The sequence below is a fragment of the Bidens hawaiensis genome, unplaced genomic scaffold, assembly GCF_021521415.1.
Source record: "Bidens hawaiensis isolate Kalapana, Puna unplaced genomic scaffold, B.hawaiensis_p1.1 tig00018889_1, whole genome shotgun sequence".
Classification (NCBI taxonomy): domain Eukaryota; kingdom Viridiplantae; phylum Streptophyta; class Magnoliopsida; order Asterales; family Asteraceae; genus Bidens; species Bidens hawaiensis.
The window spans coordinates 236211-308299 of record NW_027492870.1 but is presented as its reverse complement, the minus strand read 5'-3'; the positions used below and the strand labels follow the sequence as shown (position 1 = coordinate 308299).

The following is a 72089-nucleotide window of genomic DNA, read 5'->3' as shown; positions in this document are numbered from 1 at the left end:
ATGCCATTCAAGCATATAAACAAAAGACTTGTTCTTTTTCATTTCGATTTTCACAATTGCAACATTGAGTTTAAACATGTTATTAAGGACATATCATTTGCCTACAAACATTCCACATTTGGTCAACACGACCTCTTCATATTCTCTCACTGTACGAAATCCACCCCCTTACTTAACCCAGGTTATTCACCTTACCTTTGTCCTTGCCTTTACCACCTTTACCCTTTTTCCCTCGTGACAATTGTCCATAAAAACATTTTTCTTGGCAACGACCATAGGCACGAGGGTACCATTTTGGGAAATTGTAACACCCTATTTTGAAACGTCTTTTTATATTATTATTTTAATAATATACTTTAAAACGGTCCCAGATTGTTCAAACAACGGAAGCATTATAATGAAAAATTGACAAAATAACTATATTCAAATTTCACATTATATATAAAACCGATACGTTGAGTAAGTTACACCATCAAACTTATTTAACTAACCCATAATTTATACATCCAAACATGGGTTATAAACATAGTGTTCGATCTTTCAACATACCGAGGCTCGGCCAAACTTTTCTATATGTGCACCGGTGATTTACCTGAAAAACATTATTTACGATAACATTAGCAAAGCTAAGTGAGTTCATTTATCGAAATACAATAATGTTTTTCTCATCACAATTATAACCATTACTCCACCACCATATTCTCATCATAGCAATTTAGTATTTAAACCGTGAATTTACTCTTATAACATAATTGTGATTTATTCCCCCACTACGTTACACTCGTAACAATAATTATCACACTATGGTGATTTTACTCCCACCACATTCCACTTGTGGCAATCATTTATCACACTATCGTGATTTAACCCTCACCACGTTACACCCGTGGCAATAATTATCACACTATGGTGATTTAACTCCCACCACGTTACACCCGTGGCAATAATTATACTCTCCAATATATTATAATAAGATCACTTATCATTACTCATTCAAATAAATCATGTTTACACAAGTTCTATCATCCAAATAAACTTATGACCAAATTATATAAAATATATGGAGAGTTGTATGAACTCACCTGGACGTCTAGAGAATATTTCAAGTGAATCCCTTTTCAATTGCCCTTTATCTCCTATAATTAGCAATATATATAAAATTTAATATAAGGTTTAATAAATAATATAAGTGGTTAAACTTAACATTATCTTAACCAAATAATTTCAAGCCATCATATCAACAAGCTAATAATAGTTAATATTGATAGTTATATATATTAATACAGTTCCTAATATATATATGGATTGAGTGTATTACCTTCAAACGTTGATCTAGATTATATGAGACCGGAAGTACCACCGATTAATCTTCTAGTACTAAACTAACATGAATCCCACTAGTTGCTATGTTTTACTATTGCAAACAAGCAACAGTCTTCATTCCTTATATTAATAACTAGCACCACTAGTTTTGCTATCGACTATTATTGCATACTCTCTTTTTAATTTTGTTGTTGTTAACAAACCATCGTCCCCTTCATAATTCACAGCCATATATATTTGTTTCTCTCTCATAAACATAAAACTTTCATATTCTTATCTTATAGATGAAGGAAGGCTAATTATATTTTAGAAAATTGCTACGAACTTGACATCTGTGAATAGGTGGTAAGCATGCTTTTGTGGTGATGTCTCATCCACGTGCACTCCTTATTCTAAACATAGAGAATGCATTCTCTATGCATCATATATATTAGTAATTATATAATTATATTGTTGGCTAACATATTCAAAACATGCATATATATAATTTTGTAGAAACATATATATATAATCGATTTCTTATTTCAATATTTTTAACGATGTTTAATAATTTAAAACGTGAACTAACATGCTCGTTTAATAATATTTGAAATATAAAATTCAAAATATTTTATTTATATCTACAAAAACGGGATGTTACAGAAATCATGTTATCCTCTTCTATCTAAAGACGGACTACAATATCCTTCACGGTCATTTCCTTTCTCTTATGGTTAAGGAAGTTTTTGCATTCTACCCACAAATTAAGGATGCAACTTTTATATGATCGATACCACTTGAAAAGTCTCGCTAAGGGTCATCCCTTCCACGTGGATGTAATGAAGTAAAACTTGTAACTCTTGGACTTGGTTGATCATGGTCTTATTATCAACCATTTTGAATCTAAGAAACGACATACATTCTGTTTCGGTGTCCTCTGTTTTATACTTGTGGTCTAAAGACTCCAATAATTATTTGGCAGTCTAAATTCCACAATACACATTATACAACGAGTCCACAAGGCCATTCAACACGTAGCTGCGGCGTGAAATATCCGAGTGCTTCCAGGCCTTTATCGCATTGACAACTTGACTGTCAGCCCCTTCCGTTTGAACATGAGCGTTTTTAATCAAGAACCTTACAAGGTTCAGAGAGTAGTAAGATAGGAGAACTCCTTCAGTTTTCACCTTTTAAAGTGCATCCCTGGGAACTTTTTGGGTTTCTCGGCATGATTTGAAACAATTGTTGCAGTTACAATCGCAACCGGTGGCGATGGTGGTGGAGGGGTCGAATCATCTGTGTTAGTCAACTTTCTAAAATAAAACTAACCAAGTTACAAATCAGAAAACTTAATGTTCATATGAATTGTAAAATTACAAATTTGAAGTAAATCAACAAAAAATCATTTAATCAAAGTGCTCCTTTGAGTTAAACGTAAGAAAAAAATGTTTTTTAAAACACGAACTTACTTCGTGACATAAACTAGTTATAAACACAAACGAGGGGTTTTGTATTCTTACAAATGGTGATTTAAAATATGTTATAAGTTTGTAGAAAAGTCGTTCATAGAATAAAATAAAATACAATTTATTAACGTGAATTACAATACATGAAATAGATAAATAACACTACATGAAAGGAAACGTTACAACTATTTAAACGAGCTAAACGAAACTGAAATTAAGTGGAACAACAAATTATAAATAATAACTAGTAAAGCGAAATAACCGAAATGAAAGAAAACACGATTAATCATGGGGTGATAAAAGATTCATGTTCAACATGGGTCCCTTAAAACAATTTCGGGCTACATCGGTAAACCCGTTTTATCCCAGGGTACAACAACCGAAGCAATGTTGTACTATTGGAATTAACCTAGCACCCGTACTATACCTGAAACGAGAGAGTACGAGATCGAAAGTTTGAACCGATGCTGCTTGCTGATGAGTTTTTCGTGTGTGTTTTGTTATCTGCTTATGTTGTGATGGATGATCAAAACCCTTCTCAACATCTACTAATTATTGCGGTCACATGCACACACTCAGTATGCATTAATGACACATGTCATGCATGCAATCGACACTTGGCCATCATGCATATAGGTCTGGTTCTGGCATAATATCGACACTTAGCACATGCAAGTTGATGTTTATCCTCAACCGACCAATCAAAAATACTAAAGCGACTCTCAAACGTGCGAAGTGCAAAGTGCACCATCAAAACGCTACATTGGGTCAACGCCCTTCGTCCGAGCATGTGCTCGGGCGAGGGAGCGTTGGGTGCTCTGCACCCTTGCCAATGCCACTTAATGTGTCTTGTTATACACTAATGTAATCTTGTGAGCCCTCCTCCTTATAAGGCACTCACATGTAGAGGTGCACAAAAAACCTGAACCCGGAACTTGTTTTTTTAAACCCGGGTTTTTAATACCCGAGCCCGTACCTGACCCCTCCCGTAGGGTACGGATAGGGTACACATTTTAGTACCAAAACCCGCAATCGAACCGGACCCGATTTATACCCGGTAACATCCGAAACCGGTTCCATATTCAGAACCGGGTTTTTCCAATACTCGATCCCGCTATCCTACACTTTACGTCGGATTTACTCATAAACATAGTTCTACAAATCAGAGTTTATTAAAAACTTTCGTGGAATATAAAACTTCAACTAATCATTACAAAAACATACAAATCTTGTATTTGAAACATATCATAAGACACCGTATTAAAACATAATTTATTCCATCTTTAGATGCCAGTCGTTCAATCGTACAATGTGCCATCCTCATGCTAGCTTTTTTAACCTATTTACCTGTGTGCATACTAAAAGTTAGCTACGCTGAATGAGTTCTAGTTAATCAAGCAACATACAATACCTTCACATGTCATACATATATACGTATCTGAAGATACATAAAATGAGCTGTTGAGTGCTGAAATGGACTGAAAAATCGCTTAAACGAGTTGTTTAGCATGTTGTTTGTTGTAAAAATGAGTTGTTAAGTGCTGAAACGAACTGGACTGGAACATAAACTTTAATGATAAAACTAAAACATTTCCTCTATTGTCCTTGTTAAAAAGAAGACCCAAAACCAGTTTTAACCCGTTCAGACCTTGACCCATTTTGACCCAGACCCGTTATGACCCGAACCTTTTGACCCTGACCCGTTCCGACCCGAACCAGAACAACCTTTTTTTTAGTTGACCTGTTCCAACCCTGACACGTTTCGACCCTAACCCGTTCCGACCCATAACCCATTTCGACCCAACCCAACCCATTTGCCACCCCTATGTTTAATGTATATCGACGGGTTAAGCGAGTTGTACCTCTTAAGACACAATTTAAAATTATATGCATAATGGGCCATTAGAGATTTCAAGGCCCAATATGGCCCATTAGGACATGTATGACTTGTTTTTGTCTATTATGGTCTAATATGACTCCCTATAACACGATATAACCCCTAAATATCTAAAGTTACATATCACATGCCATAATAGACCACTAAGAGATTACAAGCCTTAATATGGCCCATTAGAGCGACTATGACATGAAAAAGGTTATAATGGGCCACTAACACCAACAAGGTCCAATAAGACCTATTGATGAAAGTATCACATGTTATCGGCCATTAACATCTAACTATGACTAATGACATTCCTATACAACCTTCTTAGAGCAACTATGATGTGATAAAGGCTATAATGGGCCACAAACACCAGTTAAGGTCCAATAAGGCCCATTGATGAATGTATGACATATTATTGGGCTTTAACCAAACTATTATTCACTAAACTCATATTCAACCCTTTTAGAGCAACTATGATATGATAGAGACTACAATGGGTCACTAACAACAATCAAGGCCCAAGACGGCCCATTAATGCAAAGTATGACATGCTACTGGGCGTTAACACCAACTATGAGTCACTACACTCCTATACAACCTGTTAAATTAACTATGACATGATATAGATATATTGGGCCATTAACAACAATTACGGCCCAATATGTTCCATTAATAAAAGTATAACATGTTATTGGGCGTTGACACTTGACTATGGCTCACTACACTCATATACAACCTCCTTGTAGCGACTATGACATGATAGGTGATATAATGGGCCACTAATACCAATCAAAGCCATTTGATGAGACCAACTATGACTCACTACACTCCTATGCAACCTGTTAACGTAACTATGACATGATAGACCCATACTGGCCATTAACAACAATCAAGGTCCAAAAGTCCCATTGATGAAAGTATGACATATTATTGGGCGTAAACAAACTATGACTCACTAAACTCATATTCAACCCTTTTAGAGCAACTATGATATGATAGGGACTACAATGGGTCACTAACAACAATCAAGGCCCAAGACGGTCCATTAATGCAAAGTATGACGACCAACTATGAATCACTACACTCCTATACAACCTGTTGACCTAACTATGACACGATAGAGACGATATTGGCCATTAACAACAATCAAGGCCCAATATCGCCCATTAATAAAAGTATGACATGTTATCGGGCGTTGACACATGCCTATGGCTCACTATACTCATATACAACCCTCTTGTAGCAACGGGGACATGATAGATTCTATAATGACTACTAATACCAATCAAGGCCCATTGATGAATGTATAACATGTTGGGCCATTGACACAAATCAAGGCCAAATAAGGCCTATTGACGAAAGTATGGTGTGTTTCAGGCATTAACACCTAACCATGACTAATGACACTCCTATACAACTCTTTTAGAGCAACCGTGACATGATAGATGCTATAATGGGACACTAACACTGATCAAGAACTAGTATGACCCACTAATGAAAGTATGGTTTATTGGGAGTTAACACTGATTACTACACTCTTATACAACTCTTTTAGAGCAACTATAAATATCACTTGTATTTATTTGATATGTTTTTATATTTAAAATACATTTTTTTATATTATTTAAGGTTTAATTAGTTGTTATATATATATATATATACATATTTACACTAACAACTCTTTATTTTAATTATTAAAAATAAATTAAATTCATATTTAGTTCATATTAATTTCACTTCCCTCAAAATTTCAAATTAAATTCAACCCCCTATTTTCTTCAAAAAATTTTAAATTACCCTCAAATTCTTAAATTTAATTTGACCACATATTTAACCTACCTTTTTTTCTTTCTCTTCATTCCTTCTTATTATTCTTCTTCTTCATCTCTTTACACCCACCATAATCCATAATCCTCAATCATTAATTCTCTAACTCACTCAATTCTTAACCAAATCCTTTGATTCCGGGCTCTAATCTAATTATTTTTGCGAGAGGAATTCACGTGTGGTGTCGGTTTCCATCAATTCTATCTCGATTTTTGCCGGATTCGTGTTGAGTGTGAAGAACCCTAAGAACCAAGTTTGGGGATTTTCAATTTTAAGTGTTATTTCTTGTAATTTAAGCTTAGTACATCTTCTTTTCATCGCTAAAAAGATATGTATTTCATATTTAGTTCATATTAATTTCACTTCCCTCAAAATTTCAAATTAAATTCAACCCCCTATTTTCTTCAAAAAATTTTAAATTACCCTCAAATTCTTAAATTTAATTTGACCACATATTTAACCTACCTTTTTTTCTTTCTCTTCATTCCTTCTTATTATTCTTCTTCTTCATCTCTTTACACCCACCATAATCCATAATCCTCAATCATTAATTCTCTAACTCACTCAATTCTTAACCAAATCCTTTGATTCCGGGCTCTAATCTAATTATTTTTGCGAGAGGAATTCACGTGTGGTGTCGGTTTCCATCAATTCTATCTCGATTTTTGCCGGATTCGTGTTGAGTGTGAAGAACCCTAAGAACCAAGTTTGGGGATTTTCAATTTTAAGTGTTATTTCTTGTAATTTAAGCTTAGTACATCTTCTTTCATCGCTAAAAAGATATGTATTTCACTTGTTTGATGACAACAGTTTGCTGACAGATTCGTTTTCGTTTATTTATTGGTATGTAAATTGATGTTAAACAATGATTACTGAACGATTTTTGATTCTATGATATAGCACTATGAATCTAGTTTCCAGAAAGGTAAAGTTTGTAATTTTTGGACACGTTTTGAATAGTTTTTATGATTTTACAAAAACACTGGTCAAAGCTGATTCGGGGAGTTATATTTTGGCATGTCTTTCCAACACCATAACTCCCTAATGACAAAACCAAACGGGCTGTTTCCAGTTCTGAAAGTTAGTATTATGAGTTTTGAAGACAACCCAATTGGTCTTGCACAAATTAGATTAATGAGTTGATAGAACCATTAAACAAGTGTTTGTTGTGCAATCCGCTGAACTGTTGGTACATATATGTAATGGTTGAATTATTGTGAGTTTTGTATGTATGAGAAAAATATTATAAACTTTTTTTGAAAAACCTAATTCATATATTCTACTATGGTAAATTTTGTAGAATTTATACTTAAACTTTTCTTAGTGAATAAAATCAGTTTGTACACACTATAATCTGTCTCGTGAACTAAGTGATCATAAGTTAAGTTGTATGATGAATGTTTGGTTGATTTGTCATGATACGATGTGTGAATACATGTTAGGACTTTTTAGTACAGTTGACATCGATTATTATCACCAACGAGTCGTCGATTCAAGTTTTTGTTTGTGTATACATAATGTCTAATGTGATCGTGCGTGATAGTCGTCGTGCTTTGAGGTTTCGCCTCACATTAACCCTTTACTAGTTATGATGCTAATATTTTAACAATTTTAGGTTCAAAAAGTTAGAGCCGAAATGGAAAAAGATGAACGGAATTCAAGAAACGAGTTGGAAAAACGAGTGCAACGAATGGAATAAATGAAAAAAGAACTTAAGGAAAATGAAGAAAGGAGGCAAAAACAATTTGATGAGTTTATGAGAAAGATTGAGGTCAGTAGTAATTAGTAGTAGTTTCAAATATTTTGAATTCATAACTTATTAGTGAAGGTTTGTTAATGTAAACTTGTTTTGAATTTATGTTATTGTGTTTGTTAAACTTATGAAATAGCCACATTTATCTATGTGTGAGCAAAAGTATGATAATCGCCACACTTTATATTACAAAAGCATTATGTGTGACAAACGGTAAGACAATGGCCACACCACAACCTACAAAAGAGTGTTTGACTGGCAAGTTCACATTTTTAGCCACATTGACAATAACCTCTAGTGTCTATATGATATGATTAGCCACACAATACCTCACTATGTGTGACGAAAAGTTTGACAATAGCCACACTTTAAATTACGAAAAGCATTATGCGTGACAAACGATAAGACAATAGTCACACTATAATCTACAAAGGAGTGTTTGAGTGGCAAGTAAACATTTTTAGCCACTTTTAATGTAATATCAAGTGTCTATATAATATAATTAGCCACACTATTATTAAATTTAAGTGGCCATTGCTTTGCTATATCCACACGGTATAGGTCACAATGCACGCTCAACCCTATCGGCCACATTATTATAAAATTCATGTGGCTGAAACATTAATTCATGTGGCTCTATACGTGCAATGGTCACTCATAGTAAATAGTCATGTGGCCATTTTCTACCGTTTAGCCACACTTATTGGAGAGGTTTCTTGATGGCCAGCAACTAATGCCTGTTCCCTTTAGCCACACTTATTACCACATAAGGCCACTAAAAACTGTGTGTGGCCATATCATACCCACGGTGTCGCGACCTTTGGCCACATATGACCTGAACCAAATGTGTGTGGCTAAAGGCCTACGGCCACACTTTTTTCGTGCGACCGAATGTCAATATTCACGTAGTGATACGCTAAACTTACTGTGGAGAGTCATTTTGAAGAAATGTGCATGTCACCATATACATCTCTCCTAATGATAGGCAGAAAAACAATTACTCAGTCATACATAGGCCCGTTAGTGTCTTGATCACAAAAATATTGTGATGTCTTACTGTAGTGATCCAGATTCGGGACTTGCAGGTGCTTGTTATTATTATTTATAAAAAAAATAAAGAAAATTTGTTGAGTAGTTGAGTATGTATATAAGCTGTGATGTTGTCATTCAATAAGCTTAAAGCTCAAAGTCTTATTACTTCCAAAATTTTTGATCTAGCACTAGGTGATTGAAGTCAAATTGGGGTGATCTGGGGAAAGCCAAATGCGCTTTGAGAAGAGATAGGACGCATCACAGGTCCATGAGTGATGTCCATCTAAGCTTTAAGCCGAACTGAACCTAACTCATATCACTGACACAATGAAAATCATGCTAAGTTTGTTATACCTGCTATCAACCTGCTTCTTTATGTCATAATAAGGTTGAACATAAATTTTTGTGACAGCACCTTAAACAATATGATTCCATGTTCGGTTTTTTTCACAAAATGCGGCGTCTTCATAAAGACTGAAATTTGATCCCATAGTTACAAAATCTGAAAAGATTGGTATTTCGTGTTAATTTTCATTATTTTGAATTTTTTATTTTTTAATTATCTTTGTTCTTTTTGTTTTATCTTGAACCCACTCTCCTCGAAACTCGTGATTTAACTGGGCTGTTTTTCAGTGTGATTAAACTATGTTTTGGGCTTACAATTTATCTACAGGATTGATTGGATATTGTTATGGGGCTGATTTTTATCTACTGAATACATTAAAACTCGTTTTGGACCAAATATAGCAATCTGGGCTCTTCAAATTAGTATAATAGGGGTTCTCGGCCCATCTACTAAGAACGTAAGAGGGTTCTCTTGTTGGGTCTAGGTTGTTTGGTTCATTCTGGGCCATAAGGGTTCTCGGCTCACGAGAGGTGAGATATAAAAGGTTTCCAAAACTCAATTTTTGTTATTATTTACAAAATCTGTTGATCTTATCTCATCTCTCTCTCTCAAGCCATCTAGCCGAAAACTAAACTAACCACACTAATTAATTTCGGTGCTCGTTTGATTGATTCACAGGTAATGAACATGGTCCTTAAACTAATTGTTATAGTGAGACCTAATGACTTACAGATGATTGTTTAGTGTTCTCATGGATTAATGGATGATTTGATAGATGAATATGGGATCATGAGTTGTTAAAGTGTTGTTTGAGATTTCGACTGGAGAATGTTAAGGTAAATTACTAATGGGATTTTCGGAGTTCTTGGAGAAGACGGCACATATTACAAGAGGGAAACAAAGGGTTCTCTGTTTCCAGCTGTCAACCAATCAAAGGGTTCTCGGTTGACTTTCGTTGACCGAGATCTCCTGGATCTGACCGAGAACTCACGTTCTCGGTTGACTTTCGTTGACCGAAATCGCTGGCTTTGACCGAGAACTCACGCTCTCGGTTAATCTTGACAGAGATCGTTAGCCCTTGATCGATAACTATTGTGTTTGACCGAAATCTCACCTTTTGGACAGAGAACTCATTGATGGACCAACATCCATTATAATATTATTATTATTCTTCTCTTATGGTCCACCTAATGTGATTTTGTCATCATTGGCCCCTTATGTTTTTAAAACTTGACCAAATGGTTTTAAATATATAACTATGGTCAAGTACGTATTTACTAACTTGACTCGTTTGGTGCAGTAATGACTGATCAGGCTTCCTTAAAGTTCGTTGACACTCATAATATAGCTGGACACTTATTTGATCCCCCTCCATCACATAAGGAGTTCAAGTCTATGATAGTTGGCCTGATTACTCCAAAGTGAAAAAGAAGCCGGTCGTCATCACAGAGACCATCATACGAGAGGTTCTTTTATTTGGGGATCAACCTTATTACCCAACGGAATACTCGACTGCTGTTGTCTTAGAGATTCTAACCAGGATGGGATACGAGGGATCCTATCCTCCAGCGATAAATAAGCTTTTTCATCCGTACTAGATATTTTTGATACACACTTTCTTTACATGTGTGTCGGGACGAAAGGGAGGTTCCGATGAGATTAGCCACACGCAGATGTCGGCTATAGTTGCTCTGATCATGGATTGGAATTTCAACTATTCAAAGTTTGTTTTTGATGAGATGATAAGCAACCTGAAAGGGAAGAAAAAGGAGATGTTACTCATGTATCCACGATTTTTACAAATAATTTTTTACTCACATTACACTGATATTGTCAAATCTGTTGAAACATTATATATGAAGTCGATGGGACCCAACACTTTTGGGTTGATGAAGCAGTCCAGGAAAGGATCAAAGATCGTTTATCATGGTCTTCATGCTTTGGTTAAATTTGGCTAGTTTGCCAAAACAGAAGTTGTTCCTGTCATTGCTCAAGTGGCTGAAGAACATGTAACGCCAACTCAAAGGCGTGTTGCTACACTTGAAATCTCTGACGATGAAGATGAAGAGATAGAACACCGTGACACCGTTAGTGCTCCGACTGCTGAGCAACTAAAGGATTTTGAGACCTTTAAATAATTACTACAGTCAACTGCATTGAAGCCTCCTCAAGCAGCTGCTGTAAATGAAGATGATGAAGATAACCCTGAGGAACCAGCCGTCGATCTCATTCCACCTAAACGAAGGAAGAAAGATCCGAGATATGGCGTGCTGGTAAATGAAGATGAAACAACCACACCGCCAACAATAACAAGCCCACAACAAGAATCACATCTGCCTGAGTCGATTTCTCCTGAGACTCATGTTGATCCAAGCCCATCCACTACTGAGCCTCAAAATCAAGATCAGATATTTGACGATATTGCTCGAGAGTTTGAGTTTGAGTTTGAGGCTGACTTTCAACATACTAACGCTCCCTCTGGCTCATCTGTCCCAGTCAATCAAGGTCAATCAAGTTCTGGTGTTTCTGACAAGGTTGCTTAGATTCTTGCCATGCAAGAAAAATTTCTACAGAACAAAGGCAAGGGAATTGTGCTTGAAGATGCTTCCGTTGATGTACAAGCTCTTCAACGTCGAGTCTTTGAACTCAAACAAGACTCTGTCGTCAAAGATGTACGCATTCAAGAATTGGAAGCCAGTAACACTAATAAAGATTCCAAGATTAAAGAGCTTCAGTCTAGTATGGGAGAATTAACTGCTATATATCTAGACCTCCAACAAAAACTTGTTTAGAATTTTGGAGATGAATTCAAAAGCAGTGATAATGTAACTTCAAATATGCCCAACGTTGATCAAGGTAACAACTCTGGTATTCGGTCAGCTTCAAACATCGAGGAATCTGAGACGCTGAAACAGTATATGTATGCACCACCAATCACCAAAGAAAAGTCCGATAGAATTCAGAAGAAGCTACTGGTGATGAAAAACTCCAATCAGAACGTTGAATCATTTGATCACCCAGACAGGTTCGTTGTCACCTTTCCAAAGGGATTTTCAGATAAATATGGAGATCGCTCTGGTGTAGTGGCATGGGGTTTTGACGCTGAAAAGAACATGTGGTGGGTTAAACGGAAGTCCGAGGCCACTGAGTACCATAAGAAGATGAAAGATTTTGGATCTTGGACTAAGGTGGATCTCAGTGACCTGATAAACTCTCCATTCCACAACCCAACTAATGAAAAACGAGGTAGAGATTTTTGGAACTTTCTGAGAAGCCAAGTTGATAAAGGCTTTCTGAACATGTCAACTGCAGAATCTTTTTTGAAGAAAGCAAAGGGGGTCAAGGATCCCAAGGACAGGGTAGACAATGATTAGAGTTATGTGGCCTGCTACAAACAAGGCCCTCATATTCCTGTGCCTAAAGCTATTCCAGATGGTACTCTGGATAACATGAGATTCTGGATGTATGATAGTGAGACTGCCCCCGTTGTTATACGTTTGAAGAAGGGAGAATGGCAGTGCAGATTTGTTGATCCAAGAGATTTGCTAAATCTTGGAGAGAAAGACATCAAGACTCTCAGTACATTCCAAATAATAGCTGACCCGATCTTTGAAACGGCTGCTAAAGAATACATTAGCATGGTCGCTTCTATTATCAGGAGCAAATTTTGGGCAAGTGCTTTGAAAGACGATGACATTGATTATATGGAGCATGACTGAGAACCAAGCTATAAACCAAGGGGGGTTGTTGGGCCTAGATTAGATGGTTTGTACTTAGTTAGTATTGTTATTGGGTTGCTTATGTAAACTGAGATCCTTATGGATCTCGGTGGGCTTTGGGCTACGGTTGGGCTTGCATGGTGGGTACCCTGTATATAGAACTTATTGTATAGGGTTGTAAGTTGTTCATTCACTTGTAGTTTGGCCGTTCACCTCATCATAGTGAACGAAGTTTTGTATTGTGCTTAAGCACCCAATGTTCAATATAACGTGTGTTTTGAAGCAATTCCGTGTGTTCTGCGTGTTCATATTTCTTGTTCTTGAATCATCTACTGTTGGATTTCCCCACCAACAGTTAGATCCGTTGAAATTGAAAGATCCGTCTTGGACCATACAATATACGCCACACACACACACATATACACACACACACACATACGTTTATATACATACTTATACGGCCTCTTCTACTTATGTGCTACGTACATACATACACGCTGCAACTTATACGGGCATACATACACTGCATTAAATATACATACACGCCATGTACATATACGATGTATATATACTTATACGGGTGATGGTTGGTTAATTTGTATATAATTAAGTTCGTTTAATTATTAGTTTTAACTGTTTATTGTGGGAACTTCGATACTTCATGCGTGTTTATTGTATTTCAGGTCATAGACGTTAAAGTACCTAATTTGGATATATGCGAGAACGAGATGAAGACCCGGGATGATGTGTGATAGTGTATGATCAAAACTGGAGGATCTGGGTAAAAGTTGGTTTAGCATATCATTTGTTGAAATCAGAGTATCTTATGCTATGTAGAGAAGCAACGCACATCAGGAAGTTTTAAAGTATGGTTTGCTGAATTAGAGTATCATACTCTAAAGTTAGAGTACCATTTGTTGAGCCACAGTACCATTTGCTGAAGCTAAAGTATCATATGCTGGACCAAAGTAAAACTACGGGAGTCGTTATTTTAAAACCCTATATAAGGATAAAGTTGGGGTTTCATTAAGGACTTCTGGCTGGCAGTTTACAGAGCTACAATAGGGCGATTCCACCATTCCGATTCATACCGAGATCACATACATGTTCCATATCATCATAATTGAAGATTCCATGATGTCGATGCTCGGCTAACTTCTCCGAATCATACCCGGGATGTAAAGTTTGTATTATTTTCAATTTTCTCATGTAACTAAGAACGTTTATGTATAATTGTTTATGGTTAATCTATGATTATTGATGTTTAGTATTTCTGTGTGTTCAATCGGTTTAGGTTTACGTTGATCTGAAAGCTTAGTTACCAGTTGCTATAATAATTGATCAAAGGACTGCTTGATTAGGTTGAATACGATAAAACATATGATTTGCCTTAACTGAGTCACACTGGCAGGGACTATTTGATAACCAGTGCCGTGTGTAAAGCGATTATTGATGTCTAAGGTTTTATCTAGTTGATCAGTCTGTAGTTAACCGTTAATTATTAATCTGTTAGGTTGCATGAGATTACTGTAAGTTACTTACTTGAAGTCCCAGGTGTGATTTGTTTTTATTAATTGATTGAAACTTGTTCACTTGTTCGTTGCTTAATTCTAAATTAAAACTAATTGCTTGTGTGATCAGCACTAAAATCTGCTACTTCATAATATTATAAATCTGTTACACGATTACATTGACCACATACTCCTGGTGGATACGACACCTTATTTACCCTATCTACTTAGGTTATTTAGGTTTTTGCATGACTCAAACGACGGTCATCAACAGACTGCTTTTACTTATGCGCTCTTAAACTTATACGGTGTATAAGTTCAGTTCAGCTCCTTATTACGTGTTTTTAAGGTTTTTCTTTGATTCTGGCACCGTCAGCCGCCGTTGACCACCATGGTTGGTTGGGGTTTGATCGTTTATGACCTGTTTAGCTTCGGGGTATCCAGATCTGAGCTAAGCTGGTCCTTAAGCTCGTTTTTGGTTTATTAAACACCCAAATAAAGCTAGATCTAGATTCAAACGGCTCATACGGCATCATGGGGCTGAGATGTCGGGTTCTAGAATGTTGTGTCAGCTGAGATAAACGATTTCTACCAAGTTTCATTCAAAACCAACTTCGTTTACCCGCCCTTTCCACGAACCGAACACTACCCGTTTTACCCGGAACGAACCAACTAACCCGTTTACTATCAAGTTCATTAGTTTATCAATAATCATGGCCCATTCTATCATCCTACCAATTTTCATGCAAATCCATACACGAAGAGTAAACCTTTTTAACGAAAACGTACCTTTGAGTTTTATGTTTGTAATCTCGAATAGACCAAAACCATATCAAACGAACTCGGAATTGAGTGATTCAAGTGGTCACGGAACCGTCTCACCGAGATCTACCAGCGCCTCCCACTGCCGCCACTACAGTTCCCGGAAACTGAAACAGTTGCCGGAAAAACTTCATGTTTGTTGTTACGGTTTTGCTAATAAAAACCGGACTTCACGACCTCTGATCGAAGATCTGATCGGTGAAAATTTTTATTTATTCCATAAACACTCACTTAAAATTTGAGACCGATCCAACGGTTAGATATCCGGGAATCGTCGTGTCTTTGTGGGTTATTTTCTCGAAAACTGAAATTGGAGAAGTGCGTGTTTTCTTGAGGTGTGGAGACAAGGATGGTTATGAATAAGATGATGCCAATATTAATAGTAGGTTGTGCACGGTTTGGTTCGGTTCAGTTCGGTTTTTAGGCAAAACCGAAACGGAAACCGAAGTCATCGGTTTTTGAATATACAAACCGTTCGGTTTCGGTTTTTCGATTATTTTCGGTTTCGGTTCGGTTATAGTCGGTTTTTTTCAATTTTGTGTAGACATTGCAAAAAATTTTAAAAAATAAAATGATAATTTTAAGCTTGTAAGAGTGCATTAGAGTACCATAAATATATTGTACACAAAAAACAAAATTAGACGCATGTTACGTGGAACAATACGTATACAAAGTTGCTAGAGTAATAGAGTTTAAAATTCAACAAAGTTCTTAACCAAACAACACTAAAAAGTTTAGTTCTAATCTTCATTTATCTCTTGTTCATCTTCAAAGTTTAATCCCAGTCTTCATAATCTTTATCACCATTAATCCGTTCGGTTCAGTTTTTTTCGATCTTTTTAAAAATGGAAAATCGAAACCGAAAATTTGGTTTTTCAAAATAACAAAAAATTAACCGTCTGTTAATGTTTCGGTTTGGTTTTTTCAGTTCGGTATTTTCGGTTAATTCGGTTTCGGCTCGGTTAATTCGGTTTTCTGCTCAAACCTAATTTATAGGAAGAGGGTATGGTTTCATGTTTTACTTTTTATCTAATGACACTTATTCCCCTCCTACTTTAGATAATTGCATTTATCTTCTATAATTTAATTTAATCCACTTCCTTTAAAATATTAAACGAATTTTGGAATGTTACATGACAAGTGGCAAAAATGATAGTAATTTATTAGAATAAATATATTGTTATATAAATGAATGATAAATTGCTAAATACTGTTTTAAATAAATAAAGTATGTCTTTTACAAATTTATGAATGTTATAAATATATATTATTGTGGTTATCAATACCAAATATAGTTAGGTTTTTTCTCCAAGTTTTCATATCATATATATACATCTCATTGTACCTCCTTGTGATACACACCTAATCAATGAAATCTCTATCTTTCTCCTTACATGTCTTCTCTTATTCTTTTGCTATTAGGCTTGTTTCACAACACGTTATCAGCACGAAAGTGCTCCCTTCAAATCCCTAGCACCTGGCTGTTGAGATCTGTACAATTCTCGGTTATAACGGTTGGTATTCATGGCTGTCGGTAAAGGTAAGATTGATTTGTTTTGCTCATCAGTTTGGTACGTATCTAATTTAATCATTATTCATCTTCTGTATTGTTTACACACATTGTTTACATCGATATTAAGATTCTGGTTCATAATTTCATAAAACACATTATGAACCTTGCACATATAAATATATATGTGCACATATTTTGATCGTAACTTAAAATCTAAATGGGTTACATATTAGACGGTCTCTTGAAAAACTAAAACCTTGTTAATGGCCTTCGCAATCGGAAACAAATTACAAAATGGAGCCAACTCTTTCAGAATATTTATTTTTTCTTTATTTAAAATCAATTTAATGATCCACAAAAAAGAATGAACATAAATTGAATTTAAATATATTGACAAATCACAGTAAATTAATTTATATTAAATTGAGTATGTGTTATATGTTTATGGAGTTTGAAGTTTATAGATTGATAATTTTAGTTCGGTAAATAATTATTTCCTATGTATGCTTACTACCAATTATTTATGTAAATTTATACAAATATCTCTATTTTTTAGGATAAGATCTTTTAGCAAAATAATAGAGGTTACGATACTCTAATTTAGGCGGCATATAATCAAATCTTCTGAATATTTGTATGATATTGAAAGCAACAAATTTATTGTTTGAACTCACAATTGTTTTATGGTGAGATATTTGAAATGCTTTACTTGCTTGGAAAATTATGGTTGTCCATCCAGCTTTACTGTCAACCACTTTTAACGGTACGTGATTTACACCATATTGAGTTTGAGACATTGACTACATTGACGTTATTATATAATTTATTTATTAAAAGACTAAATTTACAGCTTAGTAATTTAGTACAAAGTAATGAGAGTTAAACCTCATAAATTAGAATAAATATGACATTATTTTGTATTTTACACACTTGCTTCATTATAGATATTCATTCATGTATTAGAATATGTAAACTGTTTGATTGTTGTGTTCAATTTATTCAAATAGTTATATGCTATGTTAAAGATAAATTTAATGTTTGCCAACCGGAGATGTTCTTTGTAGGCATGTTACATAAGTTGGATTATATAAAGTCGTTTTTGATTAATTGGAATAACTTATACTGTAGGGTATTTATGATTAGTCGCTTTATGATGGCTTTGGAACTTAGCATACAACTTTAACGCTCATTGCAAATAATGTCATTACAGTTAATGTATTTGTTTGTGTACGTTAAAAGTAGAGCGGCATGTATTTGTTTGGAGATATACTTGTGATTTGTTACACCGTGATTGGTTTATATGTAATATATATATTTGCTTGTAACAGATAAAAACAAAGAACACTTTGTTTTATAAAGTTTTTAAAACTTGTTTTATATGGTAGCATGTTATAACGTCATGTGTATTGTATACTTTATTTACATTGTACTCTATATGCTATCATTTGTAATATAACAAATAAACCATAGGTGTCGTTTATTATTACTATCATGAAAGAGTATAAAATGTGTTCAAATATGAGACTTGAAGTATCATTCTTCCTAAATCTTATTATTGAAGGTTATAAAATATAGCATGGTGGGTCTTTACATGACTCGTTCATGTAATTACTTCTCAATACTTGTTATATGAAGAGAAGTTTAATTATGAGGAAAAACCGGATAAGACCATTTTTCATTTGTTAAACCTCAAATATGCTCCTAAAGTAGTATATCATTAAAACTTATGAAAAGTTTGAGGTGATTTAGTATTCTTGTTCGAGAAAATTATGAATAAGCCATGGAAATGTTTTGGTTTTATACCATTACCTGAAGTGAAAGTGGCGATGTATTTATCATTGCAATCATATACATAATTTTGAAAATTGTAATGATGATTGTATTAATAATGAGATCGATCATCGGAATTATAATGATGGTCATGCTAATAATGAGATTGGCTACCAGAAGTGGCAAAAGGGATTGGTCATATATAAGAACAAAATACGAAAATACAAAAGTGAGATCACAAGATCACTTGAGAAGATGATACAATGTTCTCTCATAAATATAGTCATGTATTAAAGAAGCATGATACATATACGATCATAAACCTGAAGTTTATGGATCATAATTATTTTGGCATGACCGGTTCGACCACACCGAGTCAATGATGTGAAATTTATTGAGGAACCAAAAGATTCTTCATAATAATTATACATGTAATATTGCTCTCAAGGGAAATCATTTAGTTACCAAATTAAGGAGGGGTGTGAATTCCTAGATGTTATGGAATTAAGAAAAGGATACACATATCCTAACATGATACCATTTAGTGTTTTGAAAATCGATGCATCGTCTAAATGGTTATCAAGGCAACTTGATGTTTGCATGATTTATGGCTTAGCTAATAGCAAGCATATTATTCCATATTGGTATATTTACATTATGTTATAATAATGAATTTGATTTCCAAGTTAATATTGATCATTGGAATAAGTGTTGAACTTTTAACAGATTGTAAAAGACGATTACTCAATGTCTATAATTGGTTACAAAGGCAATTATCACGAGAGCAAATGTTCATGTTTGTATTTGAATACATATGATTTTACATGTTTAAAAAACTAATTCACATCAAGCCAACAAGTTATGATACTTCCTCCCCATTGTAATTGGTTTTTGGTCAGTAGCCAAGTATTTCTCATCTAATATTATATACTGAAACTAATTTACTACATACACAAAGATGAGACCACAAAGGAAGTTGGGATTTATGTCGGTATTAAATATTACCGATGATTAAATAGTTAGAGCCATTAATGACATATTTGTTTATGGATTATTAGTTTTCACTTTAGTGAATCAACATTCCCAACATTAGGGGGAGAAATAAAGCAGTGGAAAACGAATTTAGTTGGAATGAATTATCATTGATCCTCAAACTAAATAATATGAATTAAAAGTTCAAAGGATAATTCATGTACAAAGATTAGAGAATCAATTACCGGATGATTCACTGACCAAAAGAGAGTGTCTAACTAAGACACTTATTAAAACTACTAATGCTCCAATTAATAAATGTCCCGAAAGGACACACGTCGATTGATATAATTCTAATGCACGCTTGTAGCATGGTATATTGATCGGTTCCAAAGGTAAAATTTCCTCGAAAATTGGAGCAAATAATAAAGATGGTCAAGTCGAGATGTAGTAAAAGGTCTCTTAAAAGAGATTAGACATGATGGTTCTTGAAGAACCTTAGGTACCTGGAAACAAAGAGCTCTCAATAAATTATATTGTATCATGTCTAAAAAGATATATGGAATCGGAATAAAGTCGACGTCGTCGCTATACTTTTATATATATATATATATATATATAAATATATGTATGTATAATTAGCGCTTGAAATGATGATGATGAGGATCAAGATTATAAATCTGCCTATGAAAAATGATTGGCCGTAGTGGAAAGACGCAAACAAGGCAGAGTTGAATTATCTAGATAACGGAAAGTTTGTTGGACCAGCAGTCCGTACAACTAAAGTTGTAAAATGTGTTAGATACAAACGGGTATTTGAATATGAGTTATGAAAATTCATCAAGTGATATAATGCAAAATTTGATGCTACAAGAATTTTTGTAAAGACCCGTGATTAATTATGAGGAGACGCATTCTCCTATGGTGGAAGCAATGACTTTCCGATATATCTAAATAGTCTGATAATACAAAGAGAGATTTGATATGCGTCTTATAAATGTTGTGATTCAGTTGATACTGAAAGTTTAAAAGAAAGTCTTCGAAGAATTTGAATTACCAAATCATGTTAATTAAATTCTCGAGAACACTATGACTCATGTTGTATGAAGATTCATATTTGAATACTTTACGATAACAAAAATGTTGAACATAAATGGAACTCTTGAAGAGTTTCCTAAGGCAATTGAATACTTGAAAAATTAATTGATTGTGTGTATCAATAAGCATACACATAGAAGAGAATGTACATGATGAGTACAATATCTTAATACACAAAGAAATTGTACAATATGGATTTTTGATATGTGATATAAAGTGATATGTTAATGAGCAAGTTTATGCAGAATAATCCTAGAAAAGTGAATGTGTATGCATAATTTGTCAAGTTGAAAAGAAGTCTATGATGGATTGGTAAATGCATGGATTTATGCTTTTTAATTATGGATTAAATTATTCGGATTGAACTTGATACAAATCAAGTGATATTTTGATAAAGGGGGAGATAAGTTGGATATAACCATACTTTTATCAAAATTTCACTCTTAAAAGGTCATTATAATCACAATTTACAATGATGTACATATCATCGAGAGGAACTTATGAGCTTTTAAAGAGAAAATTCTTTTGAAAGACCTTGACATAGTGTGATTATTGTTCGACTTATAGTTCGAGTAGATGTGTAATTATATGCTTATAAATCCATCAAAGTGCATCTAGAAAATGTTGAGACATTTTACCATGGAAAAATTAATCATATTTATTTAGCATGTTAAAGGATGTATAACAATGACTTTATATCATTGTCTATCTGAATATGAATATTATTGGTTCTGAAATATCATAATTAAATGCATATGTGCATCATGTCGTACTGTTAGCTATATATTATTATTATTTTCTTTATGTATATTTATCGACATGTGTCCTGCTAGGAGATATCAGAATGGGTTAAAACATATATTTCAGCTATGAAAGATATGTGTTTATATTTTACTAACTCATCAAAACAAGTTTGGTTAGTCTTGTTTATGCAGAGAAACACATCAAGATCATAGTGTTTACCGATGAAGCAATAGAAATTTTCACGTGAAGATCATACAACATTATTCAACTTAAAGATTCAAATGTCAAGTGACGAAGATTCAAATGAGTGACTACAAAAGTTTTGGGTAACTTTCATGGAAGATCGATATATACCATTTTAAAGGATATATAAATCAGGGGGAGACAGTACGCGTTGCACTCTTTTTCCCTTAGCTATGGTTTTGTCCCACTGGGTTTTCCTAGCAAGGTTTTTAATGAGGCAACATCTCCAAGCGTATTGAGTTGATAACCAATGGGATAAATATATATTATTGTGGTTATCAATACCAAATATAGTTAGGTTTTTTCTCCAAGTTTTCATATCATATATATACATCTCATTGTACCTCCTTGTGATACACACCTAATTAATGAAATCTCCATCTTTCTCTTTACTTGTCTTCTCTTATTCTTTAGCTATTAGGCTTGTTTCACAACAATGTACTATATTTTAATGTTTAATTAGACCGTTATTAGCAAAGTACAAACGATTCTTTCTAACTAAACTTTTATACATGTCTGATTCTGTCTGACTATAGTTATAAATACGGTAGGCATAAGATTTAACTTATTTTTTTATAATTTCTTATTGCAACAAAGAAACCTAGAGGATCATGACAACTCCAAAGACATCATAAAATTATATTCAATTAGTTGGCGTGGGCAGACATATAAAATATAATGGAAAATTTAAATTCGGTGGCCTACACGTCAAGACAAGTAAACAAAACGTGCATTATTGATATTATTTAAATTTGAAGTATGATGATAATTAGGAATTAACTATTTGTTGTCCGGTCGTGTGTTGCGGTTGATAGTTAAGAAACATTATTTAACAGAGTAACAGTATTACGAATGTGTGAGAACTCAATTAGTATGGGAGCATGTGTTATAGCAACCGAAATAAAATACCGCAAAAGTCAAGTCCTAATACGTTCAAAACAATATTGGCACGTGTTTTGATTTGTTTGTGTCTTTTGTTAATTAATTTGAAATTAAATTTAGAAATTCAACATTACTGAATTAGCTTTGGCCAAGGCTTGAGTTCGTATTTTCAAAGACTCTAAAGTCGGAAATCAACAAAAGCATGACATGTTTTGGGGTTTAGTTCTTAAATAAACACTAAGCATGACATGTTTTGGGGTTTAGTTCTTAAATAAACACTGGTGAGTGGAAGCATGCAACTGAAACGTCTTAACAAATATATTCAAATTCAAAATGGGACTTGTAAAATAAGAAGATGAGTTGGTTCAGTGCATTTTACATTCAACTATATAATTTGTATTAGTTTCTTTTAAATAATTAATTTTTTCGTAAGTTATTAATTTTTATTTTTACAAAATATATGACCGTCTACGGCTAGTGGATGCGACGATACGGATGTAACTAAGAAAGCGTTAAAGGACTACAAAAAGAAGCATGAAAAGAAAGGTTTCAGCCATAGAGGCAGTGGAGATTGCAAGACACCATTCAAAATCAGAACACATTCCGTTGACGGGTTAGGAGTTTTCCTAGTCAATCATAAAAAAACAAAGAAAAAAAACTATTGGAATCCGACAAGTACAAAAGTTCAAATGTAGCCAAACAAGTGATCTTAACGAAGACACAACATCGACAAAGGCAACACGAAAAGGCAAGAAATCTACTGAGTCATCAAGCAAAGGAAGTTTGGCCAGCATATGTTAAAAGTTAAAACTACACAACATTGAAGAAAAATGAAACACAAAAGAGAGGATATATGCTAGAAGAGATGATGGAATCAAGAAAGAGAAAAAAAATGGTGATCATGAATCATGATGGAAGAGCAACGGGTTGGCATTTCCGGATGACCATTTTGACCGTGATATGAAGATCGACATTTATGAAACCGTATGATCATGACCAGATCGATGCTGGAAGTAATCCCCTTCAACGTAAACACGACATAGCCAACTAGTGAGGATGGCCTTGCGATTTCTAGTTTATATGTTTTTTTTAACTTTTATTTATTTTTGAAACCGTTTTTATGTTTTTTTTAAATGAAGTAGTGGAATTTCTTTAAGTATTTTAGTTTAAATAAAAAATGAAAACAATGCACTTAGGGTAATTTGGCAAACAAAAAAAGGGCGAACGGCCCCTGTCAATCTGAATAATTTTAACGTAACTAGTAAAAAGGAAAATGAGGTAACACCCCCTCATTGTTTGAAGAAATTTGGGTACGTAGTTGGTGTATTTTTAAGGAGTGTCTCTAACTTGCTCACACTCTTAAGGATTAATGCATAGAAATGTGTTATTTTAGAACTAATTTTATGTTAAAAAAACTACGTGAATAGCGCGTAATACACTTTACCTCTTATTGTAAGAGTGATGCAAAAGTCGGTTACTAACCGACAATGACATTAAATTATCAATGCATTACGTATAAGTGATTTATACATTTCTTACACTTCTTAACATAAAATTGTTTATATGAAGATTAAATAATTATGTATTCCTTTGTATCTAAATAATAATGCTACTTTTTTTCATTGTACAGAAGTATTCATGAACCTACCTAACTGAACATGAAAAACATCTTGACAACTACCATCAAATTTCCTAGGATATGGCTTGGATGAGAAGTTTGATAAGGGGTTTAAGTTTCCTCATGCTTTAAACGTCCTAATGTGGAAAAAGAAACATTCAACTGTCCTTGCATGGTTTAAACATAATCAGTTGAAATCTTCTAAGTTGGTCGTTATCAAAAAGAAGAAAATGTTGATGTAAAGATGAAATTTCAAGAGAGGAAAAGATATTGTATTAAATGTGAGAAGAAACTTTTAAAATACATTATAGTATTATACATCAATATAGTCTAGCACTTGAATAGATGTAAATTCATTTAATGTTTGAAATATATAATTCAATCTAGGACTTGTTTGGATGTAAATTTGTTAGATTTTGAAATGTTGGTATTGTCGGTTGATAGGACTGTAAACGAGCCGAGTCGAGCCGAGCCAGAGTGTGCTCGAGCTCGAGCTCGGCTCGTTTTCTTTATCAAGCTGAAAAATCGAGCTCGAGCTCGGCTCGTTTAAAGCTCAAGCCGAGCTCGAGCTCGTCGAGCCAGTCTCCTTTAAATTTTTTGAATTTTTATTTTTAAACTTTTTAATTTCTTATTTTACAAATTTTGATATATAAAAGATAAAAAAAATATAATTTTAACATACATATTATAAAAAATTAATAACTAGAACTTTATATGTTTTATTTTCGTTATTTTTTATAAGGTTTTAGGCATCGAATGACATAATATATGTATAAGTATGATATTATTATATATAGATATTAAAATTTAGGGTTTAATCTAAACGAGTCAACGAGCCGAGCTAACGAGTCGAGCCAAAACCGAGCCACGAGTCGAGCTGACCCTGGCTCGAGCTCGGCTCGTTCAGAATTCGAGCCGAGTCGAGCCGAGCTCATTTAGAATCGAGCTTTTTCAAGCCGAGCTTTTTTCGAGCTATTTTCGAGCGAGTTTCGAGCAATCCACGAGCCGCGAGCTTTTTGAACACCCCTATCGGTTGAAGTTGTAGAATGCTAGACCTAATTTACGGGTTTGTTGTATCAAATGGAAAGTTGATGTAACATCCTACTTTCGATAAGATTAATAAAGGAAATTTCGTTTATTAGTTTAGATAAATAAACAATAAGAGGGTGGGCATGGGTATTAAGAGATGGAATAAAAAATGGAATGGGCCTTAAGTCCATAGGCTTAAGGGAGTATAAATACCTTAAACCCTAAACCTTTCCATTTTTATCCATCTCTACACCATAGCCTACACCTTGGAAAACACACACAAGCACCATCCTATATCCCAATTCCCGAACCAAGATCCGAAAGTGAAAACCAGAGCTTGTTGGTGTTGGAACGTCGTAACGAGCCAAACCTACATCAAGACTAGACCGTGTTCGTAAACCGACTCGTTTAAGGTACGCTTATAACGGGATCTTGTTCATTTAGGTTCGGATTCATTTAGTAATCTTAGATCTTTAAGAGTAAAATAAAAACGAATCAAACGTAATGATTCTTGCTGAAAACCATTAACGATTGATGGGTTAATTTTTCAAACGAATAACCGGGTTATAAATGAACAAATCGCACCATTTAAAACGTAATATTCGGATGAACGAATGGTTAGGGTTTGTAGGCGCTGCTAATCCGAGTTCAATGATACCAAAATCATGTTATTTCATCAAGGTTTGAGGGTTAATCGCATATCTGATGTAGGTTGACTATTTGGGTGTTCTTGGCGATTTTGACTTTGACCTCTGAGTCAAAGTTTGGATAAGACTGAGCCCATTCATTATGTTAAAATAACAAATCAGGTCATTCGTTACTCACCCATTCGTTATGTTAAAATAACGAATCACGTCATTTGTTACTCACCAATTCGTTATGTTAAAATAACGAATCAGGTAAATCGTTATCTACCCATTCGTTAGATTAAGATAACGAATCAGATCATTCGTTATATGCTCATTCGTTAGGATAGGATAACAAATCAAGTCATGTTAATATAACGAATCAGGATAACGAACCAGGCCATGTTAAGATAACGAATTAGATCATGTAAGATAACGAATCAAGGTAACGAATGATGTATGGGTGAAAGTATGCGTTTATAGGATGTAATCTCGTGCGTTTTATTTGTTTATATGTATCGAACGTGAGTACTTTGAGTGGTTTAAGGTTACAGGTGTGCGGAGCTTAACGAAGCTTAAAGGAGCGAATTTGGATCATTCATGATGGAGTGGAAATGAAAGTAATGATCTATGATAGGATAGAGAATTGAAATACGAAGACGTGGCCGCAAATGGGAGGAAAACAGAGTTGAAATGAAGATTTTATGAAGAAAACAATATTTGGTCTGGTAGCACCGTAAAGCAGAGTCCAAGAACCGTAAGCTACGGTGGCCCAACAATAGCTTACGGTTGGGTCTGACGGAAAAAGGGATTTTGGTGATTTTCTTCTATATTTAAAGCCAAAAAACCCTAAGTTCGAATGTATTCAATATTATTCAGTTTTGGGACTTCTTGGAGGCCATCTTACACCACCAACACTCATCTTAATCACAAGATTGATCTATGAACACACTCCAACACAATCATCAAGAGTATGAAGATCGAGATGCTAGGCTAAAGGCTTCATAACTATCTCCGGGTGTAGGGTTGAGTTGCATGTTAGGTTTTGTTATTCTATACTTTAACTTTAGATTTGTAATTGATTAATTATTCGGTTAATCAATTCTTTGCGTTTGCTTTTGTGCTTAAACGGTTTTTATTAATTGATTATTTAATCTTTTGCCAGTTAATTGATTTGTGGTCGTCAACAAGTAAAACCAATTATCAAATAGCTTTTCATTTTGCCGTGTCAATTATTCGGATTCAGTTCTGACGATCAACACAGTCAATCTTTAAGTCTTTTGATTTACATATTTTATAAGAAAACGTCTAAAGAAGTTTATCAATTCCTTAACTTGTTGCAAAACCCGAACCCTAGAGTTTGGTTATTTTCATATCATTGTTTACAAACTACTCTTTTAAACTGCTTGACATCGTCTGTCCAATTTAAATATTTTATAGTAAAATTTGAGTTTCACTTGCACTTTCCACTGATTCTCTATGGATTCGACACCTTACTTGCCCTAGCTAGTAAAGATATTTTATAAATCTTTTTATTAACCTTTCGACATCGATCAACGAATCAGGCTTAATCAAAGGTCATTCGTTATAACGAGCGAGTTAACAATAAAATAATAATTTAAGATTTCTAATGGAAATTTTGTTAAGAACAGTTAATGAAAATAAAATATTTCCAAGCTGACCTGACAGCTTAATCCCAGCCAGGGGCTCTACCCCTTGGACCCCACTAGTGGCTGCCGCCCCTAGAACCCTGCTGCCCCCGGACCCCCGTTTGTTGATGGTTATAATTAAACTAGAAATACGATATGAGTAGTGATAGCTAATTGATACGTGTAATTATTATAGAGTTAGCCCTGCGCAACTAAAGAAAGGGATTACCATTAACTCTGAACGTAACCGCATTCTGGTGATTTTCTAGCCCTATTTCCTTGTTATGTTTTCGGGCCTGTGTGCATACTCGATGTGATTAGTTAATACACTTACCTTAAGTGGTAGGTATATGCCTTCTATGACTTTATGTATGAATGAATGCTTGACGGTATGATGACCGTCGTTTGAGTCAATCAAAAACCTAATTATTCTAAATAGATAGAGCAAGTAGGGTATCGTATCACAAGGAGTATGTGGTCAATGCAATTCGTGTAACAGACTTATAATTATGAAGTAACTGGTTTTAGTGCTGATCACACAAGCAATAGTTTGAATTAAAAGAACTAAGCAACGAACGAACAAGCGAGTTGTAAACAATTAACAAAGCAAATCACACCCGGGAATTCAAGTAAGCAACCAAACAGTATCTCATGCAACCTAACAGAGTGATTATCAACGATTAACTGAAAACTGATCAACCAGACAAAACCTTAGACGCCAACAATTACTTTACACACGGCACTGGTTATCAAACAGTCCTTGCCAGTGTGACTCAGTTAAGGGTAATTGCACGTTTTATCGTATTCAATCTAACCAAACAGTTATATGACTAATTATCTAGCAACTGGTAACAGATCGTTCAGACCAACGTAAACCTAAACCGACCGAACACACAGAAATACTAAACATCAATAATCATATATCAATCTTCAATAATCAAAACATAAGTATTCTTAATCACATGAGAAAAACTGTAAAGAGTTACAAACTATACATCCCGGGTGCGACTCTAGGAGATCAGCCGAGCCTAGACATCATTGAATCTTCGATACGGATGATAGGAATCATATATAGGATCTTGACACGAGCTAGGATAGTGGAAATCGTCTATAGGAACTGCTGGAATCACCTCTTGGTCGTCAAAAACGAAGTTTGGGTTTTCCAAGATGAAAAATACGATATAAACCAAAAAACCCGTCTGCACACCCGATGGGGTCTTCAATGGTCCATCGCGTATCGCGATGGACCAGAAAGTCAAAGGTCCATTTAAACCATAGCGATACGCTATGGGTCTTCAGGGAGCCCATCGCGTATCGCGATGGGTCTCCTCACCAGCAAACATCATTTAATTTCTCGTTTCGCGTGCTGGCCATCCCGGGTCTTCATTCCGTGCTACAACAGGTCCATATTGAGTACTTTAACGCCTGTGACCTGAAATCCAATAATACACGTATGAAGTATCGATAGTTCTAGAATAAACAGTTAAAACTAAACAATAAACAAACTAAAACAAATACAAATTAACCGACCATCACATCCCCACACTTATCTTTTGCTTGCCCTCACGCAAAACTCTAAAGCAAACATCGACCTCCATCATAGGTATGTAGATTATCGCCAATAATACTAGTAAGGTTTAAGGTCATACCCAGTTTCCCAGGCTGACACTGTTTTTAGATTGACATCTCACAAATACAGTTATATGCTATAATAAAAATAATAGAGCCGCCCAGACAGGTGTACTTTGTTTCCGGTTAAGGCACACATGCTCATACCACTCGTAATATAACATCTCTCTTCTCGGTTTAATATATGGACTAGCAAAAGATGTGCCAGTATCACTCAGCTCTCAATAACACTCATAAGTACATATTAATCCATCAAGCTGCTTTGGCACAAATGCAAATCAAGAGGTCTTTAAAAGGGTTGTAACGGGGCCAGGTGTAAGGGTATGGAAGGGAAATATTTAAGTAGCTCAAACAATCCGACCCGGCTTATTACAAAACATCTAAATAAATGAAACAAACTGTACAACTAACTAACTGATTATATACATATAAATAAGCGAACTATCAACATACTGATTTCACTTTTTTTTTACATAAACGAACTTCAACGAACGAACTACAGAATACATAACTGAATATAAACAGACATCTTTTTGTCTTTTTCGCAAATTTTTTTTAAGCATAATAACGTGATGCTTAATAATGAGATAAATACAAATACAAAACAAAAGCAAATACAATCACAGTTACAAATAAACCTAGTAAGCTGGATCGTATCGTAACATAATGTCGGGGTTAAACAAACGAAAAATAAGTCCAAGAAATGTTTTATAAGGGACCCAACCCCCCGCCCCTCACATTAACCTCACCTCATATGTGTAATAATGAGGCCCAAACCCCCAAATACCCACACTCACGCTCATCCAGACGAGGCTTAACCTAGTTGCCTCTATCACTTTTGCATTTTGCCAACTGTGATCCCGTAATCCATGAACATCAGTGAAAGCACTCAAAAGAAATGTGTGTACTATATATTATATATGTATTATATATATTTGGGTCAACTCACACACGTACCGGAGGAATAGCGCTGACGATATAAACATGTGTACCTGTCCCCATGACTCGTTATTCCCGCCTAAACGACCCTATTTTCAACTTCTCGTAATAAAAACATTTGTGAGTAAGACTAATGAGACGCTGAAAAACAAACCATGACCAGAAACCTATGACTTGGCATTAATGGCAATAATTAACAGTTAACAACTTTGGTTTCTGAATACTCTTCGAGGTACTATCGGGCTAAAAATATTCAAATTTCCCTCATCCCCACACTTGAGGTTTACATTGTCCTCAATGTAAGAATACTTAACATTGTCCTCAAATTTAAAAATTGATAGAACGATTAATAAACATTTGAGGGACGGGGTTGAAATTGACTTTTTGACTATTAAGCAATTTTAAAATTTCGGGGCTTATGTGAGGCGGTTCTACTGACAATTATACAATTACACTTTTAACGTTTAAAAATAATAAACAAAATGAAATTATGAAACCGAAATCACCTGATATCAACGTGAATGGAGAAGGACCAGTCGGCTCATGAACTCTCAAAAACACTTGTGCTCTCGTCTCATCCAATTACCCAACTGACAATCGAACCTGCAAAATCTCGAGATGTGTAGAAGCAAGCTTATCACAAGTGTAAGACATAGGTCTTTTAAGAGTTATGAAAATGAATATTTGTTAAGTTTATTAAAACAATTACCGAGCCAAATTAATTCGTTTCATAATAAAATCTGTTAAGTTAATTAAAAACGTTAAAAGACCTAACTCACTTTCGTAGGAATCATGATTGCATTTAGCTTATGCAACAAGCCTTGTAAACCCCCCGGTAGCCCGGGAGGACGAATGGGGTCTCGTGAGGGTTTATAGTGAACTACACCCACAAAGTTCGATTACAACAAAATTTACAAGTAAAATCAAGCACAGCAGCAATCAAAAGATATATAAACATAAAAGCCCAACCAGTTACCCAAACATGATCCCCCAAAATATAATATAATATAATACAGACCATGATACTAATAAAAACAAAATAAAGTGAAAAAGGGTAACTAAAAAGCTACTGTACTGGTGGATCATCATCTGCCTCATCCTGTGGATACACCTGCGGGTCCACCGCAATGATCAACGACGGTGGGAGCGGTACCTGCGAAGCAACAAATAATAAACGAAAATACTCATCATATCGGGCCCGCTGGGCCCTCTGCTCCTCCTGTATCTCCAACTGCCGCTGATAAATCATATCCAATGTGACAGGCTGGTGCGGCTGTGAAAATGATGATGCTGACACCTGTCTCAGCGAATGCTGCTGCAGAGGCTGCTCCATGCGCGGGACCCGAATGTGCTGACGATGAGTCAGAATCCCCCGCTGGATGATCATGTCTGCTGCAGTACCCTCTGGTGGTGGTACCTGTGGTCCCTGTCGGACTGGGATGAGTACCGGTGGATCGCAATAAGTACATATCCCGATCCTCTGAACGTCTGCCAACGAAAACGTCTGGGTAGCCGGGCCCGGAGTGAAGTAATCTCTCGGATATCTATCAAATACGCCCAATGTCTCTGCAATCCTAGTAATATACGGACCCAATGCTAACTGGGCCGATGCACCATGTATACTCTGGACTCGTGCGAACGATGTAAGGAGCAACATCGCGATGTTGGCCTCCCTGCTGTTAATCATGGAAAGGAGGCACAACAAATCGAAGTTGCTACACTTATCGCGACCCGAATGACGACCAGCGATAGTGTAAGCAACGATGCGGTGTAAGTATCGGTGGACGGGGTTCCTAATAGCGGATGCTACCACAGAACTCGAATGGGCCCCGTCCGCAATCTGCCCCCAGAACTGAGCCAGATCAGGCTCAGTGAGCCAAAACAGTCGACCCTGCTGCTGATGTATCGTGTATCCGCGGAAGCTCTGTAAAAACGCGGGGGCCTAAACATCCTCCCGCGTATAGAAGCTCGTCTCAACAGCAAAATCAGGGACCGACATCTCATACACATGTCGTCCGAGTGAGAACGACACGGCATGCGGCTCGTCGAAATTGGAGGCGGTGTATGAGAATGTCGAGTAAAACTCGCGTGTGAGCTCGACATTTGGAATCGAGTCACACTCGAGTACCTCCCGCCACCGATCCGACATCAATCCATGGATAGTGGTATCTGCCCCCAAAGTACCTATAAAACCCAATCAAACGTCCTCATACGTAGAAGCTGCATACCTCTAATCCGCGTGTACCTGGTGTACTCCTCGGACGAATCATAAAATCTAAGCACCTGATGAGGCGTGCGGTGTCCATCGCCCACGATATCCGCTCGCTCAACGCCTTCGATAATCGGCACCTCGTCACCATCGTAACGTATGATGCGGGGCCCAGTCCTCTGTCTCTTACGCCTCGAAGACGATGATGCCCCATACATATCTGTAAAATCAAACATGTAAGTTAGATATGTCAACGATCAATGTGGCGACAATCGTATAGCATTTCGGTCGCGGTTGTCCCTCATAATTAAATAATATTATAATATTAACAAAATTATAAAACTAAAAGTAATTAAAAACGAAAAATTCGGGGATACCTTGTTCGTATTTCTCAAAACCAGATTAACCCGCCCGAATGGAGATTGAGTACGGGCGAGTAATCAATTAACCAATCAATCAAACTTATTAATGCCAAACTAGCAGAGCGGCCCCGAGACTCGATTAACAAACACACAATCAAACGCAACTCAACCTAGCTAACATACAAACTAACTGTATCGAAAAACATGCACAACAACAACTGATATGTCGATTCGGGTTTTGAAGTATTAATAAAATATTTTAAAACTACATTCACATAAATCGTTTAATATCGAACAGCCACTATCATTTAGTTTATAATAACATAATGATTTTTAAATGTGAATATCAAAATCCGACCCGACACATTAAACAATCTTGATTTAGCAACCGAAAACCAACCCGAACATGCCGGTAAAATGGTAAAACTAACCCAACCCGATAAACATCCTAAAATCCAGCAATTAAAATCCCAAAGTAACGATTAATAACCCCCAACTAATGTCCCAACAAACCAAATTGCCCCGACAAATCTAAATCAACTCTATAGCAATTCGACAATAACCCGACAACCATAAACCCTACTACTCCCGCAAATCCCGCAAACCGAATATCGAAGAAATAAAAATAAAAATATTAAAACCCATACCTCAAAATCGACGAACTAACGTGAATCTAATACGGATGACAGTGGTAGACGCGGTAACTGAGGAAAGGACATGCGGTGATGTGACTGAAGAAAAAGGGAGGTGAGGTGGTGGTGTGGATTCGTCGGAGGGTTGGTGGTGACGGCAGTGGTGGTGGGTGGTTATTAGGGTGTGGTGAGATTGGTGACTGGTGACGGTGGTGGACGGCGGTGTTGGTTTGGTTGGGAGACGGGGGTAATGGTGGTGGTGGATTGACAGTGGTGGAGGAGAGGTGAGTAGGTGGTGGAGAGGTGAGTAGGTGGTGGTTGTTAGGTGGTTCGCCGGAGTAGAAGACGGGGAAAGATGCGGGACGGCGGCGGTGGTTGTGGTGTTCGCCGGAAGAAGAAAAGACGGGGAAGAAAGAAAAAGAGAAAGAAAGAAGAAGACGGCTTATAAATACTGTTGAATCGGGTCAAAACCCGACCCATTGCGATACGCGATGGGTCAAGGTGTAGTGTATCGTGATACGCCGCCCAATTATTTCCAATTAGGGTTTGACCTCATCGCGATACGCGATGGGGTGTGTTGTGGCGTCATCGCGTATCGCGATGACGTCACCTGTCAGTGGTGCCATCCTCCATCGCGTATCGCGATGGAGGTAATAAGAATCCCATTAAAAATTTTCAAAAAAATGCAGCTTTTTGGCATCCCGGCACATCACCCTGAACACGTACAAAACTCACAATACCATTACATACCTGGAATGACGTAATGCTTACCGAACTTCTCTATTTTCAGAATCTTCAACGAGCTTCCCCACACTTGGCGTTCACTACACAAAACTCGAGACGACACTAAGTACAAGACTCAATAAAATAAAAACAAAACTGGACAGACACTTACAAACCCCGGGTTGCCTCCCGTAAGCGCTGAATTTAAAGTCTACAGCTCGATAGTGCCTCGAACTCAGTTATCTTCATAAACCGGTGAAGTCACAATAAAATTCACCGATTCCTTGTCCAGCTCGTGTATGTCTTTCATCTCCAAATATGGATTCAGTCTATAGCCATTTACCACTTGCCTCAAATGATCATCGAAGTCTTCAATCTCGTACTGACCATGATTTCCGACCCTTACAATCAAATACGGGCCCGTCCACTTACTTTTCAACTTACCCGGGAAGAGTTTCATCCTTGTGTTGTACAACCATACTAGTTGACCAACTTCAAAATTCTTCAACCGGATGTTGGCATCATGAACTTTTTTCATTTTCTCCTTGTAAGCGTACGTGCAATCGTATGCCTCGTCTCTCAACTCCTCGATCTCGCACAAAGCCAATTTTCTCGCTTTACCTGCATCATCATAATCCATATTGACCTGTTTAGTAGCCCAAAACGCTCTTTGTGCAATTTCAACCGGTAAATGGCAATCATTTCCATACACAAGTCTATAAGGAGTGGTTCCAATTGGCGTTTTATAAGCAGTTCGGTAGGCCCATAAGGCATCGGTCAACTTGGTTGACCAATCCTTTCGGTCCGTCCGAACAGTTTTCTGTAAAATCTGTTTAATTTGCCTATTAGAAACCTTAATTTGTCCACTTTTTTGTGGATGGTAAGGAGTTGCAATCCTATGATCAACACCATATCATTTAAGCAATTTCCCGAATTTAAAATTCTTAAAATGAGATCCCCCATCACTTATGATGGTACAGGGGACTCCAAATCTCGAAAAAATATTACTTTGAACAAAATTGCAAATGACTATGTGATCATTTGTCCTAGTGGCTATCGCTTCAACCCATTTAGAAACGTAATCGACGGCCACTAGGATATACAAATTACCGTGTGAATTCGGAAATGGGCCCATGAAATCGATCCCCCAAACATCAAAAATGTCAACAACTAGGATCGGGTTCAAGGGCATCTCGGCCCGCTTAGAAATACTCCCAAGTTGTTGACACTTTAAATAGTGTGTCGCGAACTCGTGAGCGTTCTTAAACAATGAAGGCCAAAAGAAACCACTCGTTAAAACTTTTCGAGCGGTATTCTGGCCACTGAAATGACCACCACACGCAGACGAATGCGCGTTCCAACACTGATCTGACATCCTTCTCGGGTATGCATCGTCTGATCATCTGATCTGCACCAATTTTAAACAAATCAGGATCGTCCCAGATGTACTGTTTAGCTTGGGTCATCAACTGTTTCTTCTTTCTCCTTGGCCAATGCTCTGGTAAATCACCTGCAACTTTAAAATTAACAATATGAGCAAACCAAGGATTTTGTGAAACTACCAAAATATGCTCATCCGGGAAGGACTCGTTAATGGGCCCATCAGTGTTCCCATTTTCCACCATAATTCGGGACAGTGATCTGCAACAACATTTTCACTCCCTTTCTTGTCCCGAATTTCTAAATCAAATTCCTGTAACAGCAAGACCTATCTGATAAGTCTCGGTTTTGCATCCTTTTTATCCATGAGGTACCTGACAGCAGAATGGTCAGAATATATAATAACTTTACTACCCCAAATATAAGACCAGAATTTATCTAGAGCATATACTACTGCTAGTAACTCCTTCTCGGTTGTTGTATAATTTAATTGAGCATCCGAGAGGGTTTTACTTGTATAGTATATAGCAACGGGTTTCTTGTCAACCCGTTGACCCAAAACAGCCCCGACCACATAATCACTTGCATCACACATTATTTCAAAAGGTAAACTCCAATCGGGTGATTGCAAGATCGGGGATTCAACTAATTTCAATTTTAGAATGTCAAAGGCTTTAGAACATTCATCATTAAAGTCAAACGGGGCATCCTTAAGCAATAAATTACATAAGGGTTTGGTAATGTCACTAACACCCTTAATAAACCGTCTATAAAACCCGGCATGCCCCAGAAATAATCTAATGCCTTTAACATTTGTGGGATGGGGTAAAGTGGAAATAACTTGGACCTTAGCCCGGTCCACCTCGATCCCTCGACTGGAAACAACATGGCCCAATACAATTCCCTCTTGGACCATAAAATGGCTCTTCTCCCAACTAAGAACCAAGTTCGTTTCGACACATCTTTTCAAAACTCTTTCGAGTTGGTTTAAACATGACTCGAAAGATGTGCCGAAAATCGAAAAATCATCCATGAAAATATCCAAAGACTCCCCCACCATATCTGAGAAGATACTCATCATGCACCTCCGAAAGGTAGCGGGGGCATTACATAACCCAAATGGCATTCGCCTAAACGCGAATGTGCCATACGGGCATGTAAACGTGGTCTTTTCCTGATCTTCAGGATGAATAGCTACCTGGTTATACCCGGAATACCTGTCTAAAAAGCAATAAAATTTTTGACTAGATAGCTTTTCGACAATTTGATCAATAAAAGGAAGCGGAAGTGATCTTTTGATGTTGTCGCGTTCAGTTTACGATAATCAATACAAATGCGCCACCCGGTTACCGGCCGGGTGGCGACCTCGTTACCTGAGTCGTCCTTGACGACTTGGATGCCCGCCTTTTTCGGTACTGTCTGTGTCGGGCTCACCCACGTGCTGTCTGATATGGCAAAGATAATGCCAGCATCTAACCACTTCAGCACTTCCTTCTTCACCACTTGCCTCATGTTCGGGTTCAACCTTCGCTGAGCATCGTGCGCAGGTTTGACAACCGGATCTGTTAAAATTTTGTGCATCACAATTGAGCGACTGATTCCCTTCAAATCCACTATCGTCCACCCGATCGCTTCTTTATTCGCAACCAGCACCTCCATCAAAGCATTTTCCTGTTCAACAGATAAGTTAGAAGCTATAATAACAGTCAATGTATTATTCTTACCAAGAAAAGCATATTTTAAATGCTTTGGAAGCTCTTTCAGCTCGACTTTCGGTGCTTCCAGCATTGACGGATTCAACCCGGTATCAATCTTCTCGGGAAGCGGTTCCACCTGAACTGACCATGGTAGACGGTCTCCTCGCACAGATGCGATCTCCATCTGTCTTTCCTCATCTTCCAGCAACTTGTCTGTTTCCACCTGTAACCTGTCAAACAAAAAACACGTCTCCGCTGTGCCATCCGAACTGACGACAGAGTCGGAAAGTAAAAGCACTCGTCAATGACATCGGCCATAAAGCACTCGTCATCGACCGGAGAGTTATCTCCACGTGTGAAAACATTAATTCTCAGCTTACGGTTACCAAATGCCATGTCAACAGTACCATTTCTGCAATTAATGTTGGCATTTGCGGTAGCCAAAAATGGTGTACCGAGGATAACCGTAGGCTATTTAGTCCTCTCACCCGAAACATAATCGAGAACTAAAAAGTCAACTGGAAAGTAAAAGTCTTCCACCTTGACAATAACATCTGTCAATATGCCTCGGGGCAGTTTCGGTGTCTGGTCAGCCAAGACAACCGTGGTGGCAGCCGCACGAAGCGGGCCAAAATCGTACTGGTCGTATAAACTGCCGGGGAGAATACTGATGCTAGCTCCAAGATCTAGAAGCGCCCGAGTCATTTTAAAATCACCCACTTGAATGGGTATAATGGGCGTTCCCGGATCTTGTAGCTTGGGTGGAAGAGCACCCGAAATAATTGCACTCACATTGTCGGTGAAATCAATCTGTTTAGGAATCTTATGACTCCTTTTCTGTGCACACAATTCTTTTAAATACTTAGCATAGGCGGGAATTTGTTTTATGGCATCTAAAAGAGGAATGTTAATTTTGACTTGTTTAAACGTTTCCCACATCTCTTCTTGTTGCGGGCCTCGTTTTGATGCCATCTTCGCATTTGATGGCGCCAACAAAGCATTAGGATATGGAACAGTTTTCACCTTTTCCTTATCCTTAGAGTTGTTGGTGTCATCCTTTGGAACCGATTTATTATTTTTAGTTTCACTTTTGTTAGGTTTATTTAATTCAATCGGTTCCGGCTCGTCGTCACTGACGAGATTTTCATCAATCTCTTACACCACCCCATCAACCAAAGGTGGTGGACCCCCAACCTTATTATCTTACTTCTTACCATTACGTAAAATACTTACCTGATTGACGTGCTTTTTCGAACTGGAACTGTGATGATTCGGGTTGACTGTGGTGTCGCTCGGAAGTTGGCCCGCATTCTTTTGTAAGTTCGCCATGTCCGAAGCGAGTTGACCAACTTGCTTCATCATTGCCTCTGACCATTTATCCCGTAACTCGAACTGTTGTTTTGTCTCAGCCTTTTGATCAGTCATAGATTTCAATAACGCATCCAACTTCGAGTGTACTGACTCGTTCGAATTACCCGAGGACCGTTTCTGCTGATCCTGATTACCCGAAATATTTTCCCCCCGGTTCCCGTCTCTGTTATACCCCCGATTCTGATTACTCGAGGCCTGCTGATAACCGCTCTAGCGGTAATTACCCTGCGATATGTTCTGACTCGATCTCTGAAAGTTCGGGTGGTTCCTCAGGCCCGGGTGATATGTGTTAGAATTGAGCCCTTGGCCTTTGGAATCTCCGTAAGCATAATTAACTTCCTCGGTGTCATCCTCCTCATCATCATCATAATACTCGGGGCAATTTTCTGCCTTATGCCCGAGTTCACCACAATCTTCACAAACCGGGAATTTCACTCCAACTTTCCCGACTTCTTTCTTCTTACCCTTTATGTATCCAGCCAGTTCACGTTCTAACTCAGCAATTCTTTCAGACTCACTTGTGACTGACTTAACTGATCTGGATGAATTACCACGTCTTCGTCTTTCAGCTGCTGCTTCTGCCTTGGAATCTTCACACATGAACTCCAAATATTCCCAATCATCTTCCTCATGCTGATTCAACAACTGACTATTACACGAGGCCTTAAGATGCTTTCGGTCCTCGTATGTCAAACCATCAACAAAGCACTTTACCAGTTCCCACAGTTCGATTTGGTGATGTGGAATTTTCTGATCATATCCTTATACCTGGTAAAAGCTTCATGGAATAACTCACCTGGTAACTGTGAAAAGTGACTAATGTCTGAACGGGCCTCGGTAGTCTTCGACTATGAATAAAACTCGTTTAGGAAGACTTGTTGCATATCGGCCCAGTTTCTGATACTGTGTGTTGGTAACGAGTTAAACCACAGTTTCGCTTTGTCTTTTAATGAGAACTGGAATAACCGCAACCGGACTTCATCCTGATCGAACGTACCATCACCAATAGACCCGCAAACAGCCGAAAAATCGATCAAGTTCGAATACGAGTCTTCCGAAGCCATCCCATTGAAATGAGGAACGATGTTGATGTAAGATGGCCGGGACTTGAAGGTTGGCTGTCCCTGCACTCGTTCCTGTAGAACCAACGGGGATGCTCCGTCTGAGATAGCCGGTCTGAACCGAATATTAACACCATGAGCTGGGGCTATGTAATTTCTCCTTTGCCCCCCCCCCACGGGGTTTCCCATACCGCCCCGGTTAACCGGAATAGCACGAACTCTTTCTGGCCGTTCCGCCCAATTTACCCTTTCTCGATCCCTTCGGTGTCTGTTAACGGGTTCAACCCGTCTTCGAATTACCGGATCTTCCACTTCTTCTTCATACTGATTATCACCCTCAGCCTCTTGTTCATCAACCTCATTCTCGGCCTCAACTGCCCCATTCCTCCTAACCCATCGATCAACCTCATCATCAGCTGCCCGAAAACCCTCGTTTCCATTATTCTCTTCACCCTCATCCTCATCTTCAGTCAGAACACTCGATCTGACATCATCAATATTTAACCTAACTCGACGGTTGGGGTTATTATTTGGAGTAGATGGTCCGGCTTGGTCAAAGTTGAGGTTTAAGTTTCAGTTAAGGTTTCGGTTTCGGTTTTGATTTCAGGTTCTAGAGGCACGAGCGGAGTGGTTTTGGTTATTCTGGTTATTGAAGTTTGGTGGGTCGGGTATGTTGTCTGGGTGAAACATGTTGGTTCGTGGAAGTGGATCTTGGTTCCGGTTATCGTTCTGGTTCTGGTTTTGGTTTTGGTTCTGGTTTTCGTTTTGATTCTGGTTCTGGTTTTGATTTTGGTTCTGGTCTTCCATTTGTGATTTTCTGTTTTGTACTCAGTTCTGCCGAGCTACTCTCTCGATTTCAGGCGCGTAAACTAACGGAGACTGTCGGCCCGAATGGCGGGTGCGCATAAACCTGTAATCTGCACAACTAACACAACCCGAGTAAAATGAAAAAATAAAAATAAAATATAATAAAATAAAACTTAAACTAAAAACTGAAAATTAAATAAAACACGAAAATCAAATAATACGAAAAACAAAAAGCGCACTAACTCCCTGGCAGCGGCGCCATTTTGATGACCGTCGTTTGAGTCAATCAAAAACCTAATTATTCTAAATAGATAGAGCAAGTAGGGTATCGTATCACAAGGAGTATGTGGTCAATGCAATTCGTATAACATACTTATAATTATGAAGTAACTGGTTTTAGTGCTGATCACACAAGCAATAGTTTGAATTAAAAGAACTAAGCAACGAACGAACAAGCGAGTTGTAAACAATTAACAAAGCAAATCACACCCGGGAATTCAAGTAAGCAACCAAACAGTATCTCATGCAACCTAACAGAGTGATTATCAACGATTAACTGAAAACTGATCAACCAGACAAAACCTTAGACGTCAACAATTACTTTACACACGGCACTGGTTATCAAACAGTCCTTGCCAGTGTGACTCAGTTAAGGGTAATTGCACGTTTTATCGTATTCAATCTAACCAAACAGTTATATGACTAATTATCTAGCAACTGGTAACAGATCGTTCAGACCAACGTAAACCTAAACCGACCGAACACACAGAAATACTAAACATCAATAATCATATATCAATCTTCAATAATCAAAACATAAGTATTCTTAATCACATGAGAAAAACTGTAAAGAGTTACAAACTATACATCCCGGGTGCGACTCTAGGAGATTAGCCGAGCCTAGACATCATTGAATCTTCGATACGGATGATAGTAATCATATGTAGGATCTTGACACGAGCTAGGATAGTGGAAATCGCCTATAGGAACTGCTGAAATCACCTCTTGGTCGTCAAAAACGAAGTTAGGGTTTTCCAAGATGAAAAATACGATATAAACCAAAAAAACCGTCTGCACACCCCATCGCGATACGTGATGGGGTCTTCAATGGTCCATCACGTATCGCGATGGACCAGAAAGTCAAAGGTCCATTTAAACCCCATAGCGATACGCTATGGGTCTTCAGGGAGCCCACCGCGTATCGCGATGGGTCTCCTCACCAGCAAACATCATTTAACTTCTCGTTTTGCGTGCTGGCCATCCCGGGTCTTCATTCCGTGCTACAACAGGTCCATATTGAGTACTTTAACGCCTGTGACCTGAAATCTAATAATACGTATGAAGTATCGATAGTTCTAGAATAAAAAGTTAAAACTAAACAATAAACAAACTAAAACAAATACAAATTAACCGACCATCACGGTACATGAACGATCTTTGGATATTGCATATACCGCTAGGTAATAGTGTGATATGTTATTGTTTTACGAATGATATATGAAAGTTATGGAAGTGATTAAGTATATGTGTGAAAGTATATAAATTTATATTTATAAAGAAGGTAATGTATGGTTGTATGGAGGTATGCTCATAGGGTTGCATACCCTAATAATATATGCGAAGGTTACGGGGTTGCATACCCTAATAATATATGCGAATGTCATGTACCGCTAGGTAATAGTGTGATATGTTATTGTTTTACGGATGATATATGAAAGTTATGGAAGGGATTAAGTATATGTGTGAAAGTATATAAATTTATATTTATAAAGAAGGTAATGTATGGTTGTATGGAGGTATGCTCATAAGGTTGCATACCCTAATAATATATGCGAAGGTTATGGGGTTGCATACCATAATCATATATGTGAAGGTTACAGGGTTGCATACCCTAATAATATATGCGAAAGTTACAGGGTTGCAGACCCTAATAATATCTGCGAAGGTTATAGGGCGAAATGCTCTTTAAAACGTAGATATGATTACGTATGTATAAGTAAGCTAAAACAAGAAAGAAAGAAAGTATATATGTACGAATGAAAGAAAGTAAAGAAGGTTAAGTAAGTAATATGTATCTTCGGATACATATGAGTAGAGGGGGCAATCCTGACCCAAAGTCATTTAATTGGGTCAGTTTGGGTTAAATTTAAAACCTTTTGGGTTGAAATGGGTTGGGTAATTTAATTGTAAGGGTTGAAATGGGTTAAATATGAAAAATCGTTTAAGAATGACGGGTCAAATTGGGTTGATAGTTTTATTAGAATGGGTTTTTTAGGGTTAGAGAATAGATCTCCAGTGAAAACCATGGGTTCGTGACTTCATCAGTTCATCTCATCTCTGCCTCAGCAGATTCAATCACCACTCGCCGTCAGCCCCGCCGTCGCCGCCATTCGCCGTCCAATCACCACCGCCGTGGGTAAATTCTTCCAGTCAGCATCTTCATCTCATCTCCGCCTCTCCGGGTAACCCTAGGTTATATATCTAATGCTTATTAATTATTATTATTATTATGATTATATCTACTGGTCTGCGGTCTGTCATATTCCAACCAAGGAGTTATTTAACAAATCCCAAATTAGATTATGTATATGTTGGTGTTGCATTAGTGTGAATGGCATTCTTCATTTGCAATCAATAATATAAATATTATTGACGGGTCATATTAGTTGGCAGAATCATTAATAAGTTTAAGTATGATCCCCTCCTTATTATACAACATTGAATTGCATTAATATGTTCAAAAATGAATGTTAACATACTGTTGATCAATGGATTGTATTAACCTGCAAAGTTATTGTTCAACCTTAATATAAAGTGGAAATCTTTAATCATCTTTTGGTGTATATATCTTTAATAAAATTTTTATTAATTGTTGGGCTAAAACCGAACCAAAAACCGAAATGTTGGATTTGTTATACTTGCATTCTGTTATGTTTGACTTTTGTTAATATTTTTTACATGACTTTTGGTAGGTCAAGATTCAAGAATATTTAGTGAATATGTCAAGCAACACTGGTTTTGATCAACATATTATAGGTGAGGAACGAGATGATGAAGTTAATTCAAATGATTCAAGTAAACGTTCTTATGTTTGGGACTACTTTGGTTGCGTAATGGTTGAACCTGATGGGACGAAGAAAGTAAGTTGTAAAGCGTGTGGACAGAAGTACAAGGTTGGTTCAAATTTGGGAACATCGAACTTAAAACGACATATCCCTAAGTGTTTTGATATTGATGAGCCAGGTCCACCAATAAAGCGCGCCCCTTTAGATCTAGAAATGTATAAAGAGAAAATAGCAATTTCAATCATCAAACATAACTACCCTTTTAGTTATGTTGAACATGAGGGAACACGAGATTTGCATAAATTCTTACATCCTAATGTGAAGGACATGACAAGAAACACTGCAAAGTCGCATATCTTAAGAGTATATGACCGGGAGAAGATGATTCTTATAGATAAATTACAAAGCATGACTAGTAGGATATGTTTGACTTCTGACTTATGGACTTCTCTCACGACGGACGGATATATGGCATTGACAGCTCATTATGTTGATGAGGATTGGGTTCTAAGAAAAAAGGTACTAAATTTTAGATTTATACCTCCTCCACACACTGGTTTCATCATAGCAGAGCACACGATCAACTTTTTAGCAGAATGGGGTATTGAGAAAAAGATTTTCACAGTAACACTAGATAATGCAAAGTATAATGATGTTTTAGTATCTTCTTTGAAAAGTCATTTGCGTTTGAATAACGTATTAGTGTGTGATTGTGATTATACTCATGTGCGTTGTTCTGCCCATGTACTAAATCTTGTTGTTCAAGCTGGAATTAAAGTAATTGAAGGAGCCATTGAAAAGGTTCAAGATTCGGTTAAGTATGTGAGAGGAAGTGCTGCTAGGAAGTGTAAGTTCGCAGAATGCATCGAATTACTTTCATTACGGTGCGGTAAACATGTTTGTCAAGATATCGTAACGAGATGAAATTCTATGTATCTTATTCTTGATTGTGCATTGGCTTATCGTCAGGCTTATTCTCAGTTAGCACTAGTTGATTCCAATTTTAAGAGTAATCCATTAGAAGAAGAATGGGAAAGGGTGGAAGTAATCACAAAATTTTTGAAACCTTTCTATGATATCACTACTTTGTTTTCTGGAAGCTTATATCCGACTTCCAGCTTATATTTTCATCAAGTGTGGAAAATTCAATTGCATATTGAAGAAGCAATTCGCAATACGGATGATGTTATTAGTAACATGGCAAAAGACATGAAAAAAAAGTTTGATAAATATTGGGAAAGTTATAGTATGGTGTTATCTTTTGCGGTTATTTTAGATCCACGGTACAATGTTAAGCTTGTTGAGTATTGTTTCTCAAAACTTGACATGAAAGTTGAAGAGTGAAAAACGAAATTGAAGAGTATCGTTGATGGCATTCATAAGCTATTTATGGAGTATGATATTCAATCGGAGACAATGCCCGATTCTTCAAGACCCGAGAGTTCAAATGTTGGTGACAACACGTTGGACGAGTTGGAAGGATTTGACTCATTTGAAAGCCAATATAGAAATGATGTTAACGAAAAGTCTCAATTAACATTGTACTTAGATGAACCTCAACTAGACATGAAAACAACCACTTGATGTTTTACGGTATTGGAAGGATAATCAAGGAAGGTATCCAAAAGTGGCTCTAATGGCTCGTGATCTGTTGAGCATCCCAATTACTACCTTTGCTTCCGAATCATCTTTTAGTATTGGAGGTCGGGTTTTGAGCAAGTATCGAACTTCACTTCTACCATCCAATGTCGAGGCGTTGCTATGCGCTCAAGATTGGTTGGGTGTTTTACAAGGTATTAAAAGTTCATTCTTTTGCAACTAAATTTTATGTAATATCTTTATTAATATAGCACCTTTCATTTTTCACATATTTAGATGAAAACGAGATCGAGATGGAGGAACAACTTGCTGAAGACATTGAAGCGTTGATTCCGAGTTATAATAGTAGCAATTTTAGATTGACCGAGAGGTATTAAAAACTGAATTCTCTTTGAAATTTAATTTTATATTTGTATATGTTTATTAATATAACAACTTTCCTTTTTTATATATTTAGATGAAACGAGATCGAGATGGAGGAACAACTTGTGTTGACCAAGAATGCAACTTGTAGTAGGGTTTCTAGTTGTTTTGAATTGTTTAATGTCATCATTGTTATTTGGATAAAGACATTGTGCAAATATGTGATCTTAAAGTACTTAAATGATGTTTTGGTTAGGAAATGTCATCATTGTTTACCTTGTTTGAAGTATTGGTTATGTAACTTGATGAAACGGACAAAAACGAGCAGAATTACTGATTTTTATTGCTGAATTGCTACAAAATTGGTCAAAACGTGTTGAAACAAGCTGAAAAACCGCTTAAGCGAGCTGTTACGCGCTGAAACGAGCTGAAAAACCGCTTAAGCGAGCTGTTACGCGTTGAAACGAGCTGAAAAACCACTTAAGCGAGCTGTTACGCGCTGAAACGAGCTGAAAAACCGCTCAAACGAGCTGTTACGCGCTGAAACGAGCTGAAAAACCGCTCAAACGAGCTGTTACGGGCTGAAACGAGCTGAAAAACCGCTCAAGCGAGCTGTTACGCGCTGAAACGAGCTGAAAAACCGCTCAAGCGAGCTGTTACGCGCTGAAACGAACTGAAAAACCGCTCAAGCGAGCTGTTACGCGCTGAAACGAACTGAAAAACCGCTCAAGCGAGCTGTTACGCGCTGAAACGAACTGAAAAAACCGCTCAAGCGAGCTGTTACGCGCTGAAACGAACTGAAAAAACCGCTCAAGCGAGCTGTTACGCGTGAAACGAACTGAAAAACCGCTTAAATGAGCTGTTACGCGCTGAAACGAGCTGAAAAACCGCTTAAGCGAGCTGTTACGCGCTGAAACGAGCCGAAAAACCGCTTATGCGGGCTGTTACTGTTACGCGCTGAAACGAGCCGAAAAACCGCTTAAGCGAGCTGTTACGCGCTGAAACGAGCTGAAAAACCGCTTAAACGAGCTGTGACACGCTGAAAAGAACTGAAAAACCGCTTAAGCGAGCTGTTACGTGCTGAAACGAGCTGAAAAACCGCTTTAACGAGCTGTTACGCGTTGAAACGAACTAAAAAACCGCTTAAGCGAGTTGTTACGTGCTGAAACGAACTGAAAAACCGCTTAAGCGAGCTGTTACGTGCTGAAACAAACTGAAAAACCGCTTAAACGAGCTTTTGTTGTTAAAAAGAGCTGTAACGTGTTGGAAACGCGCTGATTCGTTGGTCAAAAAAACTGACTCGAAACCCGTTTTGACCCGTTCATACATTGACTCGTTCTAACCCGAACCTGTTGACCCTAACCCGTTCTTACCCGAACCAAAACAACCCTTTTTTTAAGTGACCCGTTTCGACCCTAACCCGTTTCGACCCTAACTCGTTTCAACCCTAACCCGTTCCGACCCATGACCCGTTTCGACCCAACCCAACCCAATTGCCACCTCTACATATGAGTAAGTATGTAAATGTATTGTATGTTACCTGTATTAACTAGAACTCAATCAGCGTAGCTGACTTTTAGTATGCACGCATGTTAATAGACTGAGACAACTGGCTTGAGAGAAGGACATATGGCGGATCTGAAGAAGCTGAAAAATAATATGTTTTTCTGTTATGTTTTTAAAGACAAGTTGAAAGATTGTAATGAATAGTGGACTATTTTTATTATTCTGCGAAAGTTTTTAATTAACTCTGGTATTTAAAACGTGGTTTAAATTGTTATGAAGTCATTGATTTTTAGATAGGAATGAAGGGGGCCAGGTGAAAGGGGCAAATGATTACGCATTGACAAAATGGGAAATGGGTTTTCACCTTTCACCCTCATTAAATGGTGTTATAGCTTATAGGAGGGGTGAGTGAAAGAGATATAATAATTATTATAAAACAACAAAATTAAAAAATAAAAGAAAATACTTTAAATTTGAAACTAAAACAATACCTGTAGTAATATAAAAAAAACTACTCTATTCGTCCCATTAAAATAAGGTTTGAAAAACACAAAGTTTAAAGTAAATTGAATTATTACTTTTTTTGTTTACTAAATGACAATAATGCATTAATGATTTTGGAAATTGGGTTCATCAATATTGTTTATTAATTTTAGTTGGGTGTTTAAGAGTAAACTTGGAAATTTCTTAATAAATTTTGAAAGTAGACATTTGTAATATGACAAATAAAAAAATAAAATATTAACATTTTTAATTTTAATGGAGACGGAGGGAGTAGTTATTTGAAAGATATTTTATTTGAATTTCTTTTGTCCTCATATATTGCTCGGTCCGTTGTGACATATACCCGTGTTAATTGCAAGAATGTTCATTGCATACCTCTCTTCCCCAAGGTTGGGTTTTTTTCTATTAACTCCACGAGTTCTACCATCTTTCCCATAATTTTGTCAACGCTCTCTTTATATTCAACTCCGACTAACGATGATACCCTTTACCTTATGTTATTTTACTAGGTGTTGTCTTGTTTCTTTTTAACCCTTGACCCATCAACAAGATGGGAGCCCAATTTGTTTAGTTCCTCACAATCTCCCAAAGCAACCTTAGAGATAACGACCCACGCTCTTCAACTCGATATGCCTCGCAACTTTGATCAAACACATTTTGCCGATTGTTTTAAGTTTTTGTTGTATGTGTTGCTAAACCATGATATCTTTCTACGTATTTCCGTCCACTTCCCATAATCTTCGCTATCATGCTTCTCTCTACCCAATCTCAAATGAAACATTTGTCGAACGAACCTATCTTCAAAAATCATTACATTTTTTGCTATAATACAAAAATATTATAATGTAACCATTGAAAAGATAAATATTATAACTTATATGGGCCAACGCAGTTTCCTCAGCGACTGTTCACCGAGCAAGTCCTTTTTCCGGACGCTTCCTTTTGTTTTTGCCCTTTTTTTTCTGTTCATTTTGTTTGTTTTTTTTAGTGTGTGTTTTCGGAACGGGTATTGGTGTAGGTTGTGTCAGTGACGGATCTAAGATAAATTTTGAGGGGTAACCTAATTTTTTACCATATATTGATACATGACCGTCACGAGAATTCAAGAGCCATCAAGGGTCCGCCCTGTACGAGTGGAAAAGTGGGCCCCTAATTTTCAAATTTTAATGGATTCAATTTTTAACAACTCTAGCTGTTTGTAAAAACATATTGACCCGACTCATTTTGAACCAATTTACGTTGAAACGTAGAACTAATTAAAATTACTAAAATTTATATCATAACGTACACAGCAATAAACACTTCGTAACAACTTATTTCGAAGATAAAAAACACCATATTTTAAAGTTATACAATAATAACAATAAAAAATGTCAAATTGTGGCTGAAACAAAAACATAATATATATTTATTTATATTTTTTTACCTGTGATTTAAAAAAATATTGAACATATAAATAAAACAACAAAGTAAAAATTAAATGAAATACAATTATCTAGATAAACTATACAAACAAATATATAAATAAATATTTCATCCGTCCTATTAGAAGTGTCATGGTTTGAAAAACACAAAATTCAAGGTAGATTGAATGATTACTCTTTTTGTTTACCAAATGACAATAATATCCTTAAAACTTGGGTCCATCAATATTGTTTATTAATTTTAGTTGTGTGTGTTTAAGGGTAACCTTGAAAATTAGCCAATAAATTTTGAAAGTGGACATTTGTAATGGAATAAATAAAAAAGAAAATATGAACACTTTTAATCACTACTAGAAAAAACACCTTTAACGACACGCAATGCGTGTCATTAAAGGGTACAGATGACACGCAAATGCGTGTCGTTGAAGCCCCAGTCATAAATTGAATATGACATGCATCCGCATGTCATGTTATATGACATGCGTTTATGACATGCTTTTACGATCCTGATATACGACTTACATTTATGCGTGACATTGTATTGTTTTTTTTTTAAATATATTTTTATTTTTTTTGCATAATTATAAATTTTTACATTAATGACAATATTTAAATTCTCATGGCAAACAAAATAAACTACAAGTATAATATACCTATCCATTTCATTTCATACTTAAACATATTAAGTCAAAATATTACAAATATTTTCAACTTAACAAAATTTTGGTTTAATAGTCAATAAAATACATCACCGGAAAACATATTGTGCCACATAACTCGACCATTCTACTTGACTTCCAGCAAAATCTGCTCTGTGTATTCATGTTTGCCTTCCCAAAACTGAGATGAACATTAAACAAAGAAAATATTAAAAATTTGATTTGGTCAAAACGAATTGGGTCGAAACAAACCACTATAAACATAATCAAACCTGTAAATTACAGTTGCATTGTTATTGGCGAGTATTTCAAATCGTAAATTCAAACCGTAACAAATCATAGAACAGTGACAGTCACTACATGTTAACATAATTTGAAACCATGTAACTTATATGCAGGTTGTGTTTGGGCTTAAAAGTTATTTTTCAATGTTTTTTTGTACTTGGTTATTTATAAATTAGCAACTTGATAAAACTCGATACTCGGTCGGCCTGTTTTGCTACCTCAATGCCATTTTTCTATCAATATATAGTTTTTACCTGAGTGTTGGTTTTGAAATCTTGTAATGATCCATGCACGAGAAATTACATCCGCCGTCGAATACTAAGCCTACCAAAGCTGCAAAAAATGAAAAAAAAACATGGTCAGCAGCAAAAACAACAGATAACCGAGAAGACATTCACATATATACCTCAACTATGTTAACCAAAAAAAATAAATACTTAAATGCTTAGCCAAAAGATTAATCTTAACATATAAGTAAATTTTTACCCTTTAAAGTACGTAACCTACCAAAACGAGCGGGTGGATAGATCTTTTAAACGTGCCATGAGTTTTTCAAGCTGATCCTTTTGAGCGGGGATAAATAAACTTTAAAGCATCTCGATGGGTCCTACAAATAAAATGCATCTGATAGTCAATTCTATATAACCACCCACATATAACCATTTTGATTAAACAAACAACTTTCCAAGTTATATTATATATATATATATGACGAAGCAATGCTTATAAAGTAACTTTCATTGTTGTTAAAAACGAACAAAGTTTTCGGGGTTTCGAGCATTACTTGGCAAGATTAAAGTGTTTGCGCGCACCAAGATCAGGTTAAAAACAAAAAAAAATTATATGAAGTAAATTATATGCTAAATGCGTAATGCACCCGGGTTACACGGGTTACGTGGTCTAGTACGCGTAACTGGTTTTACGCTCCATAACCAGCTAATTATCTTTCAAATTGTCAGCTCGTCTGATTGAAACTTCAATATGAAGTTCTAAACTAGCATTTTAATTCTTTGAATTTGGGATTAAATTGTTAAGTGGATTTGCTTGATACATTGTGTATTAGAATGCACTCTAGAGCTTGATTTAATTCTATTGGTGTTTAATTTTAACTATCTAGAAAATCAAAAAAATAAAACCATCTCGACCTTTACCCGTACCAACCCGAACTCGTTTCGACCCCGACTAGAACCAAAACTACCCTTTTTTAATTGACCCGCCCGACCTTATCCCATTTGACCCGACCCGTCTACCAGTCAACATTCAGTTTTGTAGCAGTTAACTAACTGATCATAAAGGAAACTTTGTAGCAGAAATAAAAACTCTGTAATTTGTAATGGTTAAGCAATCTCAGGTTCAAATATCCCAATAATATTGAAATGAAAGATTTTAAAAACATACTATTTGCAGTGAATATGACACGTAAGTTTCCAAGGCGGTTTTTCATGCTGAAAATCTTCACTAAATTGGCGCTTACAAGACTCAGAATCTATGCAACTTTAAAACATATAATCAGTTCACATGATATATAAATGAGTAAAACTATACAAACAGTTTAATATAATTTTTGGACATGAACACAATTTTCTAACAAGTTTCTAAACACAATTTTTTGATAAGTTTCTGGTGTCGAGTTCATACACTAATTAGGTCACCAAATCAAAATTGGGTCAAAGAGAATACAGATAATAACGAGAAACACACACTAATTTTCGATTGAAAAAGCAGGTTCTTACCGATTGAAGAAGTAGGTTCGATTAAAGAAACAAGTTCGATTGAAGATGGATCGTCATTGGTTCGTAACGAACATCGTCTGAACCTAACCCTAACAACATTTGAAGATATCGTCTGAACCTAACCCTAGGTGAGAAGATATCGTCTCTGGTTTGATTTTTTTTGTGTTTGTGTGCAGAAACAACTAATTAACGACATTGAACCTAACCCTAACAACATTTGAAGGCACATACCTCACTGTAGATTAACTTCCTGCCAATTATCCTTCAATCCATTCGAAACCCTAGCTATATATGGTGTTGCGCTGTCTTGAAGGAGAAAGACCGTCGTCTTGGGCGGTGGTGGTAGAGGACCGTCGTCTTGAATTACTTCAGTGCTTCCATGAGTCATTTGCAGACTACTAATAAATGATCATTCGTAATAACCAACCATCCAAAACATGTTGCCATATAAGTTGTATTTAAACTACAGTCTAATAATCCACAATAAAAAACTAAGTATTGCACAACAACATAAAGTATACAACTAATGTGTAGAAATTAGATTATGTGGTAAATTAGAACTTGCGGTAAGTTAGAGTATATTCCGGAGAAAAGAAAGCCACATTCTGTATACATAGAAGTTGCAAATTCACATTTAAGTTATGTAACAATGAACTAATCACAAACAAAGGTCCAACAAGTCATAAATTAAGTTATGTAACTTTATGTTTCAGGTTTGTTTGTTGTACAAACTGAGCAACAAAGTAGAAATTAAGAGTAAAATGACATGAAATAAATAAATGAGACTCTAAAATCAACGCGAATTCAAATAATATTTAACTTTAAGTAACAAATTTCATGCTAATGATTTGACAATGGTGGTTGATGCGTTTGTTTCGATGTGTGGAGAGGGATGGCCCTAATTAAGTAACCAGTTGGGAAAAAAACAAAAAAGAAGTGTTGTAAGAGAGAGTGAACCTGGGTTCCCACAATAAAATGGTATGAAGTTTACCATTAGGCCATGATCTCACATTGTATATGGAGTCACTCATAATTTATATATAGGTTCAACCTCATATTTTATATAGGCGTTATATATAAAATCCGAAACTCAGTGGGTTCCCGTGAACCCGCACCCACGTAACTAGATCCGCCCATGGTTGAGGGGTAACCCGGGCACCCCCTGGATAACCCATAGCTCCGCCCCTGGGTTGTGTTGTGTTGTGTTTCGGACTTTCAGGAACATACTGAGCGTCTTGTGGGAGCCAACCTATATCGGGTTGATAACAACCGAAACAAAACGGACTCATTTTCACAATAATTTACTTGGTTTAACTTGTCATGAATATAGAAAAACTTTGTAATGTATGGTACCCACTGTTTATATTAATTACAGTTAGTTAATATAAATTACAAATAGTTTTATTTTTTATTACTTAGATCCAAATATAGCTGTTGCACGCTCCCAAATACAACCCCCACGACTACAAAGTTGTTTCACGCTCGCCTTCTTCCTCACAAAGAGCATTTCATGCCCTTTAGCACGGGTGGTGTTGCAATTTAACTCATTAAAGCCGCTTACATGGCAGGATGGCGCCCCTCACTAGTGCCCCATAACAGATAATCTTATGAATATTCAAAAGTAAACACTAAAGGGTCGACACGAAATATACAAGTCAAGCTAGTGTCGAAGAATCTCTACACGTTAACCTACCAACCCGAAACCCATTAACTAATTTAGCATAGTCCCAATATTACAAAACTAAAAATCAACGGGAGTAAGGGGTGTTTGGGATTTCTTTTTGGAGCCTCCTTTTATTTTTTTGCAAAAGTTGGAAAAGTTACATTGTTAGTAACTTTTGGAACTTTCACCAAGAAGTGTGTGTGCATGGTGCGGTTTTGGGCTAAAACCAAACCAAATACCAAAACTTTGGTTTTTGAAATTTTAAAACCATTCGGTTTTGGTTTCTATTCGGTTTTTTCCATTTGAGCCTTGAAAATATTTAGATTGAAAAGAAAGTTTGTCGAATAAAATGAATCTAAGTAGAAATAATTTTGTTAAGTTTTACCTAATAAAGTATTATACATGTGGTCAAAAGTATTTAAGTTACATATATATTAAATTCTTATAAATTATTTAAAATAAAAACTAAGAAAATAAAAATCTATAAATTCAGTTCGATACGATTTTTTCGGTTTTGTTATATGCAAAATAAAAACCGAACCATTAGATTGATTTGTACAAAAATGTAAAACCAAACCATTAGTTTTTATTTTGATTCTATTTCGGTTTGAATTTTAGGATCGATGTTTTGGTTTGCACACTCCTATCAAAAATCATGTTTTCTTCACTCAACTTTTCATTAAAAAACACCAAGTAACTTTTTTCACAAAAAAACATTTTTACAATTCTTCTCTCTAAGGATAAAGCGCTGCTAACAGTATTTATTTTCCGATTAACCGGAGATCATGTCGGCAGCAATGATGAACATACCAACTGCCTTCTCACTCAGTTATCCTTATCCTTACAATTCACCAAACACCCTTAAACCCCTAACACCAATTAGGCTTCCACTTATCTCCTACTGTTTATACTCAACCACCGAACCTTCAACAATATCATCATCATCACCACCGGGCAACTTACTTCCGCCGGTGAAGAAGAAGCGGAAGCCGTACCGGCGGCTCCGGCCAGGTGAAGCACAAGGTATTACTGAGGAAATGAGATTTGTTGCAATGAAGCTTCGTGAGAAGAAGTTAAAACTTGAGACTGATAAGCTGGATGAGAATGAGGGTAGCAGTGACGGAGAAATTAACGGTGAATTGGATGATGAGAACTCCGGTGATCAGACGTGGGAGCCGGAGTTAGATGGGTTTGTCAGGTACTTGGTTGACAGTGAGTTTGTTTTCAGCACCGTTGAGCGCTTGGTCGATGAATCGCAAGACGTTTCCTGTAAGTTTCCGGTTGATTTCTGTTTTTGCGAGTCCTGATTGATCATTAGTTTTAAGGAAAATTGTTAGGTATTTTAAGTTAATGATTAACTAGTGTTGTGAAATCGCGATTAGTCGGTGATTAATCGCCAGTGCGTGGCCCAAATCGATTAAATTTTGGTCGAAATGGGCAAAATTTTTACAAAATTGTGCTTATTAGCAGTGTTTTTTAGAGATCGATACGTGCTAGTCGGGTCGTGGGCTAGGGAGTAGGGACTAGCGATTAATAGGGATTAATTGGATTGGGATTAATATGTAAATTTTTAAATATACCTATATTTGACCATATAGCGATTAATTTGCCACTAGCTGATGGGGGTACTGACTAGCGATTAATCAGCACCTAGGGGTGATTTTTACAACCATACTTACTAATCCAATATGATTAATAAGTTCAAAAAATTATATATAAAATTTTGAAACATGAAGTATATATGTATAAATAATTATGAAAAATAAGTATATAATTCCAATCCGATTAATAGTTGGCACCTTACCACTCCCACTCAGCTAGCGTGCAGCGAGTTTTACAACACTAGTTGTCTCCATGTTTCCTTTCCTACAATACCTAATTGATAATTAATTTGAGGGAAATTGTTAACTTTATGAGTTAAATCTTTTAATTTTCGTCTTTCTGCAAGACCTAAATGATCATCAATTTGAGAAAATTGTTCAACTTTTGATAGATTTGATATTGATTTCTGCAGTTGCCTACTTTAGAAATAGTGGATTAGAAAGATCTAAATGCTTTTCAAAGGATATAGAATGGCTTAGCACACAGGACCTAACCATCCCTGAGCCTCTCTTCACAAGCAAGAAATATGTCAACTATTTAGAACAACTTGCAGCCCAGAGTCCTCCATTGTTCTTCTGTCATCTCTACAATATTTACTTCTCACACATTGCAGGCGGCCAAGTAATCGCAAGAAAGGTAATCTTTACTTAGAATCAGTTTAATCTTAAGTATTGAGTATTTAGAAGTTGTTTTACCTTATAAGTTAACTCATTGATATCGCCTGTAGGTATCCGAAAAGTTATTAAATGGTCAAGAGCTCGCGATATGCCAGTGGCCCGGGGACCCTGAAGAGCTATTAAAGGGCATGCGAGACAAGCTTAACGCATTGGCAGAGGTCTTAACCTAACTTAAGTCCTATTATACATCTTTTTTTTATATGTTTTGATATTAAGTTATAAAATCTTTCATTGCAGCATTGGACGCGAGACGAGAAGAATAAATGCTTAAAAGAAACAAGCAAGTGTTTCATGTACATGGGGACGATAATTCGTTTGATTATCATGCGATAAACCAAAATTTTCATCAATGTATTGCTTTCAAAATCTCGTGATCAAGTGTTATTTGGATATGGATATGATGTAACTTCTATTACAAGTAAACCTACAATTTTGATCTAAATTGTCAATGAGACACTGACCCATTTACTGTTGCTACTTGCAATCTGTGAGTCGGTTGAATCACAAAATGATCAACGATTCGTACGGTATTTACAGGATCTTGATGAAACGTGTTTGCCCTCCATTTGCTTGGAAACTTTCTGTGATGGCTTGCTTGATGTGGCTGTCTCACCTCGTTGTCCCACCCGGGATCCAGCTTCCATTCCTTCGGGACCTTGTAAACCGTTTATCGACACGTTTAGATTATTATTTAGCATGTTTTAAGGTTAAAAATGGGGAAAATGCGTACCTTATCGACTGCAAGAGTGAATATTTCAAGATCGCCGTCTGTTTTGATGTGAAACCGAGTGAAAGATTTGTAATTGGCGATTCGTAAGGAGGAAAATGCTTCATCAAAGTGTAAGTGAAGCCAATTGATACAAATGTATAAATAGCTTCCAAATATAAGTGAAACCACAGGTGTTGAGAACACCCAGAAATAAAGAAACACGGATGCGTAGTATATAGTTGCACCACCTCTCGAGAGGGAAGTCATCCCGTTTTTGCATATGTTGCTTCGTGTCACGGCCATCACCTGATTATAAGATAATTAAATGTGTTAAATAGGTCGGGTTCACAGATAGACGGGGTCAACAACGACAAGAACCTGAACACAAACATATTCCACCTACAGAATTTTATTTTATATTATTTTGTTTATTTCACATGTTAAAAATGTCGTTTTAACTACGAAAATACTTGATACCCTTTTATGTTTTGTGTTCTAAATTTTGACCAAAAAAAATACTTATAAGTTGTCATGATATAAACCACATTCAAAAGACATGACTACAAAATTAAACGGGTCAATCTATGAACCCGTCTTAAGTCAACCTAACAGGACATGTTTAATAATAAGAGTGTTCTACCTAAAACTAGGGGTGTAAACGAGCCAAGTTTGCCCTAGAGCTACTCGAGACCGGCTCGTTACAAAGCTTAAATCGAGCCAAGCTCAAACGAGCTTGAGCCTTAATAGAAGCTTGTTTAACAAACGAGCCCGAGCTTTACTTATTGAGCTAGAGATGGCTTGTGAATAATTTACATAGTTCAATATAATATATTATATATTTGTTTATATAATAACTTTTATAAAAACTGTAATAAAATAACTAAATAATATGCATTATGTTATATATAAAAAAAATAATTAAAAATATATAAAAATACTTTGAAACGTATATAAACTAGTTAATAAATAATACATGAGCTTGAAAAAACAACTCCTGAGCCGAGAATGTGTATCATAAAAAGCTCTTCAAACGAGCCAAGCTCAACCTCAGGCCTGGGCTTGGTTCAGTTACACACTTACACCCCTACTTAAAACTGACCAGAACTACTTTAGAAGAAACCTAAACCGACAAATTTTGTGTTAAATTTGTGTCAGTGTCAGAAATTCTCAACCCTAACGATAATTAACATTTACCACACCCGTAAAGGAAGCAAAGATTGTGAAAACCAAACCTCAGGAACATCAAAAGCCGACATTAGATATTTGATACACGCAGGGTAAAGCCCAAAAGTCCATTGTTCTATACGAGACCGAAGGCCAGTCGGGTCAGGAAAATGCTCACTTTCCACTTGCCTATACCATTCATATAACGTGTGGTAACCGGAAGTTGCTAAAAGGTTATGTTGAACACATATCTGAACGCCTAATTCCATCAACAGCATAAGAACTAAAGCAGCAGAAAGATGTGCAGAAACATGCAGAAGTGCGATCACTAATCGTCTTTTACGTGACATTTTAGGAGGCACAAACGATATCGCAGCCACTAATAATAATAAAGCACCTGTAGACGACACATAAGATTGCCCGAGCATGTACATAAAAGCATCCCATATGGTGCTAAAAAAGCTCCGTACATGGCCCGAAAACGTGTCATCCTTCTGTAAAATATGCCCAAGGTTGCACTGGAGAATAAACAAACATCATCATCATCATCATCATCATCATCGTACTCAGTATATCCCACCAATAGCAATGCTATGGTAGGGTCTTAGGAGGGTAAGATGTAGACAGCCTTACCTCTATCCCATAGGGATAGAGAGGCTGCTTCCGGTGAGACCCCCGGCTCGATAGTAGTTTTGCATCAAGCCTTGGACATAAGGCACATAGCACTCAATCATCGGGACACCGGCTGATTGGTACATGTGCCCTTGTCTTTCGGCTATCAACGCCACCACATGATGTCTGATTAACCTTCCGCCACTTTTAACGTTATTTTCACGAGATTAGTAAAATAACGTCAAAATTAGTGCAATTTTACTTTTGCCCACCCGAGGGTTCACACATATATACATTATATGCGCGCACCGCAAGCAGGGCGTTGGAGAATAAACAAACATTACATTTTATTCTAATGAAGTATTATACACATGAGATTATAAACGATTGATACGTACTTGTGGAAACATAGAGAACGTTAAGATGAAGTAAATGAACCCGCCAATGATATCAAACTGCCAGTTTTTCTTCCGGAACTTCAATATATTCCCAAGAGCAATCTGTATAACATGAGCATATACCGTACATTTAATCATTCTTAATAAACTATGCATATCGTTTAACCAAAATAAAATAAAACAAAACATACTCGGCTTGAATCATCGACTTCTGGATAACTGGCTTTCATTTCATAAGCGGTACCATACGCTTTATCAAAACCACGAAACACATGTGTCGGGTGTAAAAACGCCCCACCACAACCGTTCACAAGTAAATGCTGTATGGAGTCAGGATTCTCAGTTGGAACACGCGAATGACGCATGTAATGATGTAAATCACCCGCCATTCGAAGCCGACACCTTCCTTTTAAATGATCTTTAACAAGATAGGTAACATTTTTTCCAGTAACATCATCCCAATACCAATCCAATAGCCAATTCGGTTCATGTGTCATTATTATCACAGAATCATTTTCCTTAACCTATATAAATATAAAAAAAAACATATACTTACATACCATAAATAGATTAATAAATTTTCTTTTGAGGTTTAATTTACCTTTTCTTTAATTAACTCTGCAAAAAACTGGAACTGATAAACATCAATGTCACAATGAAGGGCTAAATCAAGACCGAAAACCCACCATCCTTTTGGTAACTGTAAAGCGAAGTAGCTTTTCTTTTGAGGCATTAACCACCCACCTAACCAGCTTTTGTGACAAATATACCTCATAAAAGTTTGAAGCCCATCAAACCAATCGTGGTTTCCGGGTATAAGGAAGCACTGGGGCCCATCATATTGTTTGATCCCCGATACGCCAACCGGTAATTCGGGTTTTTCCACCGCAATATGCACGTCTTTATACCATGATGGTGATTGAAGTGCGTACTCAAAAACACGAAATAATCGCTTCTCGTAAGTAAATGCCGACGGGTTAGGATACCTGATACAAAACCGAGTGTATTTACGTACTTTTAGATATAGATTATTGCTAGTCATTATTATTTATTAGGGTTTAGCTGTAGGCCTGTACACGAACCAAACCATCGCAAACGGACTGTGCCCGTTCATTTAACTTTAACCTAACAAACGATCAAACACGAACAATTAAACGAATGAAGCCGTGTTCGTTCGTCAAGAAAATGAACGTGTCCATGCTCGTCTACGTTTATGTTTTTCCGTTAACACTAAACGAACGGTTCATAATCGTAAACGAATGAACAAAACTTAGCTAAAACCAATTTAATGTAAATGTGAACAACAATGCGTTGTGCCTGGAAACTTACTAACACTAGACTAAATTGTAACGGGCCTAAAAAACTTAAATGAATGTATAACTTATAAAAACATAAACTTACAAATATACGCAAACATGTGTAAACTTCCAAACATAGATGAACTTAAACCAAAGAAATAAACAGAACAAACGACATTCATGATCATAGATTAAAAAACAAGACATATGTTCATCGCCACACGCCAAGTCGTTTAATAGAAAGAACGAAGTTTGTCCTATATATTGAGGGTTCCCTCCATCATAATCACAGTATTCAGATATTATTATTCATGTCTCTTTTACACATACATAAATGAAGGAAGGGTATATGTGTAATTTAACTTACGCGAGATCGCCACCGATAAGGAGGAGGTCTCCACGAGGTAATTGTAGTAGGGAATTATTGTCGGAAGCGTATAGTAACGGTTGTGCAAGAAGTTTAGCGATGGCATAAGATGAATTCCCGCCATCGCCCGTATCAGCCATGAAGTCAAACCAAAGTTGATCTTTATCATTAAGATGGTCGTATAAAAAGTCCTCTTGTACCCCTTCATGGACCCTACTCATTGCCGCCTGCATCATTCGCATATCAAATCTTCCAACAAATACGGTCAGAGATACAAGGAGGTCAAACACGGTCTTGAATAAATCAGCTGATGTCCTACAACATACACACATACATACATAGATAAACATACATAATATATATATATATATATATAAAGAAAAGAGTACTCTACGGTTTTAGACCCTGTGGCTTGGTCAAAATAACTACTTTAGTGTAGTAGTTTTGGACTAAAAGTGTTATTTTGGTCAAACAGCAAGGATGAAAACCGTAGCTCACTATAGAAAGAATAATAAAAAAAATTATACCCTGAATACCAAGGAACCATATCCAAAAAATTAGGCTTCATTTGCTTGTTCTTCAACTTCTCGGTTTTTTCAACCGATAGAGGATGAGTAAGAGCCCATCTAACGATTACAAAATTAAAATAAAAAATTTAAAAACCAATTAATTTCTAACTTTTTGGTGCAAAATTAGGAGCAACATACTAACCCTGTTGACCTTTCCACCACATAATTAGCCATGTAAAGCCCTATAAACGTCGCCCATAATGAATAAATTGGAGAAATTTCATTTGAAGACTCACACGCGCCGCTGCAAGAAAACTAAAGCGAATAAAAAGGAAAAAGAAGTTATTAGTAGACACATAACTAAAAACATTAACACAAACCAAATAAAATGATAAAACGAGAATGATAACATACTTCTCCATATATAACCCACTTAGAAAGAAGCGGGTAATCACCCGCAGACCCCACCGGAGCAAACCAAGATTTGCAAATTTCATCTTTTAATTCATACATTTTAAGAAACTTTGAAAGCCATATGCTCGGTTCACCCTTCTTTAAAAGTGCAAACAAACCCGAATCTCTTCGGCCCATTCGTTTTTCATTCAATGCTTGATTGCCACAGTGGCTATAAAACACACAACATGCCACGCTTAACACCTACAGTAGTAATAATAATCACACCATCAATAACATGTTCTATCTCAAACGTGTATAACAAAACTTAAATGAAACGTACCGCGCAATTTTGAACAATGGTCAAGATCTCGGGTCTCCGACCCGCCACACGGGAAACAAGACCCACATACCAAAGACCATAAAAAATTAAGTGGAAAACAATGAGTACAAAAATGGATGAAATGTAAATTGTCAAAAATAATGAAAGATTCATTCTCATATCAACTCCCATTGATTGAAAACTGGGAAGATGGTATACAGCAGCCACTAATATCCATGCTATATACCTGCAAAAGATTACAAAAAGTTATAAAAAGTTCAATTTTTATTAATAAAATGTAACTTACTTACCATCTACTGAAATTTGAATAGCTTGGTTTTATTGTCTTGCCTACAAAAGGAGACGAAAAGAAATAGAAAAACCCTAATAAGCAGGCGTACATCGACCACCATTTAACGTTGTTGTCTAGTTTGTGAACAAGTGTATGTATGTTGTCTGATGAGATAAAAAACAGGCAACCGATAGCAACTGCAATAAACGCGTGTCGGGAATGCTCGTGTGGGTAAGGGTATGTATGTGTTAAAATTGTTCTGACTTTCTCCATGTTATTTGTATCTAACAGACCGAAATCTTGATCTTTATATCTGTATAACCAAAGGCAAATGATTTACAACAGTTCCATATAATTGACGTTACAAACCAATGTAGCAAGCAGCTCCAAGATCCTGAAAACAGTACACAATTTCAAAGTCAGACCAAAATCTCGATTCTTGATTATCTTATTATTAGGGCTGTAAAAAACCGAACCGAACGAGACCTTGTTCGTGTTCGTTCATTAAGAATCAACCGAACAAATAGTTACGGACACATAACCACACGAAATTTTATGTTCAAGTTCATTCATTAAGGAAATATATTTGTTTACTTCATAAACAAACATAAACAAACGAACGCAAATATACACAAATGAAGACAAACCAACATAATTACTTAAATGATCACAAACATATATAAATTTGAAATAGAAAACAACAATCTTAATGCCAAAAATACATAACTTGCCAAAACATTACTCTAGTTAAGTAGTTAATAATAATTATCCAAACAAACATAAACGGACGAAAGTTAATGAACACATTATCAAATGTTCACAAACACAATTGAACTAACACAACATTTGCTCATGTTCGTTCTCTTAATTTATCGAACGGAATTCGTTGTTCATGTTTGTTCATTTATTAAATGAACAAACTTCCCGTCAAACAATTCACGAAACGGTAGGTTCATCTACAACCCTACTTATTATCATCTGATTCCAAATGAATGATATATTTATGCATCAATTAAAGCCTAAAACAGTTAAAACTGCTGATCAGAGTATCAACACAGCTCAATTCATCATCAAACCATCATAACATAAAGTACAACATTAGGGTTTCAAGAACCAAACCCAGATACAAAGAGTAAAAATTTCACACCAAAAATGATAAATCATCAAAATTAAAAAATACCCATTGCCTGTTTAGCACTAATTATCAATTTCATTAAAGTAATCGTGTCAAGAAGCACAAATTAGTGACAAAATAAAAGAAACAAATATAGTACCTTGAATGATGAGTAAAGAAACAGAGATTGAAAGTGTGATTATTAAGGAGTATCAATAACAGGGCATATATATTATTATTCGTCTCTTGCAGTTAATGTTTATGACAATTTATATATATGTATATAATATGGGATTTTGGCTTTGGGTTTAGAAAGAGAAAGTTGGTCGGTGAAGGTTTGTGGGTCGGCGGTTAATGGAATCAAGAAAACAAAAATGTGTTAAATGATGATGATAATGATGGTGATGATGACAATATGATGATAAAGACCAAAAGAAAGAAAGATTGCAAGCTCGACGTCAACGATGTCGAACGTAAGGTTGCATTCAATGAGCGTCCAAGGTAAAGGATGAATTTTGATATATTTCACTTTTACATGGTTTTATTTTGTAAGTTTAATGGATATTAATGAGATACAACCCGGTCAATCTGTTTGATAAACCGAATAGGTTAATTTTGGATTACGAACTTAATGAGGATCCATCGATGTCAGAGTGGAAGGGTATATTTCTGGCTGATTCTTCGTCTGACGAGCTACTCCCAGGTCCGGGCGTTGAGTTGTCGCGTTGAGTTGTCTCTTTACTCTTAGGTTTAGCTGGAGCTAGGGTTGCATAACAAGCATTAAAGACGGGCATTAACTAAGAATCTAATGCACAAGATTGCAATCTAACATGATTGATTCGGATGCTGCATGACAATAAGGAAGTTCGATAGTCTATCGTTTAATAGCATTTAACACTGGAAACTAAGGGTTTATTGTCGATATTATCATGTAATGCATTTAATGCTCGCCTTTTGTTCTTGTATATAAGATGATTCATTTCTCACCCGGTAGGGCACGCTAATGAGATTGAACTACTGTATTTCTTTCACATTTACTAGTCATTTATTTCATCTTTACATCCACTCTCATCCTCAGATAGTTTGACAGTTTGTATTGTATTTGTTGTTACTTATTAGGATAAACGTCATGTTAGTGACTAAGACCTGCAATCCGTGATTTTTGGTACTGGATTTAATAAATATTTATATAAGAGTTTTATACTTTTATACGTTTTGGATGTTGAAGCTTCTATTTATGAGCCGTTTTTATTTATGAGAGATGGAAGAGTAAATATTACTCCGTATTTCTTTTAAGGCAAACACGTATTCATGGAGACTTGTCTCCCGACGCTTAGACTGATGACTTACACCTGTCTAGACTTGTATTATTTCGGAGCTTCAATGCCGGATAACTTATGTGACTCATGAAACTCCTGCCCCAAATGAATATTTGTTTCGTAATACTAGTGTTGCATGCACATAGTGATCATGTGCGTCCTGTAAGGGCCCAACTTAGAAGCCCAAACCAGGAAGACAAACAAGGTTATGCCCCGGTAGTGTTTTAGCATTGGATCATTGATCACTCATCAGGATATAAGCGAGGAACAAAAGAAAACATAGGCATGAATGATCGAATTTGGTGAAAATGTTCTTCCCGCCTTCCTAATATCTGTGATTCTAATCTTCCAATCTCATGCTATGTTACTCGTTTTTTGTTTTGTTTCAGTTAATCCTTTCACAGAGTACTAGAAATCCAATCGGTTGTTTCAGCAACTATTCACAACACGCCCGCACGATAAATCCATAAGACTATAACCTTGTCATCTACAAATATGTGTTCCAATTGGAACCCTACGTGACAGTGAGTTCAAATCGCACCATCTTCCTATATGTTCCCCTAGAGTACATTGGATATACAGGAGGCATATAAACTGATCTCATTATATTGTTTATGTTTCCTCTTAGATATGTTCGTTGGACAATGGCTCAGTCACACTCACATGATGCCATTTCATATTCTAATATTAATCTATATTAGAACCATAACTAATACTTAATTTCAGAGTCTTTATACTTGTGTTTCCCTTTTACTTGAAATGAATTGTTCTTGTTTACGAGAGATGAAAGAGTAAATTTTTTAATGCAAACACGTGTCTGTAAATAGAAAAATAACATTAAGACATGTAAAAGAATAATTAAGCGATTTAGCTTTAATATATCAAGACAAGAACACACCAAATAAGATTCAAGAACAACTTTAAAAGTCCAGATTTTGATTTCCCTTCTTAAAACAAAGAGAATGAACTCTACAAAGAATGCATAAATGCAGTGTTTTAAAAATCGGCTCAAACCGGCCGGTTGAATCGGTTAAACCGGATTTCGCACAGCAAGCCGGTATTTTGAGTCCGGTATTTTTGACCAGTTTGCTAGAACATCGTACCGACGGTTTTTGTCTAAAATACCGGTTTTTGCCCGGCAAACCAGTTTTAAGCCCGAGAAATTTTGTATATTTGTGGCCCATATTTTTTCAAAATTAATTTTAACCCAACAATTAACATTCAAACGTGTAAACTTTAGGATTATTATTTTTAAAATTGAGTGCTTTTTTATTATTTTTTTTAATATGAATTAACTTTTGGATTATATTTTGTTATACGAATTATTTAGTTTTGGGTTATTTATGGATTGAAGTTACATTTATAGAAAACCATTTAACCGGTTGAACCTCCCGGTATAACCCGGTTCAACCGGTTGCACCATTTTTTAATCGAATCTGATACAAGTGAAATACCGGTTTTTAAAACATTGCATAAATGAAATGGATTAAGCAAACACCGAAAATTCAAATATTTCGGCTCTTCGTTTCATGAGCTCTTATGTGGCGACCCTAAGTTGCATAAATAAAAAAAAATAGCTTCAGCACGAAACAAATGGCCCCATTTATGATTTAACCCATATAACCTTTTTCAAGTATTAATATTGGGCCCTTTTTGTTTATCGTATAGGGCCTTTTTTTATATCTTGAGCCTAATAACCATCCACTTGAATTAAAAAACACTCCTACAGGTTAGAAAAACCAAAGTTACATACCGGGTAACGGCTTTCTTAACGACGCTATCCGCTTTAAATTAAAATTATAGTTAAGAGAAGAAAATCATAAATAAGAACCCGAAACAACACTCGTAAACTAGTGATCTAGTAGTATGGTGTTTGACCCTCTAAAAGGGAGGTGGCATGTTCAAATACTTGAAAATGTAAGATTAGGATGACGGATGACCTGTTGAACTAGGCTAAGTAACTCCACATCTTCAGACGTGAGGAAACCAAAAGTGTCAAAAGTAAAAGGTCACACGGTTTCCTTCTACTCATCCAAACTCCAAAATGTCAACTGGTTTAAGAGATGGTCTTCCATCCAACAAGTCAGTTAAGAAAATTTAAATGTACTTTTTTCTAACAAATATTTTGGCACGCCTGAATATTTTTTAAGTTCAATCTCGATCAAAGTGTTTTATTATTATTATTATTGTTATTATTATTTGTTTTTATGTATTTTTGTGCTCCGTACTACACTTATCCTTAGTGCTTTTAAGGTTGTTAATGTTAATATTTTAAAATATTAAATTACTTGAAACTACGATGAGATAAAGGTGAAGTAGGTATTACCTAATTTGCAATAGTGTAAAGGGTTGCAAAAGTGTATAATGGACTAAAATTTCCACAACTTGAGGGGCTAACATCCATCACCCCTATAATATTCCCAAGAAATTGCAACTATTATAGAGAAATAGTTTTGTCACATGTATTTTCTTATATATTATATATATTGATTTGGACAAAAATCAGCTAAGGATCAAGTATTCAAATCTGTTATGTGAGGTAAGGTGCTAATTCGATAATAACAAATGTATAAGCGTGATATCGGTGAACACAATGGTTTGATCACGAGGGAAAAAACCCTTAAGATAGTCTTACTTCGGTCAAAACTTATCGAGGCAATCGTTGGTAAAATAGCTCCGGTCGAAGATTAATAGGATAATCTTTGGTCGAAGTACTTTAGTCAATGATCAACAAGGTAACCTTTGGTCGATGAGTATATGGTTATCGTGGTCTCCGGTACAAAAAACCCCCGGACGGTGAAAACTATCACCGTCGAGTTTATTAATGAACAAAAGGTGATTTACAAATATTTGTGGAGTATATGATCGAGATTACAATGAAAGCTAGTGTATAGAGAGAATAATTGCTTCTGCTCTAGTGTGTGTAAGTACATGTGTCTATTCCTATCGATCATACTCAAATATATAAGGAAAAAGTAATTAACAAACTTAACGACTTCATCCTATAAATCCGCTAGTCTTCCATTCTTCACCAACGTGCTCTTTGACCACGTGCTGATAGCCACTCATTAGCGAATAAAGCGGTAGACCAGGTCTAGATACCGTTGTTGTTATTTAAACGTCAATCTTCTAGAGAGTTCGTCCATAATCAGCTTTGTTGAATTAGGATCCTAGATCCATGTTCCAGCTACAGGATGTCCCATGAGGATAATTGATGGAAGTTCGTCTTGAAGTCGATATACTTGTCTAACACATCACCATACAAAACGCAATTATTAGTAAACAAACAATACCGAGGATCGTCGATCCTTTATATCCTGATATATATTTCAAGGATAAACTATCCATAAGACAGTCAAGGATAAAGGATCCTTAGTATAAAATTCGTGGCCTTACAATTGCCCCCAAAATGGCGGGTGACAGCGGAGCACAGCTGTCATTTTGAAATTTAAAATCCTGTAAAAACTGAATGATGGGACGGTTTTGCCAGAAAATTTACCATTTAGCCCCCAAGGTTAACTATAACCGTCTATATAAGCCGCCCTATATCTTGGATTACATACACCTTCATCCGACGCATCAGGTATTCTTCTAACCTCTGTATCTTATTTTCTTTAATCATGTCCGCCGCTTCTTCTTCTTCTTCTTCTCCGGCCCCTTCTAAACCTTCTAAACATTCATCCGGCGGTTCTGAACTAGTCGAAATGGAACCTCAAGGTCTGCTTTCCAACCCATCTTTCGAAATTTGTAAGCTCACGGATCCCGAGGTCGACAGTTTTCATACATTATTTCCTCCAGAAACCCTGTTCCGACCCTACGAATCCAGCATTAGATGCGATATTTACTCCAAGGTTTGGGTCTGCTTTCCGGCAACTCCCTTTCTTATCGGCTATAAATACCCCTTTCCTCCTTTTACCTAAAGTTTTTTCGACCGGCATACCTTACATACAAGCCATGCCGATGATCTGGAGGGTTCTTAGCACTATCGAAAGAATCATCAAGGAGGAAAAAATCAATTTTGGCCTTCCGGAGTTGTCATATCTGTATACTCTTACTACTTTCGGTTCTGCCCGTTTTATCTTCAAATCCAAGCCCCGACAGCCCCATCCGATCTCCAAAGCCACGCTAAATGATTCCGTGTGGAGGAATCAATTTTTCTTCGTTAAACGCGACTCGTTACCAGGGGGGACTGATCTTCCTTCAACGTGGGTCACGAAGGGTAGGATCCTGGATCCTTAAGGAATAGCAGGATCCTTTATTCTTCAGTTTTAAGACTTATTCTTTTATGTTGTTTGCAGTTGAAAACTTCACTCATTGAGCAAGCTACATGGAACACTAGAAAAGGCAAAACGGTTCCTAGCACTGGATACCGAAGTTAGGACCTTTCAAGCTCGGTTTGTTGAAGGTTTTTGTGACATTTCCTCAAGTTCAAACATGTCAAGTAAGTTAATCATTTTAAAGTAAATAAAATAAAATAAAATACTTATCTGTTGATTTCTCCTCTACAGGCACCAAGAAATCTGGAAAGTCCGCTCTTAATTTCTCCCTTGACGACATCGACTGTATGGTTACTTCTCCTGCTGTCAAGAAGGAGGCTTCAAAGGCTGGCATAAGCTCCGAACCCAAGACCGCCACTACCAGGGCTAAATCCGCAGCTCCCAAGAGGAAAAAATCCTCTGATCCCGAGACTCACTGTGACATTGTCTGCTCTGTAAGTGTACCGTATTTTCCCCTTTAGTGATTTAGGATCCAGTATTGTCCCAATTTTGATACGAAATTAATTGGTAGGCTGTGATTGCTATGAGGGACCATTACGAAAAGACTATCCTCCAGATGAGCGAGAAAATGTCCGGGTTAGGGAAAGCTGCGGTTGCTAAGGATAAAGCTTTGATCCAACTCAAGAAACAATTGGAGGATCAGATATCCTTAGCCGAAGCCCAACGTCAAGAGGCAATGGAGCAGGCGACTAATGAAGCCAAGGTGTGGGCTGTCAGGTCGGTATTCTAGGCGCGGATCAAGATGGCGCAGGAAGCCGGTGATCCTGATTTTGACCAGTCGGCCTGGGAAGTGGAGAAATGGAAGGCTGCTCTTGATGACCTTGGTGGTGAGGATGACGAAGAGATGGTTGAGAACACCGAGGCTGGGACCAGTGGCGTTAAGGAGGCGGTTGAAGCTGGCAAGGGGGAAGGTGATGCTGCGGTTGAAGATGCAGCTTAAGTGGGCGATGAAGGATATTAAAGACAAGGCCCGAGCCCACTTTTTTATTTGGTGTTTATGTTTTTATGAACAATTTCTATGGTCTGTAATAAACAATAGTTATTTAGGGTAAAGGATCCATGATCCTTAAGACAATCTGCGGGGGTGACAACGGTGGAGGGATCCTCTGTTTGTGGGGATGAAGCCTTTGTTGCCCCTGTTTTTAATTTCCCTGCACTTTATGAGCTATTAGTATCTTTTACTTAACTCGGATGGATGGTCCATCTTTTCGTATGGTGAAGTCCGGGTTAAGGATTTTGGATAAGTCCTTGGGGCTTATTTTAATTAATATATAAATCTTTTGACTATTTACTTGTCATTTATTTTCAAAAACTTGTTAAATATAAGTTTGGCGTTGTTAATAGTTTGACAAATAATTTTGAGTAAAAGATTTCTGGGATAAAAGATCTTTAAAAATCGTTTAGAATAGAATATCCTTAAATCATAAATCTTAGGATAAAACATTCTTAATAGTTGATAACATTTATAAAAGAGAATTTCCTTGCAGGGCAAGTTTAGGATAACGTATCCTTAAAATGGCTAAAGATTTTAGTAATCAAATTACTTTAAGAGAATAGCTTCTCAAACTGAAATTCCCAAAATAATTGCAACAAATAATACACATAAGTTAACTAATAGAGAACATACCAGAAGGTCTATTTAGGCCTAAGTTACTAGGAGTATCGAACTCTTAATGATCCTTACAAGAGTAGCATTAGGATCCGGGATCCTTAGTTTCTTGATCTTCAGAAAAAACTTAGAAAATCCGCTGCAAAGAATTCATATTATCAACTGGGATCAAACTGGGGACAAGCCCGTGCAACTGGGGACAAGCCCGTGTAATCTGAGGACAAGCCCGTGCAACTGGGGACAAGCCCATAAAATAACCCGGGGACAAGCCCAACAAACTGGGGACAAGCCCAAACTGGGGACTGGCCCAAAGATTCGGATGTAAACTGGGGACTCGCCCAAACCGGGATTTAGCCCAAACGTGAGATAACATGAAAACGTTATAAACCGGAGGTATGGTACGTCTACCATAATTCGTAGGATCCTCCATATATCCGGAGATAACGAAATTGTCAGCCACTAAGCGTGTACTGGTCCCGCTGCCCCGAACTATACGTCGGATAGCGTGCGCAACTGGCGATCGTGAGAAAGGTGAAAACCTTTAAACCGTAGGGGATATGACCGTCCGGGGTCATATCCAATCGTGGGCTAGGCCAAGGGAAATAAGATAGTACCTCAAACGTAAAGGAGAGGTGGCCAACCTCTTGAACATCAACTGAATTATTGTAATCATGCATGGTTATTCAAAACTTGGAAAAGATATAGTGTTAAGAATACATTATCCTTAAATTAACAGTAATAATTCAAAAAGAATAACTGATCAGAAAGATGTTACCGATTTAAGGATCCTAGTTCCTTTTTTTGGATAATATATACTCTCAGGATAGTGGATCCTGATCAGAAAAAATATTTCTTGAGGTGGATGGCATTCCATTCTCTCGGTAACCTGTTGCCTTCCATTGTGAGCAAATGATATGCCCCCTTTCCTGCCTCCGACACAATTTGATAAGGTCCTTCCCATTTGGGCGCTAGCTTCCCATCAGCCGGATTTTTTGTGTTTTGAAAGGCTTTCCTTAACACTAGATCTCCTTCTTGAAATCTTCTGATTCTAATATTTTTGTTATATGTCCCAGTTACCCTTTGTTGATAAGCTACCATTCTGATTTTTGCTAGATCCTTGAGTTCTTCTATAGTATCCAAATCTTCAAGAAGGACTTCTTTATTGACTCCAGGATCACGGATGTTGGTTCTCGTAGTAGGAACCACCATTTCTGTGGGAATTACTGCTTCTGATCCAAACACCAAAGAGAAGGGTGTCTGGCCTGTTGCATTTTTGGGTGTAGTTCTGTCTGCCCAAAAAACATAAGGAAGTCCTTCAGCCCATTTTCCCTTCATGGATCCTAGCTTTTTCTTTAGATTGTTGATGATGATCTTGTTGCTAGACTCTGCTTGGCCATTGGCTTGAGGATGAACCGGAGTTGAAGTAATCATTTTAATGCCCCAACTGTTACAAAAGTTAGTGGTTCTCTTCCCGATAAACTGGGAACCATTGTCACAAATAATTTCAGCGGGAATACCAAATCTAGTTATAATATTTCGTTTAATAAAAGATATTACTTCCCTTTATCGGACTTGTACAAATGCTTCTGCCTCAATCCATTTGGATAAGTAGTCAGTCATAGCAAGCATGAAGACTTTTCCACCTGGTGCTTTTGGTAGTTTGCCTACAATATCCATACCCCATTTCATGAAAGGACATGAGGAGGATATAGGATATAGAGGCTCCGCTGGTTGATGAAGGATGCCCGCGTGTCTTTGACAAGCATCACACTTTTTTGAATACTCCACTGCATCCTTCTTCATTGTTGGCCAGAAGTATCCAGTTCTGAGTATCCTGGAAAATAATGCTCTTCCACTTGTGTGATTGCCCCAATCTCCTTCGTGAAAATCCTTAAGTACTTCTTGGATCTCAGGATCTTCGATGCATCTCAGATATGGACCTGCAAGAGATTTTCTATATACCATATTATCTAATAAAATATATTGGGATACCTTGAGTTTGAAGGACT

At 36.6% G+C, this 72089-nt stretch overlaps 2 protein-coding genes, 1 long non-coding RNA gene and 1 pseudogene across 4 annotated transcripts; 2 read left to right on the top strand and 2 right to left on the bottom strand.

Moving 5' to 3' along the window:
• Positions 1–435: 435 nt before the first annotated feature.
• On the bottom strand, positions 436–1599 carry LOC143557316 (uncharacterized). 2 transcript variants are annotated; one of them, XR_013139549.1, is made up of 3 exons: positions 1319–1599; positions 1083–1136; positions 436–592 (listed from the first exon to the last, which is right to left on the bottom strand). It is a non-coding gene; the product is annotated as an uncharacterized LOC143557316 (long non-coding RNA). The 2 variants fall into 2 exon arrangements; XR_013139548.1 differs by lacking the exon at positions 436–592 and having other exon boundaries at positions 863–1136.
• Positions 1600–43616: 42017 nt separating this feature from the next.
• LOC143557315 (zinc finger BED domain-containing protein RICESLEEPER 2-like) lies at positions 43617–45797 on the top strand (annotated as a pseudogene).
• An 8379-nt stretch (positions 45798–54176) lies between these two features.
• Positions 54177–56139, top strand: LOC143557325 (putative inactive heme oxygenase 2, chloroplastic). Its single transcript, XM_077046430.1, has 4 exons — positions 54177–54687; positions 55433–55656; positions 55748–55855; positions 55935–56139. The coding sequence occupies exons 1-4, from the start codon at positions 54204–54206 to the stop codon at positions 56028–56030; spliced, it is 912 nt and encodes a 303-aa protein (XP_076902545.1). The 5' UTR covers positions 54177–54203; the 3' UTR covers positions 56031–56139.
• Positions 56140–56142: 3 nt separating this feature from the next.
• Positions 56143–62127, bottom strand: LOC143557324 (uncharacterized). The gene is made up of 12 exons (XM_077046429.1): positions 61781–62127; positions 61491–61716; positions 61169–61411; positions 60957–61069; positions 60773–60871; positions 60246–60560; positions 59182–59566; positions 58772–59104; positions 58581–58682; positions 57639–58088; positions 56428–56712; positions 56143–56352 (listed from the first exon to the last, which is right to left on the bottom strand). The coding sequence occupies exons 1-12, from the start codon at positions 62032–62034 to the stop codon at positions 56143–56145; spliced, it is 3015 nt and encodes a 1004-aa protein (XP_076902544.1). The 5' UTR covers positions 62035–62127.
• Between the last annotated feature and the right edge of the window lie 9962 nt (positions 62128–72089).

Excerpts from the sequence above, each read along its gene's own strand:
- LOC143557325 (XM_077046430.1), top strand. The coding sequence starts at position 54,204 with ATGTCGGCAGCAATGATGAACATACCAACTGCCTTCTCACTCAGTTAT. Across the intron at positions 54,688-55,432 it reads TGAATCGCAAGACGTTTCCT|TTGCCTACTTTAGAAATAGT; the intron begins GTAAGTTTCCGG and ends TGATTTCTGCAG. Across the intron at positions 55,657-55,747 it reads GCCAAGTAATCGCAAGAAAG|GTATCCGAAAAGTTATTAAA; the intron begins GTAATCTTTACT and ends TATCGCCTGTAG.
- LOC143557324 (XM_077046429.1), bottom strand. The coding sequence starts at position 62,034 with ATGGAGAAAGTCAGAACAATTTTAACACATACATACCCTTACCCACAC. Across the intron at positions 61,412-61,490 it reads CCATTGTTCAAAATTGCGCG|GTGTTAAGCGTGGCATGTTG; the intron begins GTACGTTTCATT and ends TTACTACTGTAG. Across the intron at positions 60,561-60,772 it reads ATGGTTCCTTGGTATTCAGG|GACATCAGCTGATTTATTCA; the intron begins GTATAATTTTTT and ends TGTATGTTGTAG.